The sequence below is a fragment of the Capricornis sumatraensis genome, chromosome 15, assembly GCF_032405125.1.
Source record: "Capricornis sumatraensis isolate serow.1 chromosome 15, serow.2, whole genome shotgun sequence".
Classification (NCBI taxonomy): domain Eukaryota; kingdom Metazoa; phylum Chordata; class Mammalia; order Artiodactyla; family Bovidae; genus Capricornis; species Capricornis sumatraensis.
Genome location: NC_091083.1, coordinates 15858944 through 15929788, shown reverse-complemented (window position 1 = coordinate 15929788; position 70845 = coordinate 15858944). Strand labels below are relative to the sequence as shown.

Below are 70845 nucleotides of genomic sequence, written 5' to 3'. Positions count from 1 at the left end.
AGAAATCTGACAGTGTCAGGACAACGAGAAAGGGAAAGTTTTTCTGAGAATATGAGTAGAAGAGTTAGAGTCTGCTCTGCATTTCAGCAATTAGGCAGCAGAAATTTAGCAGCGCATTCAAAAAGTCTTCATTAGGGTAAAGTGAGACAGGGCTGCATTCTGTTGACTTAAGATGCAGAGGATCGTGTAACTCCTATTTTATATACCTTGAAGAAATAAAGTAACACAGCCAATTAAAAATGATGTGCTACTGACTGGTAGAAGCACCTCAATTTTAGAGATTATAAAGTGTACCTCTTAGAATAGAAGAAATATAATATATAGGAGAGGAAAATGAAATTGGTTCCTGAGTATTATTTCTAGAATGCTTCACTGAGCAATGATGACTTTCATATATAATGTTGGCCCCCAATGGATATTTATTTATACAATGAATGTTTTACGGTTTCATGGAAGCTGCTAATAGATGGTGATAGAAACAGCTCAACATTTTTGTTACTGCTGGAAAAAACCCACCGTGACAAATACTGTTTTCCTCAATCTGCAAATCTCTCATTTCACAGGAAAAATACTTGTCATACAAAATAAACTTACCAGCACTTGAAATGGTGTCAAGGGAAAAGATGGGCTTTTCTTCTGTCTTGTAGGAGATGACAGACCTAGAAATGGCAAAAACTAATGTAAATTCCAAGCTTATAATTTCACACTATTAAGGAGACATTTACTCAACTGAAAAAAATCTGAACATAAAAACGCCTGGATTTCAACATTTTTCTTGCCTGAATCGGTTAAAGATGATAGACCCTTCATCAAATTCATATCCAGAATTTAACAGCTCAAGGGCAATGACTGATGCATCCCCAAAGGTAGGGGGTCTCCTCCCCACTTCTTTGAATGTCACCAGAAACTGGTCAGAATGAGTCCTATGAGAAAACAAAGAGATCACATGAAGCAGCTGAGAGGAATACTTCTGCACAGGGAACAAGGCAAAAACACTCTATGAACCAAGTGGTTTTTGAGTGGAGATATTGATTTTTGAGTGTTTTTCAGCGGTGTTCACTGAATTCAGGTGCCCCCTACCTTACTGTGGTCACCCGTCCTTCAGCGCCTGCCCAAAGCGGAGGACTCACAATCAGCCTTTTTCGCCCTCTCTCTCTCTCTGCCTTTACACCTCTCCTGACAATTCTAATTAACTGTTGTTCATTTCTGGCATTTCCAGGCCATGACAACTCCTCAGAGTCCTCATTAAAAAAAAAAAAAAAAAGCCCTGAGCTTCTGACACTCCTACTGTATTCCATTTATGGTTTGGAAGAAGGAGAAACAAATGACAAGTAAAAAACAAGGGAAATCTACACATTCTAAGATATCCTGGAACAAAACTTGAAACAAAACAAAGCTTCTCCATGTGTATAAAATGGCAACCAAAAAGACATCTTGCTTAAATAAACTATCAAAGAAACTGCCCTTTACTCACGCCTGCAGTCTTCTACATAAACAATACATATTTATATTACCTGTGAAGTATACTCCTGATTTTATCACCAACTCCAATAATCTTAACTTCTTTCCCGGCTGCTGCAAGGTTGGCCGCCTCGCTTTTCATCTGTTTAGCAACCGAGGAGTGAATAGCACCACAGAGCCCTCGGTCTGAGGACACACCGATGATGAGGTGCTTCTTCTTGTCTTCAGGAGTCTTAATATCAGCCTTTTCATACAGAGCTTAAAAAAAAAAAAAAAAAGGTGTAATTACACTAAATACAGCAATAACCCCTAATTCACAAAATGATGCCTTTACTTATCAAGTATCTTTGCACTTATTTACAAAAAGGCTGAAAACCATAACGGTCTAAATCTCTGTTAAGAGGTCTCTAAACACCAAGTTTTTTTAAGTACTGACTAAAAGAATTCACTAGTACAATCAAACAGCTTGTAAAGAGGCCAGACTTAGAGAAGCGACAACTTATCTAGACTTTGTTCATATAATCTGCACAGCGAGCTTTTATGAAAACTACTGACATTAAAATAATGGATGCCATTTTATTTTGGGTGTTACTTTTAACAGCCTCACTTTGTTGGCCTCATCTTCGAAGAAGCAGAAGCCAAGAGGAATTCAAATAGGGTTCAATACACGTGGATTTTACTGGGAAAACGCCTGAGAGAAGACACGGGAAGGTCAGAAGAGCCATCACATCGCGATGCCTGTCTGACTAGTGGGAAGAAAGGTGAGGCGGCAGCTTCCTGGCCTGCAGAGCAGTTGAAGGCAAGCTCAGCAAGGCTGCCAGAGCGCCCCAGGCCTCCACAGAACATGCAGCTGAGCACCCCACCTGTCAGGAGGAGCTCGTAGGAAGCATGTCTCAGGTGCAAACACGGGATGGTTTCAGCAGTTCTCTCTCTAGTTGCAAACTGCATCCTCACGGCTGCCACATGCCCCCACTTCAACCAAATTCCTATTACCCTTCTTCAGTTAGAGCAGGACGCTCAAATGTCAATACCTGAGAACCCTCCGTAAAAGGCGGAGAAAGGTACATACTCAACTCTAAAGTTCAGGGAAGTGAAGAGAATACTCCTTTCAAGTCTCTTTTTATCTTTTATATTGTACAGCATAAATATAAAATTCCTATTTAAAGTTCTTAAATATTTTAAAGATTAGCCATTTAATATCCAGCAGACAGTATTTTTTCAGTTTGAAGGACTTAGAAGTTGACTGGCAGCCTTGACTTGAATTTTTAATATTATACCACAAATATTCTAATCAGATATTCAAGTCAATTTCTTCATTAAGCCCGGCAGAGAACAAGACTCATAAGAGCAAACAGCTGGCGTTGTTAAAAATGGCTAAAACCTAAGGGAACAAGTCTCTGCTATACTGCTAAGTGAAACTAAACACAGTATCTTTATTTTTAAAAAAGTCTTTATTGATTTTGTTACAATATTGTTTCTGTCCAATGTTTTGGTTTCTTGGCCATGAGGCATTGGGATCTAAGCTCTCTGACCAGGGACTGAACATACACCCCTTGCACAGAAGGTGAAGTCTTCACCACTGGACTGCCAGGGAGGTCCCAATATGGCATTTTCAAAGCAAGGAGTCATTTCAACTGAAGCATGGAACACTATCATTTTCTCATACAAAACTTTCGTTAGCAGTATGAATGCATGCTCAAGAAATATGAACACGAGAAAGCTCCTGCAGAAAGTAATTTCTATCTAACAGATTAATACAGATAATACAGATGTATCTTTTTCCTTCCTTTACAGCTGATCTTTCAACACTCTGTCCATATACTCAGTCATACCCATGACTATTCAGTCAAATTCCACTGCAGGGAACCCCCACCCCAACCTGCAGTCCTAAAAGATCACATCACATTGTAACAGGATAAAATCAAGCATCTGAGTCTGATGCACTAAACCCCACGTTCTTTTGATGGCATATTTAATAATCTAGGAACAATCTGATGTCAGAGTACTTTAAAAGGGAGGTAAACACATACAATGATGAATAGAGACAGGCTCGGAGGCCAAGCCACGCAGGTAAAGTCACGACTGTACTGGACTTGCGTTTCTCCTCTGCAAAGCTGGGGCTCCAACAGTGCCCACCCGCACAGGGCTGCCATGATCGTGAGTGCTTGTAGGTGCTCAGGACCGCGATCTCTAGCTTAAAAGGTCTTTGTAATCTGACTGCACACCCCTCTTACCCAAGGACCCCACTCCATACACTCGGGCCGGTTTCAGCTCCCTCTCAGCTCGGGCGTATTTCGCTGCTGCTACCATTTTCATAGACTTGGTAATTTTCTGGATGTTTTTGATTGATTTTAGTCGCCTGGTAACTGAAAGACAGAAGTGCTGTGTTAAGATAAAGGAATTACAATTTCACTTGTGAATTTATGGAAATATTTTCCTCAACTGCAAGGCAGAATAACTAGCAGTTAGACCATCTGGCAAACGAGGCTTAACATTAGAGTTAACAGAAGAGCACCAGTAAGTCAGACCTCGCGCTGTCTGGACAACAAGCAACACCAGCAATGGAACAGTAAATTACGCATGTAAAGCATTAAATGGTACTGAAAACGGCTTTCACCCGAAAACAAGCCCTGTGCCATTTCACATACCACACAGAGTGCAGGTTTTTCTATTTATCACCATTCTACAGACAGCAGAAGCACAGCCACCACGTGTTCCCCCACAGCGGTTTTTTCAACGCCACAGACACACGACATAGACTGTCTGTTTTAACCAAGTACGTAAATGGGCTAAAGCAGCACACTTTCAAAAGTATTATTTGGCAAAATTTAGTTTTTCTTAATTCACATATTGAGATAAAAGTACTTACTGTCTTTCAAAGTTGCCATATTTCGAACTTGGATCCTGAAAATAAAGATGGCAAAAATTTTTTTAGTTTTTTGGGAAAAAGCTCCAGAAACTTCCAAAGTTAATATATGGACTTAAAGAGTGGCCCATAAAGAAACAATCTATCAAATATAAGAGTCTGAATATATATGGATATATGACTGAAGCGACTAAGCCGCAGCATAAACCCCCTAATACGGATATCAAGCCCTGTTTCAAAGGTCTCCTTCTAGTTGCCCTAACATAAAACTTCCACTGAGGTCACATGGCATTCACACAGGCTCTATTTCCCACTCCATGTCTTAGCCTATATTGTTTCCATGACAGACAAGTCCTTCCCCTTGTCAGGCTATCCAGTTATTCTTAAACTCAAGGTCAGCCACTTCTAAAAATGATTGCTCAGTTCCCAAGGAAGCTCCTGACTTTCTCATTTCACCAATAAATAACATAACACTTTAGGGTCAATCATACATTCTAACATGACCACATGTGTCAAAGTAGAATTTAAAAACCAGTTCTTAACTGTTCCAACTCAATCCAGTGAGCTTTTATGGAGCAGATCCTCTGCTCCAGGACTTGGTCTCTGACCACAAGAAGCACACTATTATCTCATAGACAAGATCCATGCAAACTTAAGATCTACATAAATTTCACACTAAATATTTTTCTAGTCTTTAAAGCGCTAACACATAAAAGTCAAAAATAGTGAGTTAAAGATAAATATGAGAGGCTCTTCCCCTTGCTGGTGAAGACAACATGTTATCGAACATACACCATCTTTCAGCCCTTCAATCCACCAAGCACCTGTTGGCCTGGAAAGCGCCGAGGGACTGAGGGATCTATACACTGCACAAAGGAGGGCCTTGGGCAGTCCTGGGAACTGTATGCAGTTTTGAGGCTGGAGACACGGCTTGCATTATAAGTTTAAATATTATTTTATAGGTAGTGGGGAACTGATGAAACTTTAATTGTTCACTAAAGTCCTCAGATGGCAAGGAAAAGCACAGAATGATACTGAATCTTGATGACACAGAGGCCACAGGGGCAGCTGCTTGCAGTTTCCAGACAAGAGAAGGCAAGAACCTGGACTGAGAGGCTGGCAAAGCAATGGGACCCTAGATCTGAGAGCAAGCGGACCTAAAGGTTTCTAACTTAATGACCTGAGTGGACAGTGTTGTCATTTAACCAAGACAGAAAAGCTAGGTGGGGGGATTCTCACTTGTGATAATGAGTTTTGAATGTGATATTGTACAAAATACTATGGGACCAGGTGAAAATGTGCTCCGGGTCTTTGGAAAATATGAGGTATTTTGAGATTAGAGGCAGATTTATAACTATCAACAGACATGATGGTTGATGCCAAAAAAAAATTTTAATAGAAAAACGAAATAAAAAGAGCTGATCTGAGCTCTCTTTAGGGAGAGCTTGCTCTACTGAATATAGTTTTTGCAAATGAAAAAATAAAGGAAGTTCTGAATCAGCTGTGTGTCCCAGAAAATTGTCTCATGTCCTGAGAAATCGTCAGGAGATTATCCAAGAAACCGGAAAGTTATCTAGTACAATGGAGGGCAAATTGCACAGAGTGGACTGCCATGATCTCCTATGATCACATGGCAGTGTGAGAAAAACCGAAGGAGCCAGTACAGGATGGGTTAGCAGACAGCTCGAAAGAATTTTAAGGAGCGTATAACGCTAACATAAAAATTAAGGAAGAAGCAGCATCCACTAATTCCTAAGGAAAAGAAAATTATGAAGTATCTGCGATTTGAATACTGAATGCCTGGGTGAAAAAGTCCAGCCCCTGGCTCTCCACCAAATGACTTCCAGAACTTTACTACCATCCACGATCCATTGTCATTAGGCTTCTACCTTCTCACATTAGTTTATATAGATAAAACATGCATGTACAAATTCATTTTCATTTTTCAGTGGATACATCTGGGTCCTCACAAGCATTTCTCCCTCTACCCTCACGTCTTTACAAATACTCATTTAATCCTCTCAGCAATCCAATTAATGGGGCACTACATTACCCCCACCTAACAGATGAGGGAATGGGAGACACTGAGTCACCTGCACAAGGCCACACAGGGAGGCAGTCAGGACTCAAACCTGAGGGGAGTCAAGATCCCGACCCAGGCAGTCTGGCACCACTCCATCTGGCATACTACACACTGCTGCCTCATGCTTCTTACATTTAAAAGTAAGTATCTGCTATCTCAGTTTCAGATGAAGACCTGCCTTCTCTCCCCTGAAACACCTTCTCCCTTCCTTTTCAACATCTACATTTCCACTTATGGCCATTGGTTTCCTAATATAAAATAGTTCCTCCATCTTAGAGAAGGCGGAACATTGAGAAATAGAAACATATCTTCCCTCTGACACAGAAAAATCAGAAACTCCCTCCCCAACCAAATTTCTTTTTTTCATTTTCTTAAATGAGCTTTTAAAAAAAGGTCTAATTTTAAAAAATGTAGTTGTCATTTTACTGACACCCTAAACAATTAAAATAATTTTAACTTACCATTCAGTTAATATTAGTATGCTAACGTCTCTGGAACAATGACAAACTGCACATTAACCAAAACAGAACCCTGGTTCTATAAAGGCAAAGGTGTACTTCCTTTTCAGATTAATTCTGTGGAGTACGAAACATTAAGACGGCTTTAATTGCTGAATTCAAAAGGCGATTACAGTGACTAGGAAATGGCAGGAGCAAAACAGACACCAGGCACCCAGAGTGATGGAATATGTCTATCCAGAAAAAGGAAGAGGACAGAGTCTGCTCTCCAAGGTGGAACACTGATGTCTGATGAATATTCACAACCTATCTATTTGATGAAGGTCAGGACTTCCACATGTATTTGCTGACTGGGGTTCCAGTTTAAGCTCCCTGCCCCCCACAGTAGTTATCTTAGACAGAAAGTGAAAGTGAAGTCGCTCAGTCACAACCGACTCTTTGTGACCCCATGGACCTACCACGCTCCTCCATCCATGGGATTTTCCAGGCAAGAATACTGGAGTGGGTTGCCATTTCCTTCTCCATCTCAGAGAGCACACTCAAATGATCCTTTACTAAAGGATCCTCAAATGATCTTAACAGGTTTTTAAAAAGTGATTTTGTACAGTTAAAGGTAAAATATTTTGTACTCATTTCAGAAACTGTCCATTTTTAAAAGATCAACTTGGCTGACTTAAAGTTCTAAAAATATTTACAGGTTACATTCATGCACAGCAAGATGGGAAGGAAGGAAGGAAGGACAGTTGACATTTGCAGACCACTGCTGCATGTCAGACACACTGTCCTACAAATTTCATCAGGACCACGTCTGTCTGTTCTTCACATCTTAGCACTTTGCCCAGTGTCAACTTGGTGCCGGGCAAGCACCCAACAAATGTGTGCCAAGTGATGAAGAAATGGGGCAACCTATGAGTGAGATTCCAACTAAGCTGACTCCTTCATCCCCATGAATACTCTTTTCAACATTAGGGGAAAGAAAATTTGACTTCCAGGGCAAACCCACTAACATCTGTGTGTAGGTTTTTCACATCAAATTTAATTATTTCATTACCCTGAAATTATCAGTTATTTGCTTAATGAAAACATACCTATTTTAATTAATGCATTAGAGTCCCTTCTCATAAATTAGGATACACACATCTAGTGCTGTGGCTTCTTAGAATTCTCCTATACTGTAAAACCAAGTAATTGCTAAAACACACAGTCGACAGCTAACAATCCCCTTAGCACCCTATCTGCAATCCTTCCAGACTGCCTAGCTTCAAAACATTTCATCCTATTACAGAGCACCACTACAAACCAACATTTATCTGCCTATTGCCGGGCCTTCTAACATGCCTTCTTCTGGGGATGGAGGAGAAACCAATGTTTATTAAAATCCTTAAAACTTGCATAGCAATGAACAGATAACGCTAAGTCCGTCTATCTCCTCCTCCTCCTCGGGACCTTATGATGATGTCATGACCTTGCAGGGCTACTGTTTCAGCACAACGGTTTCGAGATAGTTAAGGTATCTTTCCCTTCCTCGCCTTAATATTTTTAAGGTCCCTTTCGCAGCCCACGAGGGTACTTATTTCATTCACCAGGGCCCAGTAAGGCGCCTGCTGCAGAATCGGTGCTCAACACGGGCTGGGAGTCAATGCCCTCTGCACCGCAGGGTTTCAAACAGCGTCAAGGACAAAAGCACACCTTAACCTTTCGCTGGACCTTCCCTGGGGCCCTTCCCAGCCCCCGCCCTCCAAAGGCCTCCCCGAAGCCGGTCGCCTGGCGAGCAGCAGAGGCTTCCGAAACGTCTCATTAGTCGCTGAGGAGATCCAAGGCCGCTCTACAATTGACTGGGCCCAAGGTCCACTACCGAGGTCCCTGACGACCACTCCTCTCGGCCTTCACCCTGCCCCAGCCCGTCTCAGGAGAAGAGGCGCGACGTCGCCGTCTCCGCTGCCCTCGCGCGCCCTTCTCTGTTCCGAGCGCCTCTTGCAGCCGGGCTGCCCGGGCCTCCGCGGGACCGGGGCCTGGCCAGCCCTGAGACCCCGGTTCCGTCCCACTCGCCTCCCCACTCGCTTCCCCTACCCGAGCCCTCCCATCCCTCTCGTCCCCGCTGCGACCAGCCATTACCATTGTGGCTGCACGGTCCAGGCCGAGAGGCCAGCGACGCCCGCCCGAGAGAACATGGTGGCGCCGGCCCCGCTGAAGGTCGGTCAGACAGGCCTCACTGCGCATGCGCGGAAACTGCGTTATGTGCCCCGCCCACCCCCCGTCTCCCTGAGTCTCGCTTCTTCCCGCCGGACTGAAGGAAGCCTCGCGAGCGTCCGGCGCCCAGCTTCCCGAGGCCCCGCCTCCTTCCGACTGGCTGGTGGTGTTTGTCCCTCCCACTCCCGCTTGCCCTGTTCCGCTTCCGGTCGTCTAGGCGCTGGCCGCGGAAGGTTGTTGTGGTGGTCGCGATGGGGAAGTCAGATTTTCTCACCCCGAAGGCTATCGCCAACAGGATCAAGTCCAAGGGGCTTCAGAAGTTGCGCTGGTATTGCCAGATGTGCCAGAAGCAGTGCCGGGACGAGGTAAGCGGGCGCGGGGTGGCCCCGCGCGCACCCCCGCGCCTCTCCGGCGGGACCCCACTGGGGATGCAGGCTGAGGTGCCAGACGCCGCGGCGACCGCCTGGGTCTCCCGCCCCGAGGCGTGGGGGCCGCGCAGGGCGAGCCCGAGACTCCACTCAGTAGGGCTGTCCTTCCCTTCAACCCCCCGTCCTGGCGGAGAAGCCGGCTTTGGACACCTCCTTCCTCCCCAGTCTGATCACCCCCAAGGGAATAAAGAATGAAAAGGTTGTAACCCCAAAAGGAATAAAGAATGAAAAGGTTTTGCAGCCCCCTTGAGAAGCGACGTCAGTCAGGCTGTCACGAAATGGGGGATGAGCCGTGCGGCGCTGGACGCCCTGGAATAACACCCGTCTCAGACTTTGCTTGGCTCTTAGACATAATCAGGGTACAGACCAGAACTAAGCCCTTGCAAGCTAGTCACTTAACAAACCTTTGTCGAGCGCCTGCGACGTGCCAGGTCTGGGATGTGTTCTGCGGGTGAGATATGGACTCTGGAGTCAGAACCAGGAGGCGGAGCTGTGTTCCCTTACAAGTTACTTGCTTTCTCTCCACCTGTTTACTTATCTGAAAAGTGAGACTAGTAATTGTCCGTTCTTGTGAGACTGTTTGAGTTTTAAATGAGTAAATTATGTGCAAAGTGGCTGAGGGGCAGATACTGAGAAGCTTTGTAGACTGTGCTGTGGAGCACTTTTTTCCCATTATTTAGGTGGATGATAAACGCACCTGGAAAAATTGACAGCAGACTAGTGACGGGATCCTATTTTTCTCTGGATGTTGAATTGGGTAGTAAAGGAAGAACAGTGGACACCTGAAATAATGTAATCCAGTGTTTCTGCAAGTGAGGGATGAGATACTTTAGATGGGACTCACGTTGAATGACACTGATGTCATTTCTCTTTGGTTCTCTTTACTACTACTACTCATGGTAAAATTCTCATACAGAAAACTAGTACAGGGAAATCCGTATACCCTTTACCCAGATTTAACATTTGAAGTATTTTGCTGTGTCCTTTTCCCTGAAATATTTTAAAGTAAATTACAAACATCAGGATATTTCACTTCTAAATGTTTAAATCAGTTCAGTTCAGTCGCTTAGTCATGTCCAACTCTTTGCGGCCCCATGGACTGCAGCACACCAGGCCTCCTTGTCCATCGCCAACTCCCAAACTTTACTCAAACTCATGTCCATTGAGTTGGTGATGCCATCCAACCATCTCATCTTCCGTCGTCCCCTTCTCCTCCTGCCTTCAATCTTTCCCAGCATCAGGGTCTTTTCCAATGAGTCAGATCTTCCCATCAGGTGGCCAAAGTATTGGCGTTTCAGCTTCAGCATCAGTCCTTCCAATGAATATTCAAGACTGATTTCCTTTAGAATGGACTGGTTGGATCTCCTTGCAGTCCAAGGGACTCTCAAGACTCTTCAACTCCACAGTTCAAAAACATCAATTCTTTGGCTTTCTTTATAGTCCACCTCTCACATCCATACACGACTACTGGAAAAAGAATAGCTTTGACTAGACAGACCTTTGTTGGCAAGGTCTGCTTTTTAATATGCTGTCTAGGTTGGTCATAACTTTTTTTCCAAGGAGTAAGCATCTTTTAATTTCATGGCTGCAATCACCATCTGCAGTGATTTTGGAGCCCCCCAAAATAAAGTCAGCCACTGTTTCCACTGTTTGCCCATCTATTTGCCATGAAGTGAAGGGACCAGATGCCATGATCTTCGTTTTTTCATCGTTGAGTTTTTAAGTCAGCTTTTTCACTCTCTTTCACTTTCATCAAAGGGCTCGTTAGTTCTTCGCTTTGTGCGACGGGTGATGTCATCTGCATAAAGGTAGTGTCATCTGCATGTCTGAGGTTATTGATATTTCTCCAGACAGTCTTGATTCCAGTTTGTGCTTCATCCATTTAAACTCCAAAAATGTTTAAATATGCTCCTCTAAAATATTAGGATATTTTTCTACATAGTCACAATATGTGTCATGACATAACAACCAAATTAATAAAAATTTCTTAGAGACTTCTTTGGTAGCCCAGTGGTAGGGAATCCTCCTTTTAATGCAGGGGACACAGGTTCAGTCCCTGGTTGGGGGACTAACATCCCACGTGCCACGGAGCAGCTAAACCCATGCACCGTAATCACTGAGCCCCCAAGCCCTGGAGTCCACATGCCTGTGATTAGAGAGTCCATGAGCCACATGGAAAAATATATCCCATGTGCTGCAACTCTAAGACCCAGTGCAGTCAAATAATAATTTGTTTTTATCACCTGGTATATTCTGCATAGTCACATTTTCTCAATTATTCCCATGAATGCTGTATAAAGCTGTGTTTTTTTTGGCATAAGAAACTGTATTCAGTGTCCTGTGACAAACCATAATGGAAAAGAATGTAAGTGTATGTATAATTGAATCACTTTGCTACACAGTGGCAATTAACACGTTGTAAATCAACTATACCTCAGTAAAATAAAAATACAAGCAAAAAAAAAACCCCAGTTATTTTTTAAACCAAGATCCAGTCAAAAGTAGTACATTGGATTTAGTTATTAGAACTTTTTAAAAAAAGACTAATTTTTAGAGCAGTTTCAGGTTCACAGCAAAAATGAAGTCCATTTTTTGAAAGATATAAAGATCTGTCTTACCCACCCTGCCCTCAGTATGTACAGCCTTCCAGACCATCAGCGTGGTGCAACAGGATAGTACTTTTGTGACAATCAGTGAGGCGATTCGTGCATCATTAGCACCGAAGTGCATAGTTTGTATTAGAGTTCACTCTTGGTGTTGAGCATTCTGTGGGTTTGGACAAATGTATAGTGACTAATATCCACCATTATAGTGTCATACTAGTGGCAGAATAGTTTCACTACCCTAAAAGTCTCAGTGGTGTGGTATACTAGGACTTTTAATTCTCTCTCAGTTTTAAATTTGAGATGGAGCAGCTTTCCTTCCCCCTGTTTGTTTTTCTTGACATTGACTTGAAGAGACTAGGCCAGTAGTGATCCTGGAGGATTCCCTTTTAACCATTACTTTTGCTTGTGGTTGTCTTTTGTCCTCATTCTCTAACCCTTGTAGTTTCTGTAAACTGGGTCCTGGCAAAAATTGTGTAGGCATCTGTGGATGACTAAAGATTAGGAAGCTGCTCTAAGCAAGATTGAGGTTGGACTCAGGACTATGGGAAGGAGGTTCAGCAGAGGGACTGGGTAAGTCTTTAGGAGGGCTGAGCAGACAGAGTGCTGTGGAGGTGGAGGCCTCTGGGGCGCGGCGTCCTGCCTCCTGGACTGGGTGCAGGGTCAGGACGGCGCCATTCCCGAGATGGGGAGACAGAGGAGAGGCACTTCCTCATGTCTCTTACTAGTGAAGAGTTAGGTTCAGATGCTAAGCAGTGTAGATACGAAGCCAAAACTTGTATTCTTTTTTAATCATCTGAAGAATATACAGATTTAGTATGATAAAGATTATATATAATACGAAGTAGTGTCTTATGGGTAATGAGCTAAAGTATAGGAGTAAAGTATAGGAAAGTGAGTGAAAATATAATAGTTTCCCTAATGGAAATTCACTAATGACCCATTTTACTTCATTATATCTCGAAATGCTTGCTTAATACTTTGTATGAAGTAAGTGCCCAATAGCAATTTGTTAAGAGTCAAAACATGAAATCATTCTTTGTTACTGTACCCTGTAATGTTTCTTGCTAATGTCTGTTTTCTAAAGCACCAATTTTCTCTCTCTTTAATCTTTGGGGATTCTTCTTTGATTAGCAAGGTTGCAAAACTCAGATTTATAAAGTTTTTTCTTTAAAAAAAAAAAAAACAGGATGCTACAGCCAGTGACTTGATTATTTTTTATAATTTATCATCAAAGAGCAGTTATTTATGGTTTAATTGCTTATTAACTTATTAATAAGTGTCATTAATGTTACTTACTAAATTATTGTTTTCTATTTATTAAATTATTATTTACTATTAATTTAATTAAATATTTGTAATGACCTAAATCAGAATTTAACTACTGCCTTTGCATTTTTATAGAATGGCTTTAAGTGTCATTGTATGTCTGAATCTCATCAGAGACAGCTGTTGCTGGCTTCAGAAAATCCTCAGCAGTTTATGGATTATTTTTCAGAGTAAGTAACTCAACACCATCTTTATCTCATAAGCTTTATTCAGTTGGACATTTAAGAGATGTGTAATATTTTATATATTGGAGGCTCTGTTTATTCCTTACAAATTAATGTGATAGCTGCTTTAACTTTGTGCTCCATTTTTGTCTTCTTTTCACAACTTATCATTGTGTGGAATTGTTAAAAAAGTATTTCTCATGATTCAGTCTTTCCTTCTTTCCACATCAAACATAATGAAAAACTGTCTTTCATTCTAAAACAGCTGCAGCTGAGAGCACAGCTCTGGAATCAGACTGCCTGATTTGACCTGGGCTCTCCACTCAGGAGCTGAGTGACTTTGGCTGAACTTCTAGAGTTTATCTATAGATATTATATCTTCTCAAGTATTGTCTTTCCTTCATAGGGTTTATGTGAAGATTCAGTTCAGGTCAGTTGCTCAGTCGTGTCCAACTCTTTGTGACCCCATGGACTGCAGCATGCCAGGCTTCCCTGTCCTTCACCAACTCCCGGAGCCTGCGCAAACTCATGTCCATCGAGTCGGTGGTACCATCCAACCATCTCATCCTCTGTCGTCCCCTTCTTCTCCTGCCTTCAGTCTTTCCAGCATCAGGGTCTTTTTCAAAAGCATTAATTCTTCGGTGCTCAGCTTTGTTTATGGTCCAACTCTGGCATAGGTGAAGATTAAATGAGTTAATATTTTGTAAGTGTTTAGAAGAGTGCCCAGTAGTTGATTAATATTATCTGTTAATTATTATTATTATTTCAGTACAGAGGTATTCTGAAATTCTGAACAGTGATACGTTTTACTATACAATGTCATTACATCATACTCATTAATGCCAGTCAGTGCTTCAGAAACACCTTTAAGTATTAGGAAGTGTCTCAAATCATGGTGGTGGATACTAGTTTACCAAAATTTCCATTTTTGCTTGGAAGCTCAGATTTATATTGGCAACAAATATTGTCAGTTATTTTCCTTGATATAACAGGCTCATTTGTTTATTTTTGAGAAGAGTATGTACTGAATATTTAATTTGAAATAACTGTTGTCTACCTGTCTGTCATTTTTCAAATATCAAGTGATGCTTTCATGCTTCTGTGCTGGTTGCAGTTGGGAGCAGCCTTCTTTTCCTTTTCATCTGTAAAAATTCTCTTTGTACTTCACCAGCCAGATTAAAGGTTGCCTCTGCCTTCTGGCATCTCCCCCAAGGCTTCACATGATATCTTATTACATCTGTTTTTCAGGTTAGCTTAGCCAAGCAACAGTTCAGCTTCTATTATGGTTATGATGGTTCTGCTAGGTTGTGACCTTGGTGAGGATTTATATCTTAATCACCTATGTTTGCTGCTGCTAAGTCACTTCAGTCGTGTCCGACTCTGTGTGACCCCAGAGACGGCAGCCCACCAGGCCCCCCTGTCCCTGGGATTCTCCAGGCAAGAACACTGGAGTGGGTTGCCATTTCCTTCTCCAATGCGTGAAAGTGAAGTCATGTCCGACTCCTAGTGACCCCATGGACTGCAGCCTACCAGGCTCTTCCGCCCATGGGATTCTCCAGGCAAGAGTACTGGAGTGGGGTGCCATTGCCTTCACCTATGACCTATGTTTATCTGGCACTTAACATTGTGCTTAGCTCAGAGGAACACATTAAGTGCCAGCTTCACATGGAAAAGGCAGTTTTGTTATTGATAGAATGGTGTTATTACACCACATTTACCGAGACTTCATGAAGCGTGAAACTTCATGAAGAACCCTCTCCAGAGACCCATGGTCACCTTGTGCCTACTTCACCAAGACAAAGTTTCAACTCCAAACCAACTTTTAACTTTAATTGTTGAAGGCTATAATCTTTCAGGATTCTTCCCTTTTTCAATGTTTAAAAGTTCACAACAGATGTTCACGTAGATATTTCATATATCATTTGCTCATGCAAACTGTATGATGGCTTAGATTTCAGGCAGATGATGCTGTATATTTGTAGAAATTACCTTAATGCTTTCCCTTCTTGCTTTATTAGGGAATTCCGAAATGACTTCCTAGAACTTCTCAGGAGACGCTTTGGTAAGCACCCTAAGTCTTGTGCACACAGTGACTTTGTAATCTTATAATCTGCTCAGGGTCTGCATTTGTGGCATTTTGTTCTCAGGCACCAAGAGGGTTCACAACAACATTGTTTACAATGAGTACATCAGCCACCGGGAGCACATCCACATGAACGCCACACAGTGGGAGACACTGACAGATTTCACCAAGTGGCTGGGCAGAGAAGGTGAGAACAAGACGTGATGTGAGCGGCTGCTCCATGGCTGCGTGTGGGCGGGGAGAAGACGGTCCTGTATTCTACGTGCCAGTCGTTCAGTTGTGTTTGACTCTTGTGACCCTGTGGATGGTAGCCCGCCAGACTCCTCTGTCCACTTTCTGTGTAAATTTATGGAAAAGAGGTTGAGTAGGACAGTTAGAAACTGGTAGAGAGGAGTGCCTGCTGCAGGGTTGCTTTTGCGTACGGAGGGTGTGTAAGGGCGTCTGCAGCCATTCTCTTGATGATGCCAAGGTTTGTCACTGAAGCATCCAATTGTTAGGTTGAATATCAACTAAGAGGTACCTGTCCTCTTCCAGTTTTTTTCCCTCACATTCATTTCACTTTCACAAACTCTTGTTAACGCAATTTTTACATTTGCTGCCTCTTTTCCCATTTCAAATGGGATAAAAAGTTCAGGGAAAAAAAAGATGAAGAAATTTTTTTTATTGTTGTATTACTTATCCAGTGTGTTTCTTTATTCCATTTTGGGGGGAAGTTTTCTGCTAGTGAATTCAGCAGGAATATCATGTACTCAGTTCAGTTCAGTTCAGTCACTTAGTCATATCCGACTTGTTGTGACCCCATGAATCACAGCACGCCAGGCCTCCCTGTCCATCACCAACTCCCGGAGTTCACTCAAACTTAGGTCCATCGAGTTGGTGATGCCATCCAGCCGTCTCATCCTCTGTCGTCCCCTTCTCCTCCTGCCCCCAATCCCTCCCAGCATCAGAGTCTTTTCCAATGAGTCAACTCTTTGCATAAAACTCTTCGCATAAGGTGGGCAAAGTACTGGAGTTTCAGCTTTAGCATCAGTCCTTCCAAAGAACACCCAGGGCTGATTTCTTTTAGAATGGACTGGTTGGATCTCCTTGCAGTCCAAGGGACTCTCAAGAGTCTTCTCCAACACCACAGTTCAAAAGCATCAATTCTTTGGCGCTCAGCTTTCTTCACAGTCCAACTCTCACATCCATAAATGAACAATAGAAAAACCATAGCCTTGACTAGATAGATCTTTGTTGGCAAAGTAATGTCTCTGCTTTTCAATATGCTGTCTAGGTTGGTCATAACTTTTCTTCCAAGAAGTAAGCATCTTTTAATTTCATGGCTTCGGTCACCATCTGCAGTGATTTTGGAGCCCCCAAAAATAAAGTCTGACACTGTTTCCACTGTTTCTCCATCTATTTCCCATGAAGTGATGGGACCAAATGCCATGATCTTCGTTTTCTGAATGTTGAGCTTTAAGCCAACCTTTTCACTCTCCTCTTTCACTTTCAACAAGAGGCTTTTTAGTTCCTCTTCACTTTCTGTCGTAAGGGTGGTGTCATCTACATATCTGAGGTGATTGATATTTCGCCCAGCAATCTTGATTCCAGCTTGTGCTTTATCCAGCCCAGCGTTTCTCATGATGTACTCCCCATAGAAGTTAAATAAGCAGGGTGAGAGTATACAGCCTTGACGTACTCCTTTTCCTATTTGGAACCAGTCTGTTGTTCCATGTCCAGTTCTAACTGTTGCTTCCTGACCTGCGTAGAGGTTTCTCAAGAGGCAGGTCAGGTGGTCTGGTATGCCCATCTCTTTCAGAATTTTCCACAGTTTATTGTGATCCACACAGTCAAAGGCTTTGGCATAGTCAATAAAGCAGAAATAGATGTTTTTCTGGAACTCCCTTGATTTTTCCGTGATCCAGCGGATGTTTGCAATTTGATCTCTGGTTCCCCTGCCTTTTCTAAAACCAGCTCAAACATCTGGAAGTTTACAGTTCACGTATTGCTGAAGCCTGGCTTGGAGAATTTTGAGCTTTACTTTACTAGCATTTGAGATGAGTGCAATTGTGTGATAGTTTGAGAATTCCATCACCTCCACTAGCTTCGTTCGTAGTGATGCTTTCTAAGGCCCACTTGACTTCACATTCCAGGATTTCTGGCTCTAGGTGGGTGACCACACCATTGTGATTATCTGAGTCATGATGATCTTTTTTGTACCGTTCTTCTGTGTATTCTTGCCACCTCTTCTTAATATCTTCTGCTTCTGTTAGGTCCATACCATTTCTGTCCTTTTATCGAGCCCATCTTTGCATGAAATGTTACCTTGGTATCTCTGATTTTCTTCAAGAGATCTCTAGTCTTTCCCATTCTGTTGTTTTCCTCTATTTCTTTGCATTGATTGCTGAGGAAGGCTTTCTTATCTCTTCTTGCTATTCTTTGGAACTCTGCATTCAGATACTTATATCTTCCCTTTTCTCCTTTGCTATTCACTTCTTTTCTTTTGATAGCTATTTGTAAGGCCTCCCCAGACAGCCATTTCGCTTTTTTTGCATTTCTTTCCCGTGGATGGTCTAGATCCCTGTCTCCTGTACAATGTCACGAACCTCCGTCCATAGTTCATCAGGCACTCCATCTATCAGATCTAGTCCCTTAAATCTATTTCTCACTTCCACTGTATAATCATGTACTCAGTGGATGTTAAGTGCTTAGAGACAGTTGAATAATTACTAAGCAGTATAATCCATTTTTTAATGTTTCCCTTGTTTAAATGTGTTGGCACAACCTAGTCAAAAATGTTAGAGAGAAAGTATTCCAATTAAAATCTAAATGTCAGTAGCTGTGTGAATTTGCGTATTTGAACATGTTTGAATGAGTGTACTTGAATGAATGAGTAATTACTGCAGACAGATCACATCTATATTTTTTTTCAGCTTTGATTGTGTACAAAATTAATAATATCGGTTACTTTCTTAAAGGTTTGTGCAAAGTGGATGAGACACCAAAAGGCTGGTATATTCAGTATATAGATAGAGACCCTGAAACAATCCGCCGGCAGCTGGAACTAGAGAAAAAGAAGAAGCAGGACCTCGATGATGAAGAAAAAACAGCCAAATTTATTCAAGAACAAGTGAGAAGAGGTCTGGAAGGAAAAGAGCAGGTGGGCATCATCCAGAGATGCAACAGACAAAGGTCTGAAGAAGCATAATCACTTATTTGTTTACTTCTTGAACCACATTTTGTAGGAGAAAGCCCGTGGCCTGGTATAAAAGCCCAGGTTGTGGAGTGGAGACAAAGCTGGGTCACTTCCTGACTTCACATGCTTATGTAACTGTGTACTCTTATAAACCTGTTTCCTCACCCCTAAAGTAGAGTCAGTACCTAAAGGTGAAGACGTGAACAGGTCAGTTCAACTAGCTGTAGCTAATGCAGTGCTGGGGAAGACCGCAGGGTGTGGGAATACAGAGGGCCAGCGCCTGCTCCAGCCTGGGGTGGCGCAAGAATATTTAAAGGCAGATACAGCCCCCAGGCTGAGGAGTCCTGAGGAGTCACTGGGCCAAACCCAGGTGAACGGGGAGGGAGGCATGATAAAATTGTTTCAGCCGTTAGAATAACTAGATCAAGGCACTTATTTCAGCAGATGGTTATTGGTCACCTCTGTGTGCCAGGCATTCTTATAGGCACTGGGGATCCAGTAGTGGAGAGAAGATGAAGATCCCTGCCTTCGAGGAGCTTGTATACTGGACGTGTGTGAGAGCAGGAAAATACAGCCTAGTGTGTATGTGAAACTACTAGCCATTGAGTATTGTTAAAAGCTGCTTATTGTGATGCGTAAAGTGTATGGCAGGCGCGAGTCTTACGGCTACACTTCCATCAACTTTTCGCATGTATGTGTCTTTAGATGGGTTGGCCGAACTACAGATAAGTAGCTAGTCCATGTGGCTCCCACCCAGATGAACATATTAAACATTTCCAGTATCCTAGAAGGTTCCCTCATGCCCATTCCTAACCAGTACCCCTTGTCCCCAGAGAAGGAAGCACTGTTCCAACACACTCTTATTAATTATTGGTTAGTTTAACCTGTCTTTGAACTCTGCAAGAATGGAATCATCCAGTATGCTGTCTTTTTGATTTATGTATTCATGCATTCATTTATTTTTATTGATGGTATGTTCTCTTTGTGTCTGGCTTAGCTCAACATAATGTTCTGTGTGTGTCGTTCACCATGTCCTTTCCCACTAGGGCTTCTTTCTCTTTTTGATTGATGTATAACCTTTCATTTTATGAATATAACTGTTTATCCATTCTCCTGTTGAGAACCATGTGGCTTGTTTCCAACTCCTTCCACACCCCCCATAGGATGTCTTGTTGGAAGATGTTTATAATACATGTAATCTCTTATTTAATACCTTAACTGTTTTAGATAATGAATTATAATTTAGAGCTCTTGAATATTGTTAGTAAATGCACTGTGAACCAAACCTTCAAACTCTTTTTTTTTTTAAGGAAGTCCCTGTTTTTACGGAATTAAGCAGAGAAAATGATGAAGAAAAAGGTACTTTTCTTCATGTTTGAAAATGGATGCTTTTATATTGGCCCTGCCCAAAACTAGCAACATGTTTGGGAACAGGACATATTAGCTACCTGGACTGGTTTATTCTCATTAGTAAAATGAAAAGGTGATATCAGTGAATTAGATGGAATGCCTTCAGCAACAAATAACCACACTGAGTAAAATTAGCCTAAACGGTAAGGAAATACTTTGCCATACCAAGACTCCGACTCCCAGAGATAGGGTGGTTCCGGATGTCACACTGTCAGCAGCTGGACACGAGGTGGCTGCCAGCACTCCAGCCATCATATGCAGACCCAGCCTGTCCAGAGGAAAACAGAGAGCCTGTTTCTCTTCTGGAGTCCCCTGTGGGCAAGTAAGCTTTTCCTAGAAGACCTTCCTCACAGCAGACTTCCTTTTGAATGTCGTTGGTCAGACTGTATCTCATGTCCCCCTCATAAACAGTCACTGGGAAAGGAAATGGAATGATTTTGATTGGTTTAGACCAGAGAACCATACTTATCCCCTCCCACAGGTCCCGCCTCCTAGTCCCATCCCCTTGGGTGTTTGGATTTGGGAGGGGACACACCCCTTCAGACCATAGCATCCTGCAAGCCATGTGTGAGGCCTACAGACACCCAAACAAAATGGGATTCCTGTTACCAAAGGGAGAGGGGAGGCAGAGTGGGGAAGGGTCAAGGCCACATGCTCTATCCAGTGAAGGTCTCTCCCTGCTCTGTAAGCACCACTTCAGTATATTTTACAGGAGTTTATGATCTCTGGGTAGCAGCATTCCAGCTCTCATTTATTCAAAATGTCCATGAATTTCTGTGTGGCTTCTTTGTGGTATTTACCTGATGTTTTGCTAGAATTTTCCCCAAATATATATCAAATACCAGTTCTTTTCTTCCAGTTACATTTAATCTGAATAAAGGAGCCTGTAGTTCAGGAGCAGCATCTTCCAAATCAAGGTGAGCCACGTGGACAGGTATCTTAGAACTTAAGAGTTTGGGTGGAATGTTGATGACTGTCTTCAAAGGTGCAGGATTGTGGGTTATTTTGTCTAGTTGTCATTTTCATCTCTTTTTGTTTTGTTTAATGGTTGATTCATTTTTTTCTTAGAAACTGTTTTTTTCTTATCTGTCTGTGATGAGCAGATTCTGTTTTTTGAGGAAAGCTCATTTTCTATTAAAGTGCTTCGCATGGTAAACATTTACTACTCCCTGACTGCTTCTTCACTCAGTGGTTCTTTCTATGCTATGGCAGTATTTATTTTTCTATCATAGCCCCTTTTTGTTTTACCTGCTCTGTTATGATTTTCTAAGAATAGAGACTTGACTTCTCCAGCTATCTCCTTAGCACCCAGTACAGTATAAATGCGCTAGTAGACACTCAGTAGCAATTGCCTTCCCTTCTAAAGGGTGTGGTACTGAGCCGGAGCTGACCAGCCTTTTCTGTAAAGGGCCACATAGTGAGTGTTTTAGACTTTGTTGGCCGTGTGCCGGTCACCACTTCACTTAACTGTGCTGTCGGACTGAGGAAGCAGCCGCAGACAATACGTAAGCAAATGAGCCCGGCTGTGTTCCAGTTCCATCTCATTTATGAAGGCAGGCAGTAGACTGGGTCTGGCCCTCAGGCTGCAGTGTGTCAAGCCCTGGGATGGCCCGTGGCCGGGTATTTGTGTCTACCCTTCGTGTTCTCTTTTCTTGAGGGCCTCGTGTTCTTCCATCAGATACGCACGTGCTGCTTGTCATGTGCGGTGCACTCAGTTTTAGTCATGGAGGTTTAAACATGGATAGGTATTCAGGAGGACACCAGTATCTGGTGGAATTTATCTTTTGAGCTGGGTCATGTTTGCTGTTTTTCTCATATTCTACATGATGCTTATTTCTGTGCTGTGCTTAGTCACTCAATTGTGTCTGACTCTTTGCGACCCCATTGACTGTAGCCCCCAGGCTCCTCTGTCCATGGGGATTCTCCAGATAAGAATACTGCAGTTGGTTGCCATTTTCTTCTCCAGGAGATCTTCCCAACCCAGGGATCAAACCCAGGTTTCCCTCATAGCAGGCAGATTCTTTCCCAGCTGAATCACCAGGGAAGCCCAATGCTTGTTTAACCTAACTCAGTTTTTTGTTTGGGAAGAGGGTTTTTTGTTGTTGTTGGTTGTTTGTTTTTTTGGTTAATCACAATGGTATATAATTCAGTGGCATTAAGTAGATTCACACTGAGGTACAACCATCACCACCATCCATCTCCATGACTTTCCATCACCCCAAACTGAAACTCTGCACTCTAAAAAATAACTCCCTACTGCCCCTCCCCTCAGTCCCTGGTTACCTTTGTTCTGCTTATCTGTCTTTGTGAATCTGAGAAGAATCATACAGTATTTGTCCGTTTGTGTTTGGCTTCTTTCACTTAGCACAACATCTTCAAGGTATATCCACGTCTTGGCTTGGATCAGCACTTCTTTCTTCTTTAGTCTCGATGGGAATGTCCCCTTGTACATGTAGACCACACTTTGTTTATCCAGTCATCCATCGTGAGCGTTTGAGTTGTTTTCGCCTTTTGGTGCTTGTGGTTAATGCTCTTCTGAACATCAGTGTACAAATATCTGTTCACATTCCTGCTTTCAGCTCTTTTGGGTGTTTATCCAGAAGTGGATTTGCTGGATTATATGGTCATTCTGTGTTTAATTTTTAAAAGGTTTTCCACAACAGCTGTACCATTTTACATTCCCACCAGCATTTGCACAAGGGGCTCGAGTTTCTCCACATCTGTGCGAACATTTGTTATTTTCTGTTTTTTTTAATAGTAGCAGCCTAATGAGTGTGTTTCATTTTGGTTTTGATTTGCATTTCCCTAATGGTTAGTGATGGTAAGGATCTTTTCGTGTGCTTTTGGCCATTTATAATCTTTGGAGAATCACTTATTGCCCATTTTTTAACTGGGTTTGTTTATTATTCAGCTTAGTTTTAAGAAAAAGTAACAGCTTTAGTACAACTCCGTTTCATATTTTGTAAATATGACAAAATAATTAATTAGACTGGTAGAGTTCAGTGAGTCAGCAAATATTAGTGGAGCATGTATTTGAGTCACAAGATAGTTACTGCCACTTTACGGGGGGGGGGGGAATATATATATGTATATGGATATATGTAGTCTCTCCCCTCCTGTGAGAGAGGAATCATATATACAAAGGGTTTTATATGAGGTGGAGTGGGGTGCCTGCCCCAAAGTGCTCTGACAGTTCAAAAAAGGACACAATCCATGAAGTCTCATGAAGAATGGATCTTAAAGAATTTCGACAAATGGAAATAAATGGAGAGACTATTTTAGGTACAAAGAGACATGTGCAGAATTACAGAGGCTTGGACAGGCATGGCTCAATCAATAGCAAATTGTTTAGAATGACAAGTATACATAATAAATTGGGGATGGTATTCTGGGGCCAGTGGTGACGGTTGTATAGTAGCACTCAAAAGTTAAGAATGTGTGCTGTGAAGACCTCAGGCAATCAGGAGTAATAAAAAAAATTCATACTGAATGTTGAAATCTTTGTTTTAAGGAAGTGGAACCAACAGCACTGTGCTGGACTTCCGCTGGCTGTTTTACAAACCTCTCACCTGGTTGATCCTTGAGGTCCAACTAGAGTTGGGTCGCATTACAATCCCCGTTTATAGCTGGGAACTGAGGCGTAGGGAAAATTGCTGAGGTTCCTAGCAGAAGTGGAAAGAAACCCTCGTGGCCCCAGCCCTGAGGCTGATGCTGTTGTCCATGGTTGGGTCACATGGGTAGAGTGGCGCTGACTTGGGGCGGGGACAGGAAGGGCTCCGTGCTCCCAGGCCTATACGTGAGGGACATGCCCGTCATTGTTTTGACTAATCTGTAGCAGAAGGATCTGTGTTGTTCCTTTCACCCATTATAAAGCCTGCACGTTTTGCACAGTTTTTAACAGCGCATTCCTCTTCCCCTCAGTTCTTTGGGACCAAGTGCCCTGAAAACGATTGGGACTGCAGCATCAGTGAAGCGGAAGGAGTCCTCCCAGAGCTCGGCTCCATCAAAGGAAAAGAAGAAGAAGAAGTCTGCCCTCGATGAAATCATGGAGGTGAGCTTTATGAACTGCTTGTCCACTCTAGCTATTCGGTGAATGATGTGATTCCAACCGAGGAGAGTTAAACAGTTTCACCAATTATGAGATTAATACAAAGGGAGGAAAATGTGCTCAGGCTAGATTAGGGGCGAAGAGCCCAGATGCAGTTCCATCTGAGTGGAGCTGGAACCTCCCTAGATAGTTGCCTCAACTGCTGTCTGCAGAACTCTTCCTGAAATTGTGGTCAGTAGATTTCGTTTGGAAGGACCATCATGGTGATTGACGCCAGAAATAAAAGCTCTGCTCACCTTTGGTGGCTCAGAAAATTGGCATCCTCCAGGGATCTCTTCCATGGCCTCTTAACTTCCACTTAACACCTCCTAGCTGGGAAGAGAAGATTTAGACATATTTTTAATTTGATTAAACCAGATAGCCAAATTTATGTGACATCATTGAAAACCTGTGATTATCTGACTTACAGCTACACTTCTGCTTTAAATTTACCTGAAATCCTGGAGTCATTCTGCAGAAGGTTCTTAATATATCCTTAAATACACATTTCTCCCTTTCACCCCACCACCTTCCCTGATCAATAAATTTATGAAATTTTCAAGTTACTTATGGAGAGAAAGAATAAATGGGTACAAGAGACTGATTATTTTCACTCTTAACCTCATTTCCCCTGGGCTCCTCAGCCTTTTTCCTTCATTTGCGAAGGGATAGGATGAAACTGGTCTTCCCTATTATTGGAAAAACAGAAAATGCAGGGCAGTCAGAACAGCCTAAAGTATAACATATTGCGTGTACACCGTGAGATGTGTTCATTCTAGCATTCAACCCATGCAGAGTTGCTCTTATGTGCTGGGTATCATGCAAGGTCCTACGTTTGTGGAGTAGGGAGAAAAACATGGACCCTGCGTGTCATGGAGCTTTTGCTCTAGCAAAGGAGATATCCCAGACAAAGTGAACCAGTGGACGAGGAATCACAAAAGGTGAAGCCCTGAGGAGGCATGAAGGCAGGGAGTGGGGAAATAGTTTGTTCCCTAGCTGAGGCTGGGAAGATCGCTACTTCAGCCTCTGAAGGGAAGATCCACGTGGCTGGAGCCCAGTGAGCACTGGAGTGGTGGCATCTGACGTTAGAGAGAAAAGGGGCAGCCCCGCAGAAGTCTTAGAGCCCATTTTGAATTTAATTAAGTGAAACAGAAAGCTGGATCTACCTGCTTAGAATATAACATGCCAAGTTTATAGAGTATTCTTTGTTCACATTGGGAAGTCGGCAGAATTAAAATGAAATTTCAGATCAACCAAAGAATGGCATTGTTCATTCCCTTTGAGAGTTGGTACTTAGGGTTAACTAAGCAGTTGAGAAAGAAAAAGGTGTGAGATGCAGTTGTGCTCCTGGTCAGCATGTTTCCTTTTGGTCACCCTTTTGTTTACATCTCTCCCGGATGTGTTTTCCTTCTTCATTTGACAGCTTTATCATCCTTGTCAAACAGGGAAGCTCCTTTTTGCCATCAAACTGTATACCCAAGCACACTGTGCTAGACTGGTCCATAAGAGCTACATTTTTACCCCTGAACACATTACCTATTTTCTGCCTCATGACGGTCTGGGGAAGGAAGGAGGGGTGGGACTGTGTGATGTTGGCAGGCAGCCTCGCAGTTTGACTTGACAGAGGCTGCTTATCTTCTTGGTCATTTGATTTGCCTGGTCCTTATTTTCTTAGAGTTGCTTTTTTTCAATCAAAAATAAATTGCAGAAAATGTTTATCAGAGTTTGCACATTATATCAATCTTCTATGAAGTGTGTTTTATGGAATTCTTTTGCTAAATAGAATATTATTAGAAACAAACTGAATATTTTAAAGAGGTAATTGTTTGAATGTCTCATGTGTCCTTCAGATTGAAGAGGAGAAGAAGAGAACTGCACGGACAGATTACTGGCTGCAGCCTGTACGTTTCCCATTGAGCCTTCTTACATCTAAGTGTGCGCTTGCGTGTGTGCTAACTTGATACAGTTGTGTCCAACTCTTTGCGACCCCATGGATGGTAGCCTGCCAGGCTCCTCTGCCCGTGGGATTCTCTAGGCAAGAATACTGGAGTGGGCTGCCATGCCTTCCTCCAGGGGATCTTCCTGACCCAGGGATCAAACCCATGTCTCCTGTGTCTCCTGAATTGCAGGTGGATTCTTTACCACTGAGCCTAATGCTGTTACGTGAATGATTTAAATGGTCTTTGATATAAATGGCTAAATGTCTTAAATATCTGTCACTCCTGGAGATACATTTATAGCTTTAATGACTCGTCTGCATCTGCTCTGTAAAGTCCTGGTTGTACCTTTGTTGGAGGGTGGCTTCCTGTTCTTGAACCAGTAATGTGCCTTGAATTTCATGCCAAATTTTTGTAAGGACCCCTTGAATTTAAGCCTAGAATTATTTTCTGTTTTTGCTATCTGAAAGACCTAGACTAATTGAGATTGGTAGGTAAAAGTGCTAGATTTCAGGGAACCTTCCCTTTGGAAATCAGCCATGAGATATGCATTTTTTCTCTTGGTATCCAATTGTGTTGAGTTAAAAAGAGAAAGAAGAAATGAAAGATTACTAAGAAAATGTCTTGCCATTGTGCTGGGAAAGCTTCCAGCTCCAAAGGGTCTTAACTTCCCTGGTGGCTCAGAGGTTAAAGCATCTGCCTGCAATGCAGGAGACCTGGGTTCGATCCCTGGGTTGGGAAGATCCCCTGGAGAAGGAAATGGCAACCCACTCCAGGATTCTTGCCTAGAGAATCCCGTGGACGGAGGAGCCTGGTGGGCTACAGTCCACAGGGTCGCAAAGAGTCGAACATGACTGAGTGACTTCACTTTCACTTAACATTTTGATATGATTTTTTGGTGAAAATGGTTGAAAATGTAGGATCAAAAGAGGAAAGGTAATTTATATTGTTCCTTCCATCTTTTTTTTTTTTTTCTCATAGGAAATCATAGTGAAAATTATAACCAAAAAACTTGGAGAGAAGTATCATAAGAAGAAGGGGATCGTAAAGGTAGGACTGTGAAGTTAGGGATGAAATTTGGGAAAGGAGCTGCTGGGGGGCTGAGTAAAGCCATCTTGATACTCCTCAAAAACCAAGTCCTAGCAGCAGAAGCAGTGTGTCTAAAGTTTTTGATGGCTGACTGCACAATGTTTCCACCCATAGTATAAACTGTGGTTTGCTTTCTTACTGGAGCAAATAGTATAGATGCCCATGGCCATGTCTTTAAAAACTTCAGTGAGTACACCTTATGCATTCCCATTGTTGTTGACAGGCAATGAAATGATGCCTCAGAGTTCTAAGGAGGACTTCCTTGTGTTTAACCTGAGAGGCTTATCTTGATTGCCCTAGAATTTTAAAATTTAAAAATCAGCTCTGTAGTCTTTTTCTTTCTTCTGATTTTCCTAAGTATAGTTTCATGCTAGCAGCCAGCCCTTGTGCCTACATAAATTGCCCTCCTAATGTATTTAAACAAGGCAGAATTGTTCCTCTCACTATATGTCTTAAAGACTCATGCTAAGATGGCCAGCCTTTTCCTTCCAAGTGAAAACCTCAACTAAACTTTGAATTGAACTGTTTAAGGACCACAGCCTGATCAAGTATGGCTTCTAGAAAATAAACTCCATTGATATTAATAGAAGGAGTTACTCTTAAAACAAGTTGCTCTTACTCTTTGATTAGAATTTCATTTGTTTTCATTTATTTATTTCTGTCCCTGGACTTCCTATTGGCATCTCTTTTCTGTAATAAAAGTGTTGGTTTTACATGACAGGAAGTAATTGACAAATATACAGCTGTCGTAAAGATGATTGACTCTGGAGACAAGCTGAAACTTGACCAGACTCATTTAGAGACAGTCATTCCAGCACCAGGTAAATCACTCTGCAGACCCTTTAATACATATACCATGGAAATAAGTGATTCCATTCCTACTGGACGTTACTCAATAGTTCCAGATATGAGTTTCCTCTTTAGAAAAATGTAATCGCCTATTACAACCAGCTCCTGTTTGACTTGCTGATGTGGATGTTTACCAGTCCTTTGAGGAAGCTGTTTTGTGGCATGAATAAATTTTCCCTTCCTAGAATCTATTTGGGTTTTTTTTTCTCCCCAAGAAGCAAATCATAGACATATCTGGATAAAGTCAGTCATGTTAGGATGATTATTAATGCCTTCGTTTAACCATCTGAGATAGTATAGTAAAAGTTAGCATTTTGCTTTTTCTGTTCCTTAACCATCTTACACATTTCTAGTGTCAGTGCCACTGTGGTTAGGTTGTCTGCCTCTGACCCAAAACCCTTCATGGTATTATCATTGCTGGCGCAGTGGTAATGTTAGTCTCTCAAACTTGGGTTCATCAGATCAGATCCTGTTACTCTTTGCTCCCTAAAACAAACTTCATTTTATGGATTAGGAATTGTGGACTCTTTTCAAAAGCTTGAGTGAGGTGTAACTGACATAAACTGCATCCGTGTATAAGGTATATAATTTGATAAGTTACAGCACGTACCTACTCCCATGAAAACCATCGCTACCATCACCCCCCCGCAAAGTTTCCCCATTTCCTTTCTAACCCTTTGCTCCCTGCTCTGTCTCTCCTCTCCCCCAGGCAGCCACTAGTGTGCATTCCATCATATAGATTAGCTCCTATTTTTCTAGAATTTTATGTAAATAAAATCATATCATGTGTCCTGTGTTTCTGTCTGGCTTCTCTCACTAAGCACATTCATCCATTATTCTGGATTTATCCACATTATTCTGGAGTAACATGCCAGCCTCTATCTAGTCACCTACCAGTGGACACTGGGGTTGTTTAAAGTTCTTGGCCATTATAAATAAAACTGTTATATGAACATTCATGTACAGATCTTCATATAAATATAAGATTTCTTTTCTGAGAAAATTCTTAGAGATAGAATGGTTCAGTAGGTATATGTTTACATTTTTATGAAACTAACAACCATCTTGTGATTTTAAAAAGAAACAAAGTAAGCTGAGTTTTTTCTGGTTACTTATGGGCTCTGGGCATTCCCTCCAAGAACCTTATGCTCTTTGGTCTTAAATTAAGACATCCCCTAACAAATAAGTGGGAAAAATGAGGAGTCTTATAATGTGATGGTGATCAAAGTATCTACAAACTGTACTTTAGAATCATACAGATAATAAATGATCAAGAACTTGCATTGTGTTGATGCAGTGCAGTTATATTTGGCTGTAAGAAAGTAGAAGAAAGTGGCATTTTCTTTGTATTAAGTGTTAACTCTTTTTCTGTTGCAGGAAAAAGAATCCTTGTTTTAAATGGAGGCTACAGAGGAAATGAAGGCACCCTAGAATCCATCAATGAGAAGACTTTTTCTGCTACTATAGTCATTGAAACTGTAAGTATGTTTACAGAAAGACAGATTTCAAAATGCTTTTAAAATATGCCATGGTTTCTGTCATTGATTTGGTGTTTTATGAGTTTAGGTGTTCTGTTTGTATTCTCTCCTATTTAGAAATCTGTAAGGTTCCACCCCCGCTGCCCCGCCCCTTATTTTTAAGAGTTTTTTTGAAGTGGAACATTTTTTTAAATGTTTACTTAATTTGTTGCACTATTGCTTCCATTTTATGTTTTGTTTTTTTTGGCTACAAGGCATGTGGGATCTGGGCTTCCCCAATAGCTCAGTTGGTAAAGAATCCACCTGCAATGCAGGAGTGAAAGTGAAGTCGCTCAGTCATGTCTGACTCTTTGCAACCCCATGGACAGTAGCCTACCAGGCTCCTTTGTCCATGGGATTTTCCAGGCAAGAATATTGGACTGGGTTGCCATTTCCTTCTGCAGGAGATCTTCCCTACCTAGGGATTGAACCCAGGCCTCCCACATTGTAGGCAGACACTTTACCATCTGAGCCACCAGGGAAATCCTGGTGGCAATGCAGGAGACCCCAGTTCAATTCCTGGGTTGGGAAGATCCCCTAGAGAAGGGATAGGCTACCCACTCCAGCTCAAATGGTAAAGAATCTGCCTGCAATGCAGGAGACCTGGGTTTGATCCCTGGGCCGGGAAGATCCTCTTTAGAAGGGAGTGGCAGTCCACTCCAGTATTCTTTCCTGGAGAATCCCATGGACAGAGGAGCCTGTTGGGCTACAGTCCATAGGATTGCGAAGAGTCAGACATGACTGAGCAACCAACACTACCCACTCCAGTACCCACTCCAGTATCCACTCCAGTAGTCACTCCAGTATCCACTTCAGTATTCACTCCAGTATTCTTGGGCTTCCCTTGTGGCTCAGCTGGTAAAGAATGCGCCTGCAGTGTCAGAGACCTGAGTTCGATCCCTGAGTTCAGAAGATCCCCTGGAGAAGGGAAAGGCTAGCCATTCCAGTATTCTGGCCTGGAGAATTCCATGGACTAGTCCATGGGGTCTCAAAGAGTCAGAAGTGAATGAATTTCACTTCATGTGGGGTCTTAGCTCCCAAACCAGGGATCGAACCCACAGCTGCTGCCTTGGAAGAGGGTTACTTAACCACTGGGCCACCAGGGAAGTCCCTGTATAAGCCTGTTTTCTTTAATAACTGGCATTGCTGAAGCAGTTTATCTTCTGATTACAAAAGAAATACCATACATACTTGTCTTTATGTGTTCACGCTCCTATAACAAAATACCATAGACCAGGGTGACTTTAGAAACAACAGAAATTTATTGCTCACATTCTGGAGGCCAGAAGTTTAACACCAAGGCGCAGAGAGAGCTGGGTGTCTGCTGAGGGTCTGTGTCCTGGTTTGTGTTCTCTCATGTGCTGGAAGGGGCAGGGAGCTCTCTAGGGTCCCTTTTTAGGGGCACTAATCCCATCCTCAAGGGCTCTGCCCTTGTGACCTCATCACCTCCTAACACCATCACATTTTAATGTATTGAATCAGTTTTGGGCAGGACACAAACATTCAGTCTGGAGCAATATTCTTGTATAAAAGCTGAAAATTACAATTTAATATAAATACTTTTTAAAAATTGCCCATAAGCCTTCAGGCAAATGGTAATCTCCACTAATATTTTAGTCTGTTTTTCCCCCATCTTTGTATTTTATACAATTGTGTATAATATGTATAGTTTTGTATCCCAGTTTTTTCCCCCTCATATCTAATATAAACTTCATCTGCCAGAGTGTAATTAGTGAGGAACGTATAGTCATGATTAATGGAGGAAAGCCACAGAAATCAATACTTTTCCAGTGTTCTTCCTTCTTTCATAAAGAATTTAAGGCAGGTGAGATCAGTAAAGTAATTCATTTACAGGAATCTGACATTTAAGTAAAATTGCTGATTCATTTAGAGTTGGTCCAATGACAGTTCTGCTCACAAGAGTGAGACCTGACCTGTCTTCAAAAGGAAGGATCTGAGATGGGGTTCAGATCCTCGCACTGCTGCACCATGTCATCATTATCACGGGCAGCGTGACGGGCTGTGTGTGGAAGGTGCGTGGCCTGGGCCTCGGCAAGCCCCGTGCCACCCCTGTTGGAGGGGGTGCGTGGCCTGGGTGAGCCCCGCGCCACCCCTGTCCATGGGCTGCATGTGGAGGATGCCTGTGGAAGGCTGCCTGTGGAGGGTGTGTGGCCTGGGCGAGCCCCGTGCTACCCCTGTCTGTGGGCTGTGTGTGGAGGGCTGCATGTGGAGGGTGCGTGGCCTGGGTGAGCTCCATGTCACCCATGTCCATGGGCTGCGTGTGGAGGGTGTGTGTGGAGGATGCATGGCCTGGGCAAGCCCCACGCCACCCCTATCCGTGGGCTGTGTGTGGAGGGCTGCCTATGGAGGGTGCATGGCCTGGGCGAGCCCCATGCCACCCCTGTCCGTGGGCTGTGTGTGGAGGCTGCATGTAGAGGGCTGCCTGTGGAGGGTGCATGGCCTGGGCGAGCCCCGTGCCACCCCTGTCCGTTCCGTGGGTCGGAGCGCCATCTCACACCACGCCTGACCAGGGGGAGCGGGAGGGGGACAGGAGGTACTGACCAGCCAGCAGGTCTCCGGCACAGCGTCTAGTGGTAATGCATCCCACCCAGCATGAAGAAAACATGATCAGTTCCTGACGAGGACGCTATAAGGTATTTTTTAAAAATTCAGAGTCATGAAGAACTGTCAGCCACCTTAATGGTGTCTTACGGATGTGAAGGAGGCACGCTGGCGTCCAGCAGCATCTGTCCTTTCTTGTCTTATAAGTGCATGTGTGTTTTTAACCACTTCTTCAATTATTTTAATTTGTAGGGCCCTTTAAAAGGACGCAGAGTTGAAGGAATTCAATACGAAGACATTTCTAAACTTGCCTGAGTTTGAAAATTTGTTAGCATCACATTAAAATCTTAAAGCATCAAATTGGTGTTCACCAAGACATTACAAGACTCTACTGTGTTAGGGTGTTTCTTTTGTATAAAACAAATGGATTTATTTAAATATTACCGTAGTTGTTTAGTCTAACTTATAGAAAAATCTAATTATGTCTCGTGAAGTATCAAAATTATGTAATTTTGTCCTGTTGTTTTTGTTGCCTTTGTAATACTTCCTTGATTTTTTAATCTACATTAAAAGAATATTATTGTAAAGTGTTGTACATAGGACAATGTAGAATTATTGTAGAGCAAATCCTTCATATACTCTAAATTTATATTTTCATCAGTAAAGTAGTAAAGTTGGATGTAATATAATTACATTTTTAAGAGTCAAACTATAAATAGAATAGCTTTATTGAGATGTAATTCACACACCATACAATTTCACCCATTTAAAGTGGACATTTCAGTGGTTTTTAGAATATTTACAAAGTTGTTTGAAAATCACCATTGTCTAATTTGAGAATTTTCATCTCCCCAAAAGTAACCCTGGATCTGTAGTCACTCCAGACTATTGACAACTACTAATCTGCTTTCCATCTCTGTGAATTTGGCTGTTGTGGACATTTCATAGAAGTGGAATCATATGGTATACGGTCTTTTATGACCAGCTTCTTAAACCAAGCGTAGTGTTTTCAAGGGTTATCCATGTTGTAGCATAGGTCACTACCTCATTTTCGTTCAACGGTAATCTTTTGTACGGATATATAACACAGTTTTAAAAAACTGTTCATGAGTTGCTGGAACTGGATTGCTTCCGCTTTGAGGCTGTGATGAATAAGCGCTGCAGTGCGCATGCATGCCCGAGACTTTTTGTGGCCATGCCTTTTCCGGTTCTGGGATTGGAGCCCCTGCGTCACACTGCAGCTCACTCACGTTATACTCTGTCTAACGTTTGAAGAGCCATTTCCATAAGGCATGGCTCTCCCTGATTACGGTGCAGGAATAAAACATGATGCTTTCCACAGGCCTCCCCCAAATCTGTAAGTTTGGAATCAGCTCAGTAGTTTTCTTCACAGAAAAAAGTTTCATCCCTACCTCTCAACATTCTTTTCTCCAACATCTTCCTGAAATTATCGCAAAATAAAGTAGTGTTATTGAGGTTACATTTAATTTTTAAAAAATCAAGCATAAAAATATGATTCTATGCTATAGAATTGTTTTCCCTATAAGGTTTTAGAGGCCAATATGGTTATACTAAGCAGAGTAACTGCAGACACCTAAAATCAAGTCTTATATTGACCTTTTTTCTTTCTTTTTTTTTTTGGCTGCACCAGACAGCTTGCAAAATCTTAGTTCCCCGACCAGAAATCGATCCCCAGCCCCCCTGCAGTGGAAGTACAGAGTCCTGACCACTGGACCACCAGGGAATTCCCTGACTTCTCTTTTTAAAACACTGTAAGCTATTATCCTTTTTAAAAAACAGACTTTATTTTTTAGAGCAGTTTCAGGTTCGCAGCAGAATTGATGAACCTCCACTGACCAGTCATCAACACTGAAAGTCCATGGTTTCCATTAGGGTGGGTCCCTCTTGGTGGTGTACGTTCTGTCGGCTTGGACAAGTTTGTGATGACATGTATCCACCATTATTGGATCGTACGAAATGGTTTCATTGTCTACAAATCCACCTCCTCGCTTCCCTCCCTCCCCGCCCTCCTTCAGTCACTGATCTTTTCACTGTCTGCATAGTTCATGCCATGGTTGGGCTCATACAGTGTGTAAGCCTTTGCAGGCTGGCTTCTTTTACTTAGTAGCATGTGTTTAAGTTTCCTCTTCGCATCTTCTCATGACATGACGGCTCATTTCTTTTTAGTGCTGAATAATATCACATTATCTGGATGCACCACAGTTTACTTAGCCATTCATTTACTTAGTCTGAAGGACATCTAGGTTGCTTCCAAGTTTTGTCAACTATGAATAAAGATGCTGTAAACTTCCACGTGTAGATTTTTGTGTAAACACAAGGTTTCAGCTCATTTGGGTAAATACCAAGGAGCGTGGTTACTGGATTGAATGGTAAGAGTGAATTCCAAAGCCTCTGTTCCAGTCTGCATTCCTACAGGCAATGAATGAGAGTTCCTGTTGCTCCACAGCCTCACCTGCATTTGGTATTGTCTTGATTTTGGCCATTCTAATAGGTGTGTAGTAGTGTGTCATTGTTTTAATTTGCAATCCCTAATGACATAGGATGTTGAGCATCTTTCTGTGTGTTTATTTGCCATCTGTATGTCTCCTTTGGTGAGTTGTCTAGTCAAGTCTTTTGCCATTTTTAAATTGGGTCATTCACTTCCTTACTGTTGAATTTCAAGAGTTCTTTGTATATTTTGGATGATAGTCTTATACCAGATATGTCTTTTGAAAGTACTTTCTCTCAGTTTTTGGAAAGCTATTCTTTTTCACAATCTTACTTGAGGTCAGATAAAATTATTGGCATTGGTATCTTAGGAAACCTAATTCCTTGAGGTTTCTTCATTAGGAATGCCATTGGGTCCCATCGCTCTATTTGCTCATTTTCCCCTTACGTACTTCTTTTATTTTATTACTTATTTACTTTGCTTTTGTGGCTGTGCCCCGTGGCTTGTGGGATCTTAGTTCCCCAACCAGAGATGGAACCCGGCCCCCCTGCATTGGAAGAGCTGAGTCCTAACTGCTAAGGAAGTTTCCTCCCCTTATGTGCTTCTAACTGCCTATCAGTTTTTGCTGATATCTTTGAGTAAATTTATTCAACAAACATTTACTAAGTGTCTCTAGAAGTATACCATTGCCATAAGTGCTGGAGATAAAAGGATGAGAAGCAGGTATAGGCCCAAGGTGGGTGTAGGAACTGACCACGTTCAATGAGTTGATACTCAAATGAAATGATTGGCTGATAGAATGAGCTAATTTGGAATAGCTGCTTAAAAACCCACCCTGACTTTGCTGTCCCTCAGTGAGAAACCTATAACCCCTGCCAGCATACACCTCTGTTCCTACTCTGGTAAAATGGGGTCCCAGGATTCAAATATGGGGCAGCTTTCATTGCAAGGTCACCATTCGGTAGACTGAAGTGCCCCTGAAATGTTAACTGAGTAATTGAATCATGCCATTAAAGGAAGCATCCCTGATTTTCCTTCCTCTTACAGTGGTTATTTCAGAAACAGTCACCCATGTAGACTTTGCCAGTGTGAAAAAATGTTTGTTTGTTTTTGGTGTTCTTTCGTTTCCCTGACCAGGAATCAAACCCAGGCCCCAGGAGCCAAGTCTAAACCACTGGACCACCATGGGATTCCCTGAAAAAGTGTTAAGGAAAGAATAAAAAAATACTATTACAGCATATAGGCATTTTTATGTATCTAGGCAGCCAGGTAAACTTCTACTTCGCTCTTACGGGGGTCTTTGGAGTCATTTATATGTCTTTCAGTTGGGATAAGGCTGAAGAGAAGATGCCTCTTATGGCATTAAGTGATCCTTTAAAGGAAATAGAAGGATTTGCATAAGACTTCATACCCTTAGGTACTAAAATAACTTTTGATTCATTGTTCATTTTTACTATACAATGAGATACTTTAATTCCCCTCCCCCCCTTTTAAAAAGTTGCTTCTTTGGATTATTCATATTCCAACTCTTAAGAAACCTTGTTTAATTTTCAGTAATTGAACAACACAGGTTTATGACAGGTATGATATGAACCCAGTGTCCACTTTTTCTCAAAGGGTTTCAGTTCTGACAGTAAGACATAGGTATCTAATTGATTTAATGGTAACTAGGTTGATATGTAGGAAAAGCATTGAAGACAGGCTAACCTTTGTCTGAAAGATGAATATGTCTGACAAATACTATCCCTGTATTGGGCTTCTCAGGTGGCACTAGTGGTAAAGAACCTGCCTGCCGATGCAGGAGATGCAAGAGACACAGGTTCAATCCCTGGGTTGGGAAGATCCCCTGGAGGAGAGCATGGCAACCCACTCCAGTATTGTCGGGAGAATCTCATGGACAGAGGAGCCTGGTGGGCTGCAGTTCATGAGGTCACAAAGAGGTGGACATGACAAGCAACTTAGCATGCACACACAGAGCCCTGTCATACCCTAGCTCTGTTGTGGTTGTTGTTTAGTTGCTAAGTTGTGTCCGACTCTTTTGTGACCCCATGGGCTGTAGCCCGTCAGGCTCCTCTGTCCACGGGATTTCCCAGGCAAGAATTCTGGAGCGGGCTGCCATGCTCTCCTCCAGGGGATCTTCCTGGCCTAGGGATCAAACCTGCATCTTCTGGATCACTTGCATTGGCAGGAAGATTCTTTACCACCAAGCCACATACAAAATTAAATATTGACCAGTTACCAATGGGTTCCAAGGTGCTTCCGCGAATAAACAAACATAGATCATTACCAAGTTGTTTTTCTCCATCACTGAGAGCACAGTATACTTTCAGAGACTCGTCAAGAGGGAGTGGCATAGTTCCTTTCTTTCCAACGATCCTCATTTATTTGGTTTCTTCATTTGAAATTCAAAACTGGTTATTATAATTCAAAGTTAATTATATAGAGAAGGCATTTTTCTAGTCTCAAAAGGGTCACATGAATAGTATTAATAAGATTGTAGGCAATTATTTTAAAATACCAGCTATTAATAGAGGTTTGATAACTTAAGTTTTTAATAACATGGGTTCAATTTTAAATCTAGTTTCTTTTGCTAGGACTGTGTTGCTAAATACACTGCATGTAAATTTACACCCCAAGATTTTCGTAATTATTTGTAAAACTACTGAGCACATGTAAAATACTAGGACTAGAAGTAATCTTACATAGCTAAAGCAGCGGTTTTAGAGCAAAAATTCTTTACAAAGTAGCCACGGTAAGAACCCACTTTTGAAGTTTGTGTTGAATATTAGCATTTTAAGATTCGTATTTTTGAAATGGAATGGAAAAGATGTAGTAGATTTTTTAAAAAAAATCATAGATGGCATAGGTGTCCAGTTTTTATAGATGATTGAAACTAAAAGGCAATGCTATTTACCTCTTCAGCACTGAGGTTATCTTTAGGTTACAGAAATAATCACATACATTTCATAGTTTGCAATTATGTCCAAAGATAATCACCTGCTTTCTCAAATACTGGTTGAGTATCTCCAAAAAGGTAGCTTTGTCGGCTTTCTAAAATGAAAATGCAGAGAAAGCTTCATAAAAATGTAGATATAAATTTTTTTCTGAAGTGCAGTTTTATCACTTTGGCCTTTGAACACGTACCCATTTTCAGAGTAGATTTAAAGGGAGATTATAAGCAAAGGAAAGTACAGAATGACAATAGATCAGACTTGGACCAGCCTCCATAATCACATGAGCCAATTCCTAATAACAGAGCTCTTCAAGTTGAGCCTTGAGCAACACGGGTATGAACTGCATGGATTTTTAAAAACCAAATATAGTACTTACATTTTCAACTTACAGATCTTTAAATGAACTAAGTGTGGGGAGAAGTTTGTGTCAGATTAGAGATCACACTACATGGAATCAAAAGAACTAGTGTTTGAGTCCTGGTTCATTCCAGACTGTTTCCATCTCCTGCCCTTGGGTAAGTCATCGGATGTCAATTCCTTTGTTTTTGAGACAGAGATAAAGGTTTGTAGGTTTTTGACTGGGATTTTGGCAGCCCCAAGCCCCACATTGTTCAAGGGCCAACTGTATATGTATGTGTGTGTATAGTGGTATATATATGTATATATGATACAGCCATCCCACCAGTTCTCTTTCTCAGCAGAACCCTGACTAATACAGTCTTCCCGGACTAAAAAGGATCTCTGAGGCCAGTACTAACGAGGGAATTTTGATTAAGCATGATGGACCATCATAGATATCTTAGCAAGGTTGGGTGACAGATATATATATATATATATATATATATATATATATATATATATATATAACTACAAAACAATTAAGGTGAGTGACTTCTTGTTCAAAATTCCCCAGATAACCTCATAATTGAACTTCCTGTGTAACTGACCACCTAAAAATATATTCAGTTGTAAAGCCGAGGACCTGACATTCAACCATCGTGACGTCCTCCCAGTAAATGCCGAACCCAGGACTCTGTCCAGATGGTGGCTTGACTCACCAAAGCAGCTTTCCTCTGCGCCTCAATTAACACAACTTCACATCTGCAAACAACAACATCCTAAAACTTCTTGGCAAAGTTATTTATTTTCTTCAGCTGTGTTAATAGGTTTTATCAACCACCTTGGTGTCTGGTTAGGTTTTGATTATTCAGACTCAAGAATGACTACAAAGGTGGCAGGGGAAAAAAAAACTTTATTTTTTTACCGAGAATTTCCCCAGCTATAAACTTTTTAAGGCCTTCTGAGGAAGCTATAGAGTTGAGGCACAAAGTAATCCTTGTAATCCCCGTCGATGAAGCCTTTCCCACTGTTGTGCACAAACCAACAGGGAACATCCGTTCCAAACACTCTGTCTGTCCGGTAATCCTTTTGCAGGCCCCTACAAGAGAGCGTGAGCATGGTTAGGAAACAGACCAGGGTGGGGCCAGCCTGCGTGTCCAGAAAAGAGACACGCTCTCCCTCTCTGTTTTCTGCCCCCTTCTAGCACCATCTCTGGGCTTCCCAGTTGGTTTGGTGGTAAAGAACCCACCTGCCAATGCAGGAGACACTGGAGACTCAAGTTCCATCCCTGGGTCGGGAAGATCCCAAGGAAATGGCAACCACTCCAATATCCATGCCTGGAAAATTCCATGGACAGAGGAGCCTGGCTGGCTACGTCTATGAGGTCGCAAAGAGTCGGACACACCTGAGTACACATGCAGCACTGTGTCTGATAACACCCCTCCCATCCCCATTCCCCAAGTCGTACAAAATAAGAGTCTGGGACTTGGTTTAGAAAGAGAATAAGCAGTGTGTCCTTAGAAATTCAAATAGCCTGTATAGAGATTGACCAATATAGTCCCAGGAAGGTAAGGAGTGCAAAGTCACTTTTTCCCCTTGTTTTTCACCTTCTACCTCTGCAGAGGGGAGGCCCAAGGATTCAGGGCCAGTCTTCTTTCTGGTCATGGGGCACACAAAGGGCAAGGAAGCAGTGAGAACTGGCTGGCGGCTGTGTTCTCAAGGTCAGTTACAGCTGGTATAGTCTCCAGAGTAGCTCAAAGCAAGGAAGAAGCTGCCAGATTTAGCAAATAACAACCCAGGATGTCAGGGACTTCCCTCGCGCCCTCATGCAGGGGGCGCAGTTTCCATCCCTGGTGAGGGAACTAAGAGCCCACCTGCCATGGGGCGTGGCCAAAAAAAAAGGGGTATAAATAAAAACAGGATGCCAGTTAAATTTGAACTTCAGATAAACGCAACTAATGTGTTTACCTCTTCTATTTTGCCCTGTGAGTCCAGTCCTCACAGAAGCCCCTTCTGATCCCGTCTTATGCATCTGAGACCTACCTGGTGACAACCAGCTTTTGACCCTTCACCTCCATGCTTGCTTCTGGCTTCTCAGGGTCCTTTCCTGGTCGCTCGTTGAAGACATGGATCTTTGGCTCATTCATGAACTGGCCTATGAGACAAGGTCTAGATGTTTATTTACATGCAACTCAAGGGGCGACAAAAGGGCAAGCTGGTCACGTGATCCGAGCTGAATTTGGGTCCCTCTCAGACTTTCTGGGATAGAAAGACGTGTTAAGAGGAAAAAGATTCAGATGGAAAGGGGTGGGTCCTTCCTGAGGGCAGACCCATGCCGCTCACCTTGCTGTCATTAGACAATGAGGCTGATCACCCAGACCCTAAGTAAATGTGAATGCCCTGAAGGTCAGCACCTGAGAGCACTGCTCAAACCGAAAAAACAAAGTTGGTTCGCGAAGCTATTTGTTGTTCAGTTGCTCAGTCGTGTCTCACTCTGCGACCCCGTGGACTGCAGCACGCCAGGCCTCCCTGTCCCTCACTATCTCCTGGAGTTTGCTGATGTCCATGGAACCGGTGATGCCATCCAACCATCTCCTCCTCTGACTCTCTCCTCCTCTTGCCTTCAGTCCTTCCCAGCATCAGGGTCTTTTCCAGTGAGTCAGCTCGCATCAGGTGGCCAAAGCAGCGATGCTACTATACGCTTAAATTTCCATAGTTCTTTGCAAAGTAGGGAAGGTTTACCTGGACGCCCTGTTCATTATCACAGACTTCCTAAGCCAGTTCACTTCTCTTTAGTGAGAAAAAAATCTTCAGCATAAAATTTAAAGTGTGTTCATCCGTTCTCTTTATCTGCCCAGTTGGTGATGAAAGCCCAGCCCTGGTAAAACCTTGTCTGGAGCAGCAAACAGTCCTGGCTATAGCATGACTGCATAGCGGTCGCCCTGCACTGCTTTGTTAGAGGAATCATGTGTTTCATTCTCTGTATCTTATGATGTTTGATATCTTAAACACTCCATCTACCCCTCCCTGGGAAAGCCAGCTATGAAAGATAACAAAGGACTCAGCCAGGAGCCCAGCTGGAATCTTCAAATGAACCGAGCCAGACCTCTTCTCTCTGGCCTGTGAGACCCAGAGGAATGATTCCTGGGCAAGGTACCATGCAAGGAAAGATATCCTGTAGCTTAACGCCTGCTACAATTACCAAGCCAACCAACCCCACACCACCTGCTCTCTCTTGTCTCTGCCACAGAGTAAAGGTCCTAGCCCAGACCTTGTTTCTGCTTCTGGTTCCTGACCCAAACCTGGCTTTCTCCCCATGGCCCTGCATGGCAAGATCCACTTCGTGTTTCTATGGAAACTGTGAACAGTGACAAACATATCTCAATGACACTGAACTCTTTCTGTGTCGCTCAGGCACCTTCATAAATTAAGACCCAGGTGCAGAGTGTGGGTCCTCCTGAAGCCTCCACTCCACACCTGTCACTTTTCCACATTCTACCCAAACGTTCTAACCTTGAGGCAAAGTTGCTTAAGACCTAGGATGGTCGGTCCCACACCAGCCAGACGGTCCAAGGACACTTTACCTATCAGCCCATGCACATTAGGAGAAAACTTGTTTGTAGGGGGGATGTAGATTCCCAAAAAGTCGACATTGATCGGGTGCTTCTTCCAAACACGATGAAGTAAAACAGAGAAGAACATCTCTTTATCCAGGGTGATAGTCACAGTTTTCTCTTTCTTCACAGAGACGAGCACCCTAGTGGGAAGGCAGAAAAGAATTAATGACACAACATTGTAAAACAATTATCCTCCAATCCCTGGTTCCATCCTGGGTCGGGATGATCCCCTGGAAAAGGAAATGGCCACCCACTCCAGTATTCTTGCCTGGGGAATTCCATAGACAGAGGACCCTGGTGGGCTACAGTCCATGCGGTCACAAAGAGTCAGACACAACTGAGCGACTTTCACTTCACTCAAAAATTTTAAAAAAGGAATGAATGTTTCTAGAACTGACTTGCTTTTTAAAAAAAAAAACACTAATTTAATATTTATTTGGCTGCACTGGGTCTTAAGTTACAGCTTGCAGGATCTGAGATCTCCACTGCAGTGTGTGGAATCTCTCAGTTGCAGCATTGCCTCTAGTTCCCAGACCAGGGGTCGAACTCACACCCCCTGCGTTGGGAGTGTGAAGTCCCTAGAACTGACTCATTTAGCAAATCATTCCTCTCCCACCCCTACCATGACTTCATTCTGTCAGTACAACCCCCCTCAACCCCACCACAGTTTTCTAAGAGCCTTAAAACATTTTCATCACAGAATGTTGCTGTATCTCCTAGCACTGGAATTCTGTCAGTGTATACGTTTCTGTATCAACAATGAACAGATACTCATGGGAAGATAGTACTCTAAGACAACGTCCCAGTGTTTCTGAGCATGCTCTGACACGGCTGACTGGCTTTCAGCTGATGGCTTCATTCACTTGTCCAACACGTCCTTATTGAGTCCTTACTGTGTGCCAGATGCTAGGCTAGTACTGAGACATACCATGACCAAAACACACAGACTCTGCTGCCAGGAGCAGGGGCAGGAAGGAACACAATTTTTTCTGAACCTCGACTTCCTCACATTTAAAATGATGATTTTGAGTTCTCTGTATCACGGACGTCTGGGTTTTTTGATGGGATCATGGGTCGAGGTCACATCTGGGTCCGGATGTAAAAGTACTTGCCTCTGACTAAGCACGTGGACCGTGTCAGACCAGGATAAGACAGATGTTCGGGAGCCCCCGCTCAGGGAGATGGTCTCCGTGCTGATTTCTACCTTCACATCTTCACGTTGGAAATAAAATCCCAGTTTCCCAAAGTAGGTGCTGAGTTTTTTATTCTTGGGCTTCTTGGCACCAATGAGCTGTCCATTGACCAAAATCCCTGCAGGAAAAGAAACAAGTGTTTTTCTGTCCCATGTGCTATTTTTTTGTTTTGTTTTTGGCACGTGGACACAATAACTCAAACTTATAAAACGTGACAACATGGGAACTTATTGTTTTATTTTGCTTCAGGATTTACACACCATTTTTTCCTTTGTAATTTTCATTTTATAATTTTTTATGGTTTGAATTATATCACAAGTTCTGCTAGTTTATACTCAGAGTATTATCTCTATAATAGTTCAAAAAATAATATAATTTCTTACTATCAGAGCTTGAAAAATATGCTGTGTTGTTCTCAGTCATGTCCAACTCTCTGCAACCCTATGGATTATAGCACTCCAGGATCCTCTGTCCATGGAATTTTCCAGGCAAGAATACTGGAGTGGGTTGCCATTTCCTCCTCCAGGGGATCTCCCTGACCCAGGGATCAAACCCAAGTCTCCTGCATTGGCAGGGGGGTTCTTTACCACTGCACCACCTAGGAAGTCCTATATCTAATATAAAACACTTTTATTAAGGTGGGAAAGAAAGAAATCCAGATAAAAACAATAGGGAAGAATGACTGTGACCTAGTAGTCGAATTCAAATATAGTATATTTTCATCTTACCTAATTCTGGATCAGAAACAAGGTTGAGGACTTTTCCAGGTTCTGAGTTGATATTGAAACAAATATTCTTTTGGCTTTTTGGCAGGTAGATGATGAAGTGTGGGTCATTTTCAACTGGAAAATATACAAAGAAAATGAAACTAAGCAAAATCATAGAAAAGAAGATTATTTTGGACAGTATTTTATTGCTGAACATCTCACAAGAACAAATGTGTATTGGGCTCCTATTATATGCCAGGTGCTCTCCCAGGCACCAGGGACCCAGGGTCCAAGCACTGTCATGGACCTGCCATCAAGTTTTAGGTTATGTACAGAGTGGATGCTCATTCTGTAGCCACGCCATATGTTTCTGGCTAGAGAGGAAAATGAATAAGAAAGACATAAGGGGGACTTTCCTGGTGATCCAGTGACTAAGACTCTGCCCTCCCAATGCAGGGGACCCGGTTTGTATCCTTGGTAAGGAAACTAGATTCCACATGCTGCAACTGAGACCCTGTACAGCCAAATAAATAATAAATAAAATATTTTAAAAAGAAAGACATAAGGAAGAAGAAACACAAGCACACACACATACACCATATATACACTATATATACACTATATATATACTACATACATATGCATAGGAGGAGGCAGCAGAGGATGAGATGGTTAGATAGCATCACAGACTCAACAGACATGAATTTGAGCAAACTCCAGGAGATAGTGAAGGACAGAGGAGCCTGGCAGGCTATAGTCCATGGGACCACAAAGAGTTGGACATGACTTAGCAACTGAAGAGCAACATATGTGTGTATAGAGTGAATGTTTATATAGCTAAAGTGCCTGTATTTTTAAATAGTTATACACAGTGCATACGGAGAAGGTAATGGCACCCCACTCCAGTACTCTTGCCTGGAAAATCCCATGGATGAAGGAGCCTGGTGGGCTCCAGTCCATGGGGTCGCTAAGAGTAGGACACGACTGAGCGACTTCACTTTCACTTTTCATTTTCATGCATTGGAGAAGGAAATGGTAACCCACCCCAGTGTTCTTGCCTGGAGAATCCCAGGGACGGGGGAGCCTGGTGGGCTGCCGTCTATGAGGTCACACAGAGTCGGACACGACTGAAGCGACTTAGCATCAGTAGCAGCAACACACAGTGCATAAAATAAAAAAGCCATATTACCTGTTGGCATACAAATTAGTGTCGATCAATTCCAAGAGCAATCAAGGATCAAGCTATTTCCAAGAAAGTAATCCTTTGTTACCAGACACCATTATTTTGGCTGATCTTTTTTGTTTGTTTGTTTAACCACTCAACAAATATTTAGTGAGAAAAAAAACAAATTATGTGCACAGCTTTGAATTAGGCAATGTTTGGTGTAGCTATAAAAGTCGTGGTCCCTACCTTCAAGAGAGGGACAATTTAATGGTGTGACAAAGATTCTCTCTGAATAAACTCAGGTTTCCCTGAACTCTTCAAGTTCAACCTCAAATTCTGGACCTCTGTGTTCATCTCTGCATTGTCCAGTTTTAGCAAAAATCCTACTAAGGAGGTTTAGCTAGAATCCTCCACCCTCCAAATCTGATCACCTTTGTATCTTAATCAGGTTCCTCCCCTCCTCTGTCCCCCAACTAGGTGAGGTCCGATCACTCGGCCTACCTTCAGCAAGAATCCTGTTGAAGTGAAGTGAAAGTTGCTCAGTCATGTCCGACTCTTTGCAACCCCATGGACTATACAGTCCATGGAATTCTCTAGGCCAGAATACTGGAGTGGGTAGCCTTTCCCTTCTCCAGGGTATCTTCCCAACCCAGGGATCGAACCCAGGTCTCCCGTATTGCAGGCAGATTCTTTACCAGCTGAGCCACAAGGGAAGCCCAAGAATACTGGAGTGGGTAGCCTATCCCTTCTCCAATGGATCTTCCCGACCCAGGAAATTGAACCGGCTTCTTCCACATTGCAGGCGGATTCTTTACCAACTGAGCTATCAGGGAAGCCCTGTTAGGTCAGTTTAACCAGACCTCCCCTTTCCCACTGACGCTTCCTCTTAGTAATCTTCCATCCTCTGACCCTAGCCTGTTTTTGTCTATAAATGCCCAGTTTCCCACAGTGTGTTCAGAGTTGAGTCAAATCTCCGTACCCCACTGCAATACCCCAGTGTAGTGGTACCTACATCCCCTTGAATAAAATCTTCCTTACCGTGCTTTCACAAATGTCATTCATAATATCTTTCCTTTAACAGAATATCAGTTTTCCTTTCATGAAGGCAGAACCAAGCACTCATATGAGATGGAATAAAGTAAATGATAGAAAAATGACCCAAGCACAACGCTCTGGGAATGAAGATGAAAGGATGATCAATTCCATTCAGGCAAGTGGAGAAGGACCTTATGAAAGGGTGAGCGGAGACTTCCCTGGTGGGTGAGTGGTTGAGAGTCTGCGCTTCCACTGCAGGGGGCGTGGGTTTGATCCCTGGTTGGTGGCAGGGGGCGGAGGGTACTAAGATCCTGCATTTGGCAGGATCCTGCATTTGGTACTAAGATCCTCTTTTTGGCCGTGGTGTGGCCAAAAAGAGAAAACAGTTGAAAGAGGTGGCTTTTGAGCTAAGTCTTGAAGGTACGGGAAGACAGGTAGGTAAAAGACACAAGAGAGAGAGAGATTTTATCCTTGAGTGGACAGAATGGGGAAAGGTACGAAGGGAGAGAAGTTGATGGTTTGTTTGGATAGTAACTCTAGGTACCGGGAGAATGGGTTTTCGATAAGACCAAGAATGTAGGTCATAGAGACCATGAACCGCCGTGCTACAGAGCAGACCTTTATTCTGCTGGGGAGCTTTTAAAGGTTTTGGAGAATAAATGTAATATGATTTGACCCCATTTCAGTGGGTTGGCCAAAACATTCATTCAGGTTTTTTGTACGATATTACAGGAAAACCCAAACGAACTTTTTGGCCGACCCAATATCACAATTCCTGGTCTCAGTATGAATTAAGTATCAGAAAGTACACACAGGAAGATCATTTACTAGCTAAGACAGCAGTCATTCGAGCAAGAAATGTTAAATGCAGGAACTAACGTGGTGAATTGGTTTGGGGAGGGATGGGGGAAGAAATTCAAGAGACATCTGGTAGAAGCCACAGTGTCTGGTGATCGAGTGGAAAGGAGTAATTTCACACTGTCAGGCTTTGAGCCTCAGAACTGAAGGGATTGAGGAGTAAGGTCTGAATTAGGAGCTGCAGAGGTTGTGTTCGGAGAAGGCAATGGCAACCCACTCCAGTACTCTTGCCTGGAGAATCCCAGGGACGGGGGAACCTGGTGGGCTGCCATCTATGGGGTGGCACGGAGTCGGACACGACTGAAGCGACTTAGCAGCAGCAGCAGCAACAGCAGCAGCAGCAGTAGCATTGTTTGTGTTCTCCAGAATAAAATTGAAAGAGCAGGGTACCATCCAGCAAAAGGCCACTGTTTTCCAGATACTGTCACAAAGCTCTCTGCAAATATTAACTAAGTCTCACTGTGGTCCTGCAGAGGACAAGTGACTTGCCCAAGGTCACATCACAGAGTTAGTAAGTGGCACAGCTATGACTTAAAGCTGCACTGTCAGATTACACACTGATTCTCCCAGCCGTCCTGATGTGCTCCTTCGAGTGTGTGTGGGAGCAAGACGTGCAGGGTCAACTCAAGCAGAGCACAGAGTCTTGGCCTGCTCTGCACTCCTCACACCATCAAGCCCTTGCTCTGTCATCAGTAAATACTTGGTGAATTTATTTTGTGTAGGAGCTGGGCACAAGAGGGCATCATTAAAACACAGAAGCAAGGTCCCTAGCTCTAGATTTTTAAACACTGAGCAAAACTAGGATTTTCAAATACACTTAAAATCGAGCAAGCAAATTAACAAACAGTCCTACAAATAATCTGATGATAATGTAGTTTTACAGGCTCCTCAGGTGGCTTCCAGTAGCCATGTATGGATGTGAGAGTTGGACCATAAAGAAAGCTGAGCACGGAAGAATTGATGCTTTTGAACTGTGGTGTTGGAGAAGACTCTTGCAAGTCCCTTGGACTGCAAGATCAAACCAGTCAATCCTAAAGGAGATCAGTCATGAATATTCACTGGAAGGATGTGAATGGTGAAGCTGAAACTCCAATACTTTGGCCACCTGATGCGAAGAGCTGACTCATTTGAAAAGACTCTGATGCTGGGAAAGATTGAAGGCAGGAGGAGAAGGGGACGACAGAGGATGAGATGGTTGGATGCCATCATCAACTCGATGGACATGAGTTTGGGTAAACTCCGGGAGTTGGTGATGGACAGGGAGGCCTGGCGTGCTGTGGTCCATGGGGTCAGAAAGAGTCAGACATGACTGAGCGACTGAACTGAACTGAACAGGTGGCTCAGTGGTAAAGAATGTGCCTGCCAATGGAGGAGAGGCAGGAGATGCAGGTTCCATCTCACGGGCAAGAAGATCCCCTGGAGAAGGAAAAAGCAACCCACTCCAGTATTCTTGCCTGGGGATTCCCATAGACAGAGGGGCCTGGCGGGCTATACTCCATGGGGTTGCAAACAGTGGGACATGATTTAGCCACTAAACAATAACAACAGTGCAGTTCTACAGGAAATAACATTCAAGTATTTTTGATCCCTAAGATGGATAGCTTCTCATCTTTGATAATACCTGCTTATTGAGTGGCTATTACATGCTAGCTCTTTAAAGATGGTTTCACATTTCACCAACAGCCCAGTCATGTATAGAATCATGATGCCTGTTTTCACAATAAAGGAAGTGAAACGCAGACTGTTAAGTAATGCACGTTCACGTGAGTGTTGTGAACAATCTCCAAAGAGAATGTCCTTTCCACAGATACCCGCCGGTCCTCCCCACACGGGAGGTGCGTCTCTTCCATCCCAGAGGGTTCATCCTCTTACCTCTCATCACATGTGGAGGAGGGGTTGACTCAAGCACCTGAGCACCGACAGCAGGCAGCGGGGGCACTGGCGTTGGCGAAGGGTTGACCCAGGATGGGACTGAACTTGGGCTCACTTTGCTGCCGTGATACAGGGCGCCTGCATGGAGAACACTGTATCCATTAGTTTCTGGGTTTACTTTTCCATAGAAGCTGCTTATAATTTTAAGAATCGGGTTTATGCAGACCAACGCCAGTGGTTCTCAGGTAGGTTTTCCTAGAATTATTTTTATTCCTCAGTTCTCTCTCTTTCAGCCTCATGTGTCATCATGAATTAAATTTGTTGTAACTATTTAAAGAAGGTGAGAATTTTTTAATGTTGATTTAAACAATGTGTGAGGGGAGTACACAGATTTTCAGAATTCCTTTGGAAGACAAGTGAGCAAACATGTTTGATGATGGCAGTGATAAACTGTCGCCGAGTCAACTGGCAGGAAATTCAGCTGGGGACACAAGACTGGGAAGAAGAGACGGGCTAGCCATGGAGAGAGGAGGGGATGGAGGACCTTGCTGCAGGATAAGAAAACCGGCCGGAATACTTCTTCTCCAGGTAGGAAGACTCACCTGAACAGCAGGAATGGTCCTGCGGAGGGGAGTCTGCCAGCATGCGTTCGTCCCCGGCCTCATTCTCAATCACCATTGCCGTGAGGGGGGTCACTATGTGGTGATCCAAAGACATCTGCAGGATTGTCTTTGTAATTTTCCTTTTCTCGGCAGCTGTAGGAGCCAGGCTCCTGTGTTCAGGAAACAGAGACATTGGACAGCATCACAAGACCGAACTCTGCCACTTCTGGGGTCAACCAGGACTCTGGGGGCCACGAGGGAAAACAGAACGAGCTGCCTTCGTGAAGCTTAGTATTTTACCTAGTTATGTAGCCTAAAGGAATTTTACTTGTTATTTCTTCTTTTATTTTTTAATTGGTGAAAAATTGCTTTACTATGCTGTGTTTGTTGCTGCATACAGCAATGAGAATGAGTCATAATAATATTTATATATATATATCCCTTCCCTTTTGAGCCTGCCTCTTGGAATTTTTAAACAGATTATGATTATTATTATATTTTTTACTGAAGTACAGTTGATTTACATTGTTATTTCTTTTGTTTGATGGATCTCAAATTTATTTTTAAGAGTGTTCCTCATTAAATTAGCAATTACAACAAAAATACATGTTTTTTTTAATTAACAAGACTTGTCCTTATGACAGTCTTTTTTTTTTTTTAGTTTCCTGGAAATTATTTACTCTTATTCTTTTTTAATGTAGTTTTTAACCAGTGTATAATTGCTTTACAATGTTGTGTTAGTTTCTGCTGTACAGCAAAGTGATTCAGTTATACATACAAATATACATATATATGTATAGATCTATTTTTTTAATATTCTTTCCCATGATGGTTTATTATAGGATCTTGAATGTAGTTCTCTGCACCATACAGTAGGGCCTTGTTGTTTATCCATTCTGTATGGGACAGGTTACATCTGCTAGCCCCCACCTCCCAAACTCCTCCTCCGTCCCCGTCCCCCCTAACCCGCCTTGGTAACCACACATCCAAACAGACTTTTTCAGAGCAGTTTTATAGTCACAGTAGAATTGAGCGGAACGTAGAGATTCTATGTTTACTCCCTGCCCCTCCCCCACCCGACAGCCTCCGCCTTCTCAGCATCTCCCATTAGAAGTGGTCCACGTGTCAGATTGATACGTCTACATCTGCGCGTCATCATCACCCAAAGTCCCCTGTGGACATTAGGGTTCATGCTTGTGCTGTGCATTCTGTGGGTTTGGACAAGTGTATAACGACAGGTATCCATCATTACAGTGTCAAGCAGAGTACTTTCACTGTCCTAACCCTCCCAACCCTCATGCAACCTTCCTGTTCTCCACGTGCTGACAACCACTGATTTGTTTAAGGGATTGTTCTTTAAAAAAATCAATATTTAACTTCAGCACCAATTTTCTGTATATCTTTAAATTACCCAGTTGCCTTTGTAAAGGGGAGGAGACATTGCTCACTCAGTCTAAAGCCACAGCTTACAATCTTTTGTCTGTTTTATAATCTTACTGACATCACGGATTTTCTGAGTATAGTTATACGACTATGTTTCATTTTTCCCAACTCCATTCAGACCAGTCTGCTCCCCCTTCCCAAGAATCTGATCAAATAGGTGGGGGGGACTAAGGAGCAGTCACGTTCCTCTCCAAAGACCGGCCCCACCGCCACCCCATAATCCTGATGGTGGTCAAAGAACCATATATTGCTCTAGAAACATAGTTTTTGTACTGGGCATTTAAACACCAGTCAGCTGAGAAGACAGAGATGAAACAGTATCTATAGGAAGTCCTTAGTTGATATCAGAATTGCATAACCTTAAATTTCTCTTTGGACATTAACTATTTTCAGGAGTGAATGCAAATGAATTCATGATACCCACTGCAATGAGATGGATGAACCTCACAGACATCATATGGAGTGCAAGAAGCCAGAAACAAAAGAATACAGTTTGTCTCATTATAAGAAATTTTGTCATAGACAACCAATAGTGACATGCCAGAAGAGTGATTTCTACTCAAGGCAAGAGGTAGGTGTTGAGTGTAAAGAGGAATGAAGGAGACTTCAGAGATGAAAGGAGTGCTCTGGAGCTGGATCCAGTACTGACGACATGGGTGACGTAGTTAAAATTCATTGAACTGTACATTTAAATTCATGCACATCACGCACTTTACTGTATGCTTGTTATCCATCAAGAAAAAAAAGAGAGTGAACCCAGCTTTAGTTAAAAGTGCTCGCACGCACGCATGCCAAGTTACTTTAGTCATGTCCGACTCTGTGACCCTGTGGACTGTAGCCTGCCAGGCTCCTCTGTCCATGGGATTCTCCAGGCAAAAATATTGGAGTGGGCTGCCAACCCAGAGACCGAACCCACGTCTCTTATGTCTCCTGCATTTGCACGTGAGTTCTTTACCACTAGTACCATCTGGGAAAACCCAAAAGTGCTTGAAACCAGTGGAAATGGATACTCCAAACCCTGAAATAATTTGCTGCCTTTCTTGGTTCCAAACTCTTGTGACATCAAGTAACCTCAGCAAACCTTTTGCAAATCCCTGTGGCATATGGTCTTCTTACCGTTCAGCTAGAAGTTGGTTGATGGTCAAATAGGCCCACAATTTCTTGGTGAAATCAGGGTCTGCATGCTTGTCCTTGGATAGAAAATCCTCCAAGCCATCCATCTCGGCCAGGGTTTCCAAGACTAGCTCTGCGTTGGCCTGGATGATAGAAGGACATCAAGGGAGTGGAATTGTAGTTAAGCAGTTCACATTTTCTAAAGAACCTACTGTGAGTGAGTCAGGGTAGCAGGCAACTTGCAGGGGGATGCAAAATAATCCAAAAGAACACACAAGAGGAAGTAAGTGCCAACCTCTGGGGTCTGGGCTTGGGTTTCTGAAGAAATAGATTAGGATTTACACCATAGTTGGGAAGATGGCACAGGTGTTCTCAGGAACTTCCCTTTCACTTTTTGCTTTTATTTTACCTATGTGATTCTCAGAATTCTGCTATCAGCCTGTTAATATACAAGATGTACCCAGGAGACAATTAATATTTTTAGAATTAAAGCAAAAGTACCGAAGTTGCAGTGATAATGCTTTGTAACTGCCCCAGTTTCTCAGGGTCCACTTTTCCAGCCACCACAATCTCTGAGCCTCCAAAATAGTTATGGAAACTGTTTTGAGTGACGTCTGTGACTGACGTTTGGGGATAGTTAAACTGAACATTCCGGAGCAAGGGAGTTGAGACCTGGTTGTAGAATTTCTACAATTCATTAAAAAAAAAAAAAAAAGAAACAGAAAAATCATTACTTTCATACCACATTACAAATCCGAAGCATTTTTCTCTGAGATTCTTCAAGTGCTTAGTATTCTTTCAAGATCTCTGAAAAGCTATGGAAAATTCTAATAGTTATTACATGAACTGAAATAGAGACAACCAGGGCTTGTGAAGAAGATTGCAAGAGTTCAAGAGCTCAAGTTCAAGAGCCCAGCACTTTTTCTTTCTGTTATGACGAGCATGAAAAGCTCGTGGACACTCATGTAAGATAAGTCATCTGGGTGGATATCCCTAAATTAGAACCTGTCTCTTACCTGTCCCCGGGTTTATTTACAGTAGCTCCTATTGATACATGGCACTTGGTACCAACAGAGGGTGGGGTAAAATATATTCTTCTTCTCCTTAATCTTTTCTTGGTCCATTTAGTCAAACAAGTGATGCATACATATCCTTTATGTTTAAGGAAACGAACAGGCCATAGTCTGCTTTGTGTTGCATTAAAAAAACTTAATTTTCAAAATGCCAATATGCTTTTCCTTTAAAAAAAATTTTTTTTTTCTTGGCATGTAGGTTATTTCCCCAACTAGGGATTGAACTTGCTTGCACCCCTTTCATTGAAAGCACAGAGTCTTAAGCCCTGGACTACCAGGGAAGTCCCAATGCCGATGTACTTTCAAGGAAGAACAGTTCCCATGACAAGTAGTGGGACTGGAGAGATTCAAGAAACTTTGATGGTGCTTCCCAAGACCTGTTCAGGGACTAGGGACCTTTGTACCCATCAACTACTGCCTCTCATCTCACGGTTACTGCAGATATACAAGTGGGGGTGGGGTGCATGAGAAAGGGACTGAACACTTAACAGAGCTGAAACAATGACAATTTTTACTGGAATTCAGCCATCTTCTTTTAGGCATCAGTTATTGCTAGCTGAATGATTTCGAGTGAACAATGACCAAAAAAGGCACAGAAAACAAAGTCACCTTGAGTTGGACAGAAGTGTCCTGGTTTCCATAAATCCGTTGTGCAATCCCACGGTTGTCATTGGAGAGTCTCTTCAAAAAGTCGTAGTCCACATCAAATCCTATCCCCAAACTGAACAAGGAGATGTTGTCTCGTATGTTCTGCCTCACATTCTTCTGGATTTTTGACAATTTCAGTTCACCTAAAGTTGATGTCCAGGAAGGAAAGGAATGAGGAGGCAATGGCACAAAGTTTTGGGAACATCTGGAAGGTGTTTTGGCAAAATTCGTCCCAATTAAAAATGCACTTATGTGTCAACGTAGTTACATTGAGGAGAGGAGACACTGCACTAGTATGTATGAGCAGTCCTCATAGCACAGACTCAAATGCAAATGCAAGCTTCCGCAAATTGTGGAGGTGGAGCTGAGGCATTCAGCATCCCCCTCCCAAACATCTAGAGGCTGTTTTAAGTGCAGTGAGTGTTTCGGGGTCAAACAAACTCTTCTTTTAGGAAGCATGGGTTTAAGCTGGTGTAGTGCTGTCTGTATGCTCAGTTGCTAAGTTGCGTCAGACTCCTTGCAAGCCCCCAGACTGTAGCCCGCCAGCCTCCTCTGCCCATGGGATTTCCCAGGCAAGAATAGCAGAGTGGGTTTGCCATTTCCTGGTCCAGGGGATCTTCCCTACCCAGGGATTGAACTTGTGTCTCTTGCATCTCCTGAATTGACAGGCGAATTCTATACCACTGTGCCGCTTGGGAAGTCCAAGCTGGTTTAGACACTCAAGCAAATGCCATTCAAATTCCCATTTTAAGCCAGTCACGTTCGCAAGAAACAACAGGAAAAATACGTATCACTAAAAATGGAAGGAGTGCTTACCTACTGTCGGATCCCCATCAGACACCAAGATGATCAGCGAGACAGAGTTGGGGTCCAACATTCCCAAGTTATTGGCTTCATTCAAAATAAAGATGGCTCGCAGCAGGGCTTCGTTGATATTTGTGCCTGGGAAAGCCAGAGAACATGCTGTTCTGTTATATACTCTGATTTTCCATAGAAACAACCACGTCTTGAGCCCAGGTTCATCTGTCTGGTGATGACTCACGTGTAGTTCATTCAGTATCCAAATTATTCGACTGTTTTCTAAATTTTACCCAGGCTGGTCCAGATCCCCCAGTGGAGTAAAACATTCACTTTGTATTAATAGTGAATAGTTCCCTTAGAGATGAAGTAACCCTTTCAAAGCACTAGTCATTTTGTTAACCACCAACTTGAAGTTGCCTATTCAGCCTTGCTGATATATTTGGATACTGTTCTGCAGACAATTGTGCGTTATTCTATGTGTTTTTTCCCCTTTTTCAAATTGAAGTTTAGTTGACATACAATGTTGTGTTAATTGCTGCTGTAGAGCGAAGTAATTCAGCTATATATATATATATATATATATATATATATATATATATATATAATATACATTCTTTTTTGTGTTCTTTTCCATTACGGCTTATCACAGGATATTGAATATAGTCCCCTGTGCTATACAGCAGGCCTTGTTGTTTATCCATTCTGTAGATAACAGTTTGCATCTGTTAATGCCAAACTCTCAGTCCATCCCTGCCCCCGCCCCCGCGCCCGCTTCCCCTTGGCAATCACAAGTCTCTTCTCTGTGTCTGAGTCTGTTTTGTAGATAAGTTCATTTATGTCATATTTTAGTGATATCACATGGTATTTGTCTTTCTCCTACTGTGTGAGTCATAAGAAAGCTAGTGTCACTTATTGACACCGTTTTCTGAGGACAGAATGGTTAAAAATGTCTGTGGATGGGGTATGGATTATGCTTTCACCACGAACTTAGTATGCACTGTTTAATAATAAATGTATTATTAAGGCAAAGACCACTGGGGTAAGGAATCATATTTCTCAAGTGATTCTCATATTTCTCAGGACTCTGCTGAATCCTGTGGGAGTTTCTCACTGGGCTTTAGGCTAAACCCACTCACCTCCGCTAGGCTGGATTTTCTCAATGTAATTCTTGGCATCCACAACCTGTGTTTTAGTAGCTGAGACTAAATCGTTTCTCCAGGTTCGAACATTGTGGTTGAAATCAACCACGGAGAAATGATCTTCAGTTCTCAGGTCATCCAAAATGGTCTTCATTGCTTCCACCGTCTATTTCAAGAGAGAATGGACAAGGGTCTTACTACATACTCTCTAAACCTAAGAAGAAATGAGGAAGCTCAATCATTCATCATTTTAAGCACTGTCTCGAGCTATAGTTCTCCCACAAACCTCATAAATCCACCTCTGTCGACAAGGATCTAACACTCTCCTATTCCGTCCAAATGGACAGAATTGTCTGCATTTTGATACTGAAAGTTTTACTGTCTTGTTTTGTCATGCATGACCAGTCTCACCAACCTGACTTTACACTGAGAATCCTGAGCCTCAGATGTCCCATTTGTGGTGCCTGAAAATCAAATGTATTTCTCAAGTCCCTCTACTCAGCCCTCTCATGCATTAATTCCTGCTTCTCATCCTCAAACCACCAACACCTCCCTCTTCCTGTCTCAGCTGATGACCTGGAATCCTACTTCACTGAGAAATGGAAGTCATCAGAAGAAGATTTCTACAATCCCTGCTACCATAAACCTCCCCCCTGCCAGGATTTGTGCCCATACACTTTTCCCTGATGCCTGGTAATGCAGAGCTAGGAGAAGCATTTCTGCCTAATGCAAATCCATCCGCTGGTGACCTAGGTTGGGCTTTCTCTCAGCTACTGGCGTCTGTCCTTGCCTCTCCTGCATCATACATTTCACTCTATTGGAACATCTCCATACATAAAATAACGCTGTCATTTCTCATGCCTTTAGAAACCTTGAACGTATCTGTTTCCCCTGTTTCTCAGTTTCCCTTTGCATTAAAATTCCCCAAAAGAATTGTAAGCACACTGTCTCCAAATCTTCTTTTCCTGTTCTCTCTGAAGCCTGCTCTGTTCAGGTTTTCACCATCATCCCTCCACTGAAACTATGCTCATCAAGGCTGTTGCTAAATCCAATGGACTCTTCTCATCTCATCAGACCCAATCTGAGCAGCGTTTGGACCAACCGGTCACATCGCTGTCCTCATAAAACTTCCTCATCTTCTTCCAGAGCCTCAGCCGCTCTTGGTTTTCTCCTCCTCTCATTGGCTGCTTTTCCTTTCCTTTTCTTTTTAAATGTATGTATTTATTTCGGCTGCACTGAGTATTAGTTGCACCACATGGGACCTTAGGTCTTCGCTGTGGCATGTGGGATCTTCAGTTGCAGCGTGCAGGATATAGTTCCCTAACCAGAGATTGAAGCCCAGCCACCTGCACTGGGGGCACGGAGTCTGAGCCCCTGGGCCACAAGGAGAGTTGCTGGCGTGGTCTTCTTGGCTGATTCCTCCTCGTCTCCCCAAAGTATTCTAGTTACTGGGATAGTGTAAGGTTCACTCTCTGTTTTCTTCTCTTATCTAGACTTCCTCCTTGGTGTTCTCACCTGGTCTCATTGTTATGAGTACCTTCTACACACTGGTGGCTCCTAAGTGCATATCTCACTCAATACCTCACTTCTGAACACCAGACCTGGAGAGCCAATAGCCTGCTTGATGTTTCATGTCCACTGGGTGTGTAACAGTTATTTCAAACTTGAGTGATGAGCTAAGTGCCTGACACAAGACAGGTGCTTAATAAATACTTCTTAAATGAGGGAAGGAAGGAAGAAATAAACTGTTGTATTAAGGCAGTGGTTGTCAAATGATAATTTTCTCCCCAGGGGACATTTGACAATGTCCGAAGACACTTTTGTAAATGTGGAGGGGGAGAAGACCACCTTCTTTCTCATTCTTTTTTTTAACTTTGAATTTTATTTATTTATTTTTGGCCATGCTGTGCCTTTGTTGCTTGTGCGCAGGCTTTCTCTAGTTGCAGTTCACAGGCTTAGTTGCCTCCCGGCACGTGGGATCTTCCCAGATCAGGGATCAAACCCATGTCTCCTGCACTGCAAGGCCGATTCTTAGCCATTCTTAGCCACTGGACCACCAGGGAAGCCCTCTGTGGCCATCTTTGACTGTCATGACCAGGAGTGTGAGTTCCATGGCATCTAGTGAATAGATGTTGCTAAACATCCTACATCGTACAGTGTGGTCCCCACGACACGGGTTCATCAGCCCCAAATGTCACAAGTGCACTGCTGAGAACCTGGTGATAGAGGTAGGCGGGGCCAAGTCTTTGCCGTCTTTTGGATCCTAGAACAGTAGTGAACACTCGGGTGGTCATAAGTGATTGTTGAATGAACAGAGATTCACTGGTTGGTTCACACTAGATGGATGGGTGGACTAGGAATGTCCTTGTTCGCAACTGCACCTACACCATTAACACTGAAGGGGCCATGTGGAACTCCAAACTGGGAAGACATGAGACGGAATGAGCACCCTAAAGGAATTACAATATAATTAGAAAAACTGCATTAAACGTTTTCAAAGTTATTCATGCACAGTGGCGAGATGTTCGTCTAAAATGTCATGCAGGAGAACAAAAGGAATATGAAGCAGAAGCCTGAGCAGAGTGAGAAGAGGTTATATGCAGGCGAAATTTTTCAAAAAGGCGAGTTTTGAGATAAATTTCTCCTGTTCAGAAGTCACCCAGCCTCTGTTCCTTTGTGAGCAGCCTGAACTAAGACTAGCTCTAGGGGGAAGGGGTCTCGAACCCCTGCACCATCACGAGGGGATCAGAGAAGGCATGGAGTCCTGGGTACCACTGCAACCCAGGGCTACTCACCTGTTTCATTTTAATTCCCCACATTGAGCCACTAACGTCGATGACAAACAGGATGTTTTTGGGAATTGGGTCCATGTTCTCAGGAGCAAAGAAGTGGACAAAATATCCATTAAATACCTGAAAAACAGGACCTATTTGTGAGCCAAACCATTACCAGTGTTTGGCATGGAGGAGGATAAGGGTCTGGGGACTGAGAGGGGAGAGGAGACCACGGGGGGCAGGAGGCATGATGGTCGTAAAGAAGAGAACAGAAGCTTGGCTACGTCCATCTCTCCCTTCTTTCTGTGCCCGCTCCGTCCTTTCCTGAAAGGGCCCAGCCTCTCTGCAGTTTACCTCCCAGGGAAGTTCCCTGGGGCATTATTCAACAAGAAACAGATCTTTGGCTCAGGCAGTGCTGGCCTCTGAGAATTGTTTGTACCCACCTGAAGTTCCCCAGCCTTCTCCTCTCTGTTCACATCATACATCACCACCAGCTCACCGTCCACCATCGTCTCTGAGCAGTTGAGGCATTTTCTCTGTTGTGGGACCGTGGGCTTGAAGGCAACATGTGCCTGGAAAGAGCAATGGTGTCAGACCCCGGTCTCTTCCCCCTCCCTGTCTGGGGGGAACATCTTTTCATGCACACAGGGGAAGGTCCAGGGCCACTCTGCACCCAGGCAGCATCAGTGGTCCTATCAGAGGCGCATCTAGCAGCCTGCAGTGCTGTTGGCCAGGCTTCGGTCCTTTATAAGAGATTCGAAGAATTCCTCCCTCCCCCTTACCCCCACCCCATGGAAGAAATGGCCACCAGCTCTAGAAAGAGTTGGCAAAAAGTTCTTAGAGGACTTTGACCCCTCCAAAGGTGGTTACTATTGGCCATTGAGGCAGAGAGAATTAAGCTGAGTATCTCTCGCAGTGATTAAGGAAAATTCTCTATATATTATGTGAAGACTGTCTTTTAGCTACCAGTCCAGTGGGTGACTTGGGGGGATGGGCTTCAAAATGGACACACACTGGTCACAATGCAATGAAACAATTGGTTTCGTTCTGTATGTCCTGTGGGAGGCCCAAGACTTTGCTCAGGGATCACAGTTCCTAAGTTCCCTGAGCTCAGCACCTGACAACTCTTCCATCCCCTAGAGCAGAGAGGGAGAGGAAAACCTGCAAACCAGTGGCCACTCAGACTCCGTCACGTCACTGCCTGTGGTACCTTCTGGTGTCCTTTAGATATAACGGGAACGCCATCAAAATGCCCATCAAATGTGTCCAGAACATGAAGAGATCTTAGTCCTTGAGGTTCAATAATCCACACATCTGCCTAGAAGTGGGAAAGTTACTTAAAGCGTTAAAACATCTTTCAAGACTTTTTGAGCAAGACGTATGATTATCAATTCTAAGTCCTCTGCTGCCCTTTTCCTCTCCAGATCTCCCATAGATGACCTAGCATGGCTCCACCATCCCTTCTGCAAGTTCTTTCAATCCTGTGTGATATGATGCATCTCACCAGGCAGAGGCTGAAAGACCCTCTGGGCAACTCGGTGCTCCCTTTCTATTGCTTCATTCCTCCGGAATTTAATTCTCCTTCTTCTACTCCATCCCATTCTTATTTATAAGAAAATTTTACATGATCCATTCATCCCTTTGAATCTTCTCTGTCTACGGACAGTTTTCAATCTGTCTGCTTCACCATCATCTGTGTCAAACAGAGACCAGGTGAATTGTGTTCTTCCCTGGGTTTCTTCCAGCCAGCCCTCCTCTGCCTCTTACACACACACTCACATGATGTTAACAAGTTTAGAGCCAAGAAAAGAGCAGCTCAGTTCTCAAGGCAAGAGGTGAAGACTACAGCAGAAGTGAGTTCAAGTGGCCCTGCACAGGCACTGCTCTCTAGGTGATGAGAGTTGGGGTGCAACGGGGGGAACGTGGAGCAAAGACAACAAACTCAACCTTCGCTGACCTCCTGTGATTAGCCACCTATTTCCAGAAGTTCATTGCACTTAGAACCAAGGAATCTAAGATGGTACTCTTCACAGATGAGAAAGTTGAGGATCAGCATTAGTTGGAAGGTCAGTGTAGAGGGTTGAATGGTCCCCCCACCCCCACCCCCCACCAAAGGCATGTCTACATTAAATCTTTGGAAGCTGAAACTGCCGCCTGATTTGGAAAAAGGATCTTTGCGGATACAGTAAAGATCTTTGCGGATCTTGAGATGTGATCATCCTAACTATCCGGTGGGCCTGAAATCCATGACAAATATTCTTACGAGAGCTGAGGGACATTTGAGACACTCAGAGGAGGAGGTGACATAGTCAGGGAGACATGGGTCAGAATGACGGGCCACGAGGCCGCAAGTCAAGGAATGCCACCTGCTTCCAGACCACGGAAGCAGCAAGGGACAGACCCTCCCCAAGAGCCCTGCCAACACCTTGACTTCAGTCCGCACCCCCAGAACTGTGTAAGAAGACATCTCTGTTGTCATAAGCCCCCTGTGTGCAATCATTTGCTACAGCAGCCACAGGAAATTGACACAGCAAATAAGGAGATGAGCTAGCCTTGAGATGTGTTAGGAAGCGGCACTTCCTTCCTCCAAACCCAGAGTCAATTTCCATACACCATCCTGTCCTGCAGTGTCAAGTGGCGTGGAACACCACGAAGAGAAGATGAACAGAAAGCACAGATGGGGACCCAGCTCAAGGAGGGAGGGCTCACCTCCAGGTGCTTGGCCAGTCGTCCTGGCTTCAGGTGGACTCTGTGCTCGTAGGACCCCAGCTTCCTCCACTTCACTTCCTGATAATGAAGTTCAAACTGCACCTTTGCTCCAGGGGCAATGCTCACTTCGGTTTTGAAGTCCTCCATATCCAGAGCTCTGCTCCTAAAGATGTGAGCCCGCCCCCATAAGTCATCACATGTAGAATCTACACAGAGGGCGTCCAGGCACCCTGGGCTAGCCACCTGCTCATTGCTTAGGAGAACGAACGGTAGGTCCAGTAGAGATAACGGCAACATCTAGATCGATTTCCTTCTGCTAGCCTGGAATTCCCCTCCCCTCTCCTACCTGATCTTTTTCTTGCAGAGTTTCTTATAGATCTGAGTGTCAGCTGCAAAGAGCTACTGGTTATTGATCCCCTATTACCTGCCAGGAACTTGACACATATCACTGCTATTATAGCCGCTCTAAAAGATGGACACCAAGACCTTCATTTAGCAAGTGATGACAAATGATGTTCATAAAGGGTAAGTAACCCTCTTGAGATCACATGCGAGTCAGTTGTAGGGTCGGAACGCAATCCCAGTTTAGATGGTCCGAAGGACAGCACACCTTTCCCCTACTGCTGGTGAGACTCATTCTAGGGATTCTTTACATTTTTAAAAGCCTTCATAAAGAAGACATCTATTATTTCAAATTGAATATGTATTTCCAGCACTAATGCCTTATTTACTCCCGTACGCACCAAGTCCAATGTGATCACTCATCTTGAAGTGTTTATGGTTTTAAAGAGAAAACAGCAGAGTTGTCAAATGAGGGTGATTTGAGCCTTAGGAGAAACAGTCAGCAATTAAAAAAAAATTTTAAATGGTAAACAAGCAAGGTGAGATTGTGGGCAATCGGATCGTGTGGGAGCAGGGAAGTACCACAAAGAAGCAACCTAGCAGAGGACGAGCTTCTCTGCCTTCCTGGGGGCTGGCTTGCCGTGCAGGGAATGGGCTTGAGCACAAGCAGCAATGGATGGGGACCCTGCCCTTACCTCACCAGCCCTGCCGTCTTGCCTTTCGCTCTCGCCTGTGCGTAGAGGGCTCGGCCCACGGTTTTCTCCTTAATAGAACTAGTAAAAGTTGTGCCATCCACAGTCCTAAAAAATGACAGAAGGCCCACAGTTGGTCTGAATAGAAGCACAATGAACAAACAAGCCAACAACCCAACTGGGTGGACTTAATGAATTATTTATCATTTTGCACCTGGAAGGAAACTTCAAGTAGAGAGACATTGGCAGGTTTCATAAAAGGAGTTTCTTTATCCGGTAGTGTGATTTAAGATAGATGAGGTAGGCTCCTGTACTAGAAGCTTTCTCTCCCATGTTGTTACTTGTGTTTAAGATGCTTCTTCCCCAGCATTCAAAGCAGCACTATTTACAACAACCAAGACATGGAAGCAACCTAAGTGTCCACCAGCAGAGGACTGGATAAAGATGCGGTACAGATACACACTGGAATAGTGCTCAGCCATAAAAAAGAATGAAATAATGTCATTTGCAGTAATATGGATGGACTCAGAAATCATCAGACTAAGTGAAGTTAGTCAGAGAAACACAAACATCACATAATATTACTTAGATGTGGAATGCCCCCCAAAACTGATACAAACGAACTTATTTACAAAACAGAAACAAACTTTGAAAACAAACATATGGTTACCAAAGGGGAAATGTGAAGGGGAAGTGATAAATTAGGAGTTTGGGATTAACACACACACACCACTATGTATAAAATAAGTAACAGTGAGCTACTGTATAGCACAGGGAACTTTACTCAATATTCTGTAATAACCTACATGGGGAAAGGATCCCCAAAAGGATGGACATATACAGCTGTATAACTGGATCACTTTGCTGTACACCTGAAACTAACACAACATCGTGGGTCAACTATACTCCAAGGCAAAATTCCAAAAAATGTTTCTTCATTTTCCAGGTTCACCCTTTGGATTAAGGGTTGTTCTCCTGTGCGTCACTTTGGAATGACAAATGTGCCTAGGGCTGTGACTGGTAAACCAGCTATCTGGCTGACATGTGGTTTATAGGATCATTCTTCCATGTATTAAGGATCCTTCAAGATCCTTCCACCCTTCAAGGGTGGAAAAGAGCAAAGAAAGATGGAGAAAAGTGCTGCTCGATCCCTGCCAAGTTTGTGTTTCTCTTTCTAACATCTCCCGGGGGGAACTCTGTCCTCTCTTGTCATCTCTGTCTCTACCTACCTTCCTCTTCGCTTGCTGTCACCTAATCTGTCCGAACAATGATTAGTCAGAACAGTCTGATTAGAGTTTTTGAAGCAAAATAGAACATATGGCCTCTCCCTAAGGAAGTGGGAGATTACTGCCATAGAGACAGGCTTAAGGATGTTTTCACTCATTAGAAAAGAAAAACAAATCCTTTGCAAATTTTGTTACTCTGAACAGAAGCAAATTATTGGGTCCCACCCCAAGATGACTCAATGTCCAGTGGGTCCACAACTCTGAAAGCGAGAACTCCTGGAATTGCTGACCACCAGGGTCCACTCTGGGCTTCCCTGGTGATTTACGTGGTAAAGAATTCACCTGCCAATGCAGGAGACTCAAGTTCAGTCCTTAGTTCAGGAAAATCCCCTGGAGGAGGAGATGGCAGACCTGTTCCTGTATTCTTGCCTGGGAAATCCCATGGACAAAGAAGCCTGGTAGGCTACAGTCCACAGGGTAGCAGAGAGTCAGATAAAACTTAGCAATTAAACAACAACAACAAAGATGCTGGGTACAGAGCCATGAAGAGTTGAGGCACTAAAGGTCCACTCTGAGAGGGGTTTGACCCTGAGAGCAGAGCATATCCAGTTTCCAGTTCTGAGTGGGAGTTACTCACATGGAGAAGTTGGAGATGAAGGCTCCTTTGGGAATCTGCACGTCAAACACAACATTTTGAGGCTGTGGAGAGTGGTTCACCACTTTGGTCTGGATAACAGTGTTGGCCACTCGAGAAGTAATAGTAGACTGGACTTTATAACTATAAAGAGTCACTTGATCAACATCTTCCTGAAATCGGCAAGAAAAGACAACTGTACTCGGAGAAAAATGACAGAACGTCAGTACATATTTGATGATAACAGTGCAAAAAATTCTAAGGCATCATTAAGTATATAACTCAGCTTTTACTAAGCGTTCTCCTAAATTCTTGGGATATCCTGCCGGCAGAAGCTCACTCTTGTTTTAAGAAATCTTGAGATGCCTCTCCAGCGCTGTGAGTCTATTAACACTGATTCTGAAAGTTAGACTATGAGGAGGAAATGGTTGTGGGGAAGCAAGATTGGATTATGAAAGTGCAGGAAATAACTCTGAATACAGGGCCAGAGGGCAGGAAAGGATGTGGGTGTGCAGTGTAGAAAGGGGACCCAGGCTCTTCCTGGGGTACAGTGGGGTGGAACACACAGGTGGTCCCCAAAGCCCCACACTGCTACCTACCTTCTTGAACCTCATCTATTGCAATTTCACCTTTTCCCAGTCCTCCTGTTGTTTCCCCAATCAAAACAAACTATGAGATATAGTTTGAACAGGAGAGCTAGGCTTCCCTGGTGGCTCAGACGGTAAAGAACCTGCCTGCAATGTCGGAGACTCGGGTTCAATCTGGATCGGGAAAATCTCCTGGAGAAGAGAATGGCTACCCACTCCAGTATTCTTGCCTGGAGAATCCTGTGAACAGGGGAGCCTGATGGGCTACAGTCCATGGGGTCACAAAGAGTTGGACACAACTGAAGCAACTTAGCACGCACGCAGGAGAATGCTGATGGGTATGAGTGAAGAACAGAACATCTTGCAAGGAGCATTTTGATGCGGTGACTGGTCCAGCACTCTGGACCTGGTTCCCAACCCTTCTCTATTGATTTAAGGCAGTTCCAGTATCCATATGCTCAAAGATAAAGCACTGAAAACATGCATCTTTTAAGAGGTGCTTCTAAACTGCCAGGATTGTGGCAGTGATGGGACCCACTGGTTTCTGCTTTGTTTTTCAAAGCGTTTTACTTATTTCAATGAAGTGAAGTCACTCAGTTGTGTCCGACTCTTTGCGACCTATGGACTGTGGCCCACCAAGCTCCTCTGTCCATGGGATTCTCCAGACAAGAATACTGGAGTGGGTTGCCATTTCCTTCTCCAGCGGATCTTCCCGACCCAGGGATCGAACCCAGGTCTCCTACATTGCAGGCAGACGCTTTAACCTCTGCACCACCAGGGAAGCCCATACTAGGTGTCATTTTCCCCAAACTTCGTCATCCAAGATTAAATCTTTCAACTTGTTAACATCCAGCTCACTTCAAGCAAAGATAAAACCCAGGCTAAGCTGTTTGTCCTTCCTCCCCCTTAACCCAGAGCTTCTCACAGCTGCTGTCCGTTCAGACCATGAAGCCAAGGAAACAACTTTCCTTTTGATGTCTTCCTGCCACAGGAGGAGCTACAGTAAGCCCCTACATACATACGGACCTTCGAGGTGCAGCTGCAAATTTTCAAAGATGCGAACGAGCATCTGGTTCCAGCAAGGAACTGGAGCGTGCGCCATCAACATCAGACAGGAGTGAAACCGCAGCTTGCCCTCTGTCTCTTACTGCTGACGGCCCTTCAGCCCCACCGTCTGCCACCCCCCCTCCCTCCTCCATCAGTAATTCCTCTGTCCTGTTCACTCCATGCCAGTCCCTGTATGCCAGCAGTCGCACTGGACGACTGTACTTCTCAAGGTACTGTACTGTCTGATTAAAAATGGTCTTTATGTTTTTGTGTCAGTTTTTTTTTTTATGTATTCTTTGTATGGAAGGTATTCTAAACCTACGACAGTACAGCCACATATAGCTGATTGTGTTGGTTGTGTACTTAGGTTAACTTTGTTGGACGTACAGACTCACTCTTGGAATGGGACTTGTTTGTATGTAGGGGACTTACAATACACCAAACGGCTCAGGGAATCGGGCCATTTCATGTTTAAGAGTGCCTTTTCCACACTCACTAAAGCTGTTAGGTGTCCTATTTTAAATCAAAGCCATTATATTGGAATCAATATACAGTTTATATTCCAAAAAAAAACCCCAAAAACCTGGGCTGTGGGAAAAACTTGCCAAAGTAAAGAGAAGGGACATTTTCAGCTCCGGGGGACATCTCTCCTGGTTGCTTACACACTCCACCCTCTCATACTGAATTTTAGACACACTTCCAAACAGAATTGGGCAAACAGGTATTTCGAAAGTCAGGTAAACGCTCTTGGTGCAGAAGAAAAAAGGCAGCCGTATTGATTTCTCGATAATAGGTAACAGAAAAGTCATTCAGACATCAATTTTTAACAAAATCAAGGTACACTTACCATCCTTTCTCCAGATTCTCCAGAAATACTTCTCTGTGAAAGGAAGTTGGATAAAATCATTCTTCAGAAGCGTGTTGCTTACTACCTTGACGGCAAAAACTGTTTTCTCTCAGTCAAGAAATATTTTCTCCTTCCATACTGAACTCTGATTGATTCACTGGAACCGAGACATAACTATCAAATATTCTTAAATGCTAGTTTCCCCCTGGGGTGCTACCATAAGTGTCTCAGTGTCTCGGCTGTCTTTTGGTGGCATGCCCATCATTCTCTGATACAATGTTAAAACCAACGTTTTTAAATGAAAATATTCAACTGAGCTCATGCTGAGTAGCACAGATCACCTTTATCCTGTAAAAACCACCTCATTAATTCAAATAAAAACATCTGTTTGTCTGAGTGTTTTCATAGCAGCAAAATTCCTTCCTTCAAACCCAGATAGTGGGAAAGCGTGTCTGTCTCTTCCATTAGACGCAGCAACACGGGAGCTGAAATGCATGCGTCTTCTCCTTGGCGTAGCCCCTGAGTTAAACATGGTAATTGGCAGATGGAAAATCCTGTATTCTAACTGCCGTGCTACAGATTTATCCACATGAATGACTATCCTGTGGCATGGAAAGCGGGCTGGCTTTAGAGTGATGGGTGAGCATTTAATGTCAGATGGATTTTAAAGTAATAATTCAGATGTGGGTTAGTAGAGCTTAGCTTGCCTGCTTTGGGGTGAGCTGAAATTTTCAGGAGTGTTATATGACATAGTAAGGCCAACGGTTGCCTTCTTTTAGACTTTGTTTTTTTAATTGAAGCAAGGTTGATTTACAGTGTTGTGTTAGTTTCAGATGTACAGCAAAGTGATTCAGTTATTTCTACGTATCTATTTTTTGTCAGATTATTTTCCCTTATAGGTTATTACAAAACACTGAGTATATTTCTCTGTGCTATATAAGTCTTTGCTGGTTATCTATTTTCTTTTTTGGCCATGCTGCTCGGCTTCCAGGATCTTAGTTCCCCAACAAGGGATTGAACCTGTGCCCTCTGCAGTGGAAGAACAGAGTGCTAACCAGCAGACATCCAGGGAATTCCTGGCCATCTATTTTCTATACAGTAGTGTGTATCTGTCAATCCCAACCTCCTAACTTATCCCTCTCCCCCTTTTCTCTTTGGTAACTATGAGTTTGTTTTCTATGTCCATGGGTCTTTTTCAGATCTTTGAACGCAATTCTCAACAGCTCTTTAAGTTTTGTCTTTTAGATGAAGACCCTGACATGAGGATTTACCTATGGGGTTTCTTTTTTTTTCCTCTTAAATCTTTTTGATGTGGAGCACTTTTAAAGTCTTTATTGAATTTGTTATAATATTCTTCTGTATTATGTTTTGGTTTTTTGGCCACAAGCCATGTGGGGTCTTAGCTCCTGGACCAGGGATTGAGCCCACGCTCCCTGCGCTGGAAGGTGCAATCTTAACAACTGGAGACGGCCTTCAGAGTGGCTAGGTTACCTGTGCTCTCTGAGCGGCTCCCCAAGACAGTAGTGACCATGACCAGTGGGGTAGCATGTGTGGCCCCACGAGGAGGCCACAAAAAATGTCCTCCTAGGAGGAAATCCTTCCATATATGACAGTAAAACCATCCCATAATCTTAAGCTTTGAAGAAAACACGTAGCCACGTATAGTTTAAGCGAACAACATGACCACTGCATTCAGAGATGGACAGTCGTGTGGAGGTTTCCCTTAATTTCAGCTGAACTGTGTTTCTCCCGAGTATAATAATACTGGACTCTTTGCTGCTAAGAAAAACAAGCTCCTGAGAAAATGTAGCAAAAAGCGTCTCAGTCCTTTTCCTATTTTTTCATTCATGATCTCTTGCACTTATTTTCCCTTTCGGAACTGAGGTCTACTGTACCTGATACCTCCGATGCTCTGGCACAAACTGGAATTTGCCTGGAGCCGACTCCGCAAGATCTCCATAGCCTGCAAACTTAAATCAGGATGTGTATTTCCATCAGTGAAAAAAAGGCAGCTGGTGACAGGCAAAAAGTATTTAATATATTATTTTTTCTTGTTTTCTATGTTTCTGTGCAATCTCATTTTTTATATGTCTTTTTTTAAAAAATTAATAGCTGATTTGCAATGTTTCCGGTGTGTAACAGTGATTCAGTTATATATCCACACATATATCTACTCTTTTTCAGATTCTTTTCCATTATAAGTTTCCGCTGCTGCTAAGTTGGTTCAGTCATGTCCGACTCTGTGCAACCCCATAGACGGCAGCCCACCAGGCTCCCCCGTCCCTGGGATTCTCCAGGCAAGAACACTGGAGAGGGTTGCCATTTCCTTCTCCAATGCATGAAAGTGAAAAGTGAACGTGAAGTCGCTCAGTCGTGTCCGACTCTTCGCGATCCCATGGACTGCAGCCTACCAGGCTCCTCCATCCATGGGATCTTCTGGGCAAGAGTACTGGAGTGGGGTGCCATTGCCTTCTCCAATTATAGGTTGAATATTACAATGTATTGAATATAGTTCTTATGCTATACAGTAGGTCCTTGTCGTGTATTTTATACATAGTGTGTATCTGTTAATCCCCAACCCCTAATTTATCCCTCTCCCCTTTTCCCTTTGGTAACCAAAAGTTGTTTTCTCTGTCTGGTACAATGATTTCTTTAATCTGTTTGTTTGCTGGTTATATCTCGGAGGTGAGTAACTAGGAGTTAACATCTCCAAGCTTGGTGGATCCAGGAATTCATTTTCGGCTTTGCCTGAAGATGACAGGGAGGTACCTGGGGGAAGAGTTGCGTAGCCAGAAGTGTCTAATAAGATGTTAGAAATGTCGATATGAAAGGAATACCAGTAAGTGACTGAAAAAGCACAAGCACCTTTGGAAATCTTGCCTCCAATTCCTGGCTCCATCAGTGAGGCTTCCAACACACTCTGGTGGTTTCTAAAGTGTTGGAAAATATGATAATTTCTAGGCAGACAGTGATTTTTTTTTTCTTGCACATATGCCATCTTGTTCTTTGGCATTTGTGTACATAATCCACCCTGTAAGTATCACAAGCTGCTGCATCTTCCAGGATATTCCCAGAATACATGTGGCTTTTCTAGTATCAGAATAGCTCTTCTATGCCTTTCAGTCCAAGACTTTCATCATGCTGAGGATGATCAAGGGTCTGAAGGGAAAACCTTAAGCTCCTTGGAAATAATTCCTATACTCTGCCTGCTGCATCATCCGTCTTCCCCTTTAACAGGAACATTAAATGCCCTTAACTTGGAAATCACTGTTCACTTAGGTATGACAAACAACAGTTGGCTGTTCTGGGTCTTAGTTGCAGCGTGCAAGATCTAGTTCCCTGACCAGGGATTGAACCCAGGGCCCGTGCGTTGGGAGCTTGGAATCCCAGCCACTGGGTCATCAGCTGTTTGGTGTTGTCCAGTCACTAAGTCATGTCCGACTCTGCAACTACATGGACTGCAGCACACCAGGCTTCCCTGTCTTTTACTATCTCCTGGAGTTTGCTCAGATTTATGGCCATTGAGTCAGTCGTGCCATCCAACCATCTCAACCTCTGCTGCCCCTCTCTCCTTTTGCCTTCAATCTTTCCCAGCATCAGGCTCTTTTCCAGTGAGTGGGGGAAGTCCCTCAACCAGAGTGCTTTGAAAATGACTTTTCTTATACTCTTACATAAAAGGATAACAATGGTATTTTATAATAATAGTTACGAGAGCTAATAATTATCAAGTTCTTGCTCAGGTTTGCACTGTGCTGGGTAGTTTACAAATGTCACTTAAACCTTATAACCATCCTTTGGATTGGATCAATTCATATCCCCAGTTTCTGAGATAGGGAGGGGCAGCTGTACTCCATAAATGCTACACTATGGGGCCAGCTCATGAACTCAATTCTCATGAAAAGCCCATTAATGCTTTAAAGGGTAAATACACATTTGAGTAATTTCAACAGCGAACACTTCTACTCAGATGAACTTTATCATAAATTTCTAACCCTCGCAGGACACAGTCCTTGAACAGCAACAGGTAACAGGCTTCGCTGGTGGCTCAGATGGTAAAGAATTCACCTGCAATGCAGGAGACCCAGGTTCAATCCCTGGGTCGGGAAAATCCCCTGGAGAAGGAAATGGCTACCCACTCCAGGATTCTTGCCTGGAGAATCCCATGGACACAGGAGGCTGGTGGGCCATGGTCCATGGGGTCACAAAGAGTCAGACACGACTGAGTGACACTCTATTTACCAAACTACCACAGGGGGCCTACAGCAAGGAGTCTTCTGGAAGTACTTACTTCTGAAAGTCCGTTGGTGGGGATTTCAAAGCCTCTCGATTCAGAAAGGAGGAAGCAGAGGAAAAAGCACGTGAGCCCCTTCATCGCGCCGGGTGCCTCTGCCCAGCTCTCAGGCGGGGGCTCTGGGGAGGAGCCCAGTGTCCCCTGAACCACGATCAGACAGGGACAGCAGAGCAGTACAGTTGGGCTTTAAAAAGAAGAAAAGAGAAGAGAGCTCTCAAACTTTGCTCCAAACAGGACAAATATTTGTTCTGGAGTTCAAACTTAAGCTCTAGGGGTGGATCAGATGCCCAGAGGTTATTCAAACAGCTAAGCCAGAGGCAGTCCCTGGGCTGTGAGAGTATGTCAGGGTCAGATGAATGTGTGGTATTTTTTTTTTCCCTTTCTGCTGATTTCTGTT

General features: G+C 43.2%; 3 protein-coding genes across 5 annotated transcripts in view; 1 reads left to right on the top strand and 2 right to left on the bottom strand.

Annotated features, from left to right (window-relative positions):
- The window catches only part of ATP5F1C (ATP synthase F1 subunit gamma), a 13278-nt gene extending 4184 nt beyond the window's left edge, over positions 1–9094 (bottom strand). For all 3 annotated transcript variants that reach the window (XM_068987043.1, XM_068987045.1, XM_068987044.1), the window contains exons 1-6: positions 8984–9094; positions 4331–4365; positions 3696–3827; positions 1515–1719; positions 780–923; positions 595–659 (exon numbers count right to left, since the gene is read on the bottom strand). In XM_068987043.1, the coding sequence (XP_068843144.1) occupies positions 595–659; positions 780–923; positions 1515–1719; positions 3696–3827; positions 4331–4365; positions 8984–9039 (637 nt within the window). In that variant the 5' untranslated portion in view covers positions 9040–9094. The remainder of the gene's footprint in view (positions 1–594; positions 660–779; positions 924–1514; positions 1720–3695; positions 3828–4330; positions 4366–8983) is intronic.
- A 215-nt stretch (positions 9095–9309) lies between these two features.
- KIN (Kin17 DNA and RNA binding protein) lies at positions 9310–32766 on the top strand. The gene is made up of 13 exons (XM_068987857.1): positions 9310–9423; positions 13494–13588; positions 15601–15644; positions 15730–15852; positions 18623–18804; positions 20151–20199; positions 21110–21167; positions 24172–24301; positions 26188–26238; positions 27256–27324; positions 28085–28184; positions 29590–29690; positions 32544–32766. Exons 1-13 carry the CDS (start codon positions 9310–9312, stop codon positions 32604–32606), a joined length of 1179 nt encoding a protein of 392 aa, XP_068843958.1. The 3' UTR covers positions 32607–32766.
- Positions 32767–38937: 6171 nt separating this feature from the next.
- On the bottom strand, positions 38938–70642 carry ITIH2 (inter-alpha-trypsin inhibitor heavy chain 2). Its single transcript, XM_068987856.1, has 21 exons — positions 70446–70642; positions 68053–68127; positions 66158–66190; positions 63680–63849; positions 61820–61924; positions 60783–60945; positions 59284–59391; positions 58517–58645; positions 58095–58211; positions 55297–55465; positions 54176–54301; positions 53321–53502; positions 52140–52325; positions 51642–51781; positions 49083–49252; positions 48481–48618; positions 43572–43685; positions 42763–42961; positions 41618–41790; positions 40077–40188; positions 38938–39132 (listed from the first exon to the last, which is right to left on the bottom strand). Exons 1-21 carry the CDS (start codon positions 70527–70529, stop codon positions 38985–38987), a joined length of 2841 nt encoding a protein of 946 aa, XP_068843957.1. The 5' UTR covers positions 70530–70642; the 3' UTR covers positions 38938–38984.
- Between the last annotated feature and the right edge of the window lie 203 nt (positions 70643–70845).

Excerpts from the sequence above, each read along its gene's own strand:
- KIN (XM_068987857.1), top strand. The coding sequence starts at position 9,310 with ATGGGGAAGTCAGATTTTCTCACCCCGAAGGCTATCGCCAACAGGATC. Across the intron at positions 9,424-13,493 it reads AGAAGCAGTGCCGGGACGAG|AATGGCTTTAAGTGTCATTG; the intron begins GTAAGCGGGCGC and ends GCATTTTTATAG. Across the intron at positions 15,645-15,729 it reads ACTTCTCAGGAGACGCTTTG|GCACCAAGAGGGTTCACAAC; the intron begins GTAAGCACCCTA and ends TTTTGTTCTCAG.
- ITIH2 (XM_068987856.1), bottom strand. The coding sequence starts at position 70,529 with ATGAAGGGGCTCACGTGCTTTTTCCTCTGCTTCCTCCTTTCTGAATCG. Across the intron at positions 66,191-68,052 it reads CAGAGCATCGGAGGTATCAG|AGAAGTATTTCTGGAGAATC; the intron begins GTACAGTAGACC and ends TTCCTTTCACAG. Across the intron at positions 58,646-59,283 it reads TATCTAAAGGACACCAGAAG|GCACATGTTGCCTTCAAGCC; the intron begins GTACCACAGGCA and ends TGCTCTTTCCAG.